Source organism: Telopea speciosissima, chromosome 8 (assembly GCF_018873765.1).
Source record: "Telopea speciosissima isolate NSW1024214 ecotype Mountain lineage chromosome 8, Tspe_v1, whole genome shotgun sequence".
Classification (NCBI taxonomy): Eukaryota; Viridiplantae; Streptophyta; class Magnoliopsida; order Proteales; family Proteaceae; genus Telopea; species Telopea speciosissima.
Genome location: NC_057923.1, coordinates 63,168,652 through 63,240,740, shown reverse-complemented (window position 1 = coordinate 63,240,740; position 72,089 = coordinate 63,168,652). Strand labels below are relative to the sequence as shown.

At 41.4% G+C, this 72,089-nt stretch overlaps 4 protein-coding genes across 5 annotated transcripts in view; 2 read left to right on the top strand and 2 right to left on the bottom strand.

Annotated features, from left to right (window-relative positions):
- LOC122638304 (DEAD-box ATP-dependent RNA helicase 40-like) overlaps positions 1 to 6,066 on the bottom strand; it is a 12,294-nt gene extending 6,228 nt beyond the window's left edge. For both annotated transcript variants that reach the window (XM_043831203.1, XM_043831202.1), the window contains exon 1: positions 5,796 to 6,066. Coding sequence is in view for 1 of the 2 variants with exons in the window: in XM_043831202.1 (XP_043687137.1) it covers positions 5,796 to 5,969 (174 nt within the window). In the remaining variant the exon portion in view is untranslated. The remainder of the gene's footprint in view (positions 1 to 5,795) is intronic.
- A 35,329-nt stretch (positions 6,067 to 41,395) lies between these two features.
- LOC122638305 (DEAD-box ATP-dependent RNA helicase 40-like) lies at positions 41,396 to 43,312 on the bottom strand. The gene is made up of 2 exons (XM_043831204.1): positions 43,169 to 43,312; positions 41,396 to 42,794 (listed from the first exon to the last, which is right to left on the bottom strand). The coding sequence occupies exon 2, from the start codon at positions 42,720 to 42,722 to the stop codon at positions 41,487 to 41,489; it is 1,236 nt and encodes a 411-aa protein (XP_043687139.1). The 5' UTR covers positions 42,723 to 42,794; positions 43,169 to 43,312; the 3' UTR covers positions 41,396 to 41,486.
- Positions 43,313 to 44,900: 1,588 nt separating this feature from the next.
- On the top strand, positions 44,901 to 63,554 carry LOC122670928 (nitrogen regulatory protein P-II homolog). Its single transcript, XM_043867970.1, has 8 exons — positions 44,901 to 45,100; positions 45,210 to 45,255; positions 45,471 to 45,498; positions 47,087 to 47,174; positions 49,805 to 49,872; positions 50,040 to 50,109; positions 63,266 to 63,301; positions 63,419 to 63,554. The coding sequence occupies exons 1-8, from the start codon at positions 44,911 to 44,913 to the stop codon at positions 63,490 to 63,492; spliced, it is 600 nt and encodes a 199-aa protein (XP_043723905.1). The 5' UTR covers positions 44,901 to 44,910; the 3' UTR covers positions 63,493 to 63,554.
- LOC122672559 (WAT1-related protein At1g09380-like) lies at positions 54,877 to 71,536 on the top strand. Its single transcript, XM_043870021.1, has 8 exons — positions 54,877 to 54,901; positions 68,265 to 68,449; positions 69,642 to 69,704; positions 69,797 to 69,913; positions 70,121 to 70,370; positions 70,894 to 71,052; positions 71,150 to 71,301; positions 71,377 to 71,536. Exons 2-8 carry the CDS (start codon positions 68,268 to 68,270, stop codon positions 71,534 to 71,536), a joined length of 1,083 nt encoding a protein of 360 aa, XP_043725956.1. The 5' UTR covers positions 54,877 to 54,901; positions 68,265 to 68,267.
- Positions 71,537 to 72,089: the final 553 nt, after the last annotated feature.

Sequence of the window (72,089 nt, the reverse complement as noted above, 5' to 3'; positions counted from 1 at the left end):
ATGGAAGCCATATCGAGCGATATATTGCCATCCACCATGGCGTAGCTCGATATGCCCCCTCTCCCAACGCCCGGGCGCCATGGCGGCGCCATGGCGACGCCATGGCGACGCCACTGACAACTATGCTCACGATCCGCCACAACAGGTTCGCAATTCTCCGGTCTCTCGAGCACGACGCTGATTGCGACTTCACGGTCTCGCCTTGCCCCTCACGGCCTTCGAAGTACCACGATGCCAAGTTGCGGGCTTACCTGCGAGAGTGCTGTTGCCTCCCTTACCCCTGCAGATCGCCTACTACCTCTACTTCGCCTTCGAAGTCCACCTCTAACCCTTTTGTTAACCAAAGACAAAACCCCCCCTCTGCTTATCCCCCTTGTCCTTCCCCTTTTAGCTTTCGTCCCTCCCTGCCCTCGCCGTTATCGAGGTCTCCCCTAGTCAACCCTCCCCCCTAGCAAATCACCTTTCCACGTGTCCTCCTACCCCTAATTTTACCCCATCCCTCATTATGCCTCACTGTCACGCAACACCCTCCCTACCCGACCCGATAACTAGCCCCCCTCATCGTACTGCTCCCAAATCCTTTTCTCAAACCGGGTCCAGCCTTGAACCCCTGCTGAACCACTTGGTTCAACCCTTGGCCCCCTTTCTGGTTCCTGCACCTTCCTCCCCTCTTGTCTGCTTTCCCCCCTTGAGAGAGTATCGCCTGCGGGCCCACAGTGTCCCCCCCGGTTCCCATGTTAGTCCCACAATGGGTTGGCTGCCTCCCCCTCTTCCTTGCTTATGATCCCTTGGACCATTTGGAATGTCCGTGGCCTTAATGCCCCGGCCAAACATGCTGAAATTCGCTCCCGCCTCAAATCTTCCAAATCCCCTCTCTGCTGCCTTCTTGAAACCAAGGTTCCTGAGCCCAACTCCTCTCGTATTGCCACTTCCTTAGCCCCCTCCTGGTCCCTCCTAACCAACTACGACCACTCTCCCAACGGCCGTATTTGGGTTCTCTGGGATCCCTCCAAATTCCATATTTCTGTCATCTCCTCCTCCCCCCAATTCCTCCACCTGAACATCTCCGACCACCTAGATAACCATCTCTTCTTTTTCACCGTGGTTTATGCCTTCAACCGTCACCCGGATCGGCTCCCCTTATGGGACGATCTGTTCCCTTTCCTCGTCCGTTGGATCCTCTCCTTGGGGCATTGGGGGAGACTTCAATGTCGTCAGATTCAGCCATAAAAAGTTGGGTGGCTCCCCCATAGACCACCATGTCATTGATGCCTTCAACTCTTGCCTTGAGGACTCTGAGCTAAACGACCTCAGATGGTCGGGTGCTAACTTTTCTTGGCACAATAAGCGCTCTGGTCCCAACAGAGTTGCCTGCAAGCTTGACAGAGTTCTCGTAAATGAACCTTGGCTCTCCTCCCTCCCCTCCTCCTATGCCTCTTTTGACCTTCCAGGCCTTTCTGACCACTCCCCTATCTCTCTTTTTGTCCTCCCCTACTTATCCTTTGGTCCTAAGCCCTTCAAATTCTTTGACATGTGGATTTCTCACCCAGACTTTCTCCCTGTTGTTCAGACTGCTTGGGTCATTCCTGTCCATTCCTTCTCCTCCCCCCTCCTAGCCTTCTCCTTAAAGCTCAAAAATGTCAAAGCAGCCCTCAAATCCTGGAACTCCTCCACTTTTGGTAACATTTCCTCTCGTGTCTCCTCTTGTTGTGACACCCTCTCCTCCATTCAATCCCGTCTTCAGTCTGACCCTCTCAATTCCTCCCTCGCAGAGGAAGAGACTCTTGCTGCTTCTGAGCTGTCCTCTGCGCTTTCCCAAGAAGAAAGCTTCCTTAAACAAAAATCCCGCATCAAATGGCTTGAGCTTGGTGACGCGAACACCACCTTCTTTCATCGCTCCCTTAAAGCCTGCTCCAACTTCAATTCCATCCTCTCCCTTACTCCTTTGATGGCTCTACCCTCTCCTCTGTGGATGCCATCAAATCTGAAGCCGTGGCCTATTTCAAGGATATTTTCAGCCCCCCTCCCCCCATCCAACCCTCCCAATCCACCTTCCCTGAAAACCTCTTGAACAAATTCATCCCTTCCCACCTTCTAAATTCCCTTAGCTCCATCCCCTCTGATTCTGAGATTGCCTCTGCTGTTCGCTCCCATAAGGCTAGCAAAGCTCCCGGCCCGGATGGCTTCAGCATGGGGTTCTTCTCCGCTTGCTGGGACATCATTGGTGACGAGCTAACCAAAGCCATCAAGAGCTTCTTCTTCAACCCCCACCAAATCCATAAAATCAACCATACCTTTCTTTGCCTCATCCCCAAGTCTCCTGGAGCCTCTTCTATGTCCAATTTCAGGCCCATCTCCCTTTGTAATCTCCTCTACAAGTTCATTGCCAAAGTCCTCGCCAATCGCCTTCATCTTGTCATCGACTCCCTTGTTAGCCCCAACCAGTCTGCCTTCATCTCTAGGCGAAGCATCGCGGACAATATCATCCTTTGCCAGGAAATTGTCCGAGGTTTCGACCGCAAATCTCACTCCCCATCTGCCCTCCTGAAAATTGATATCCATAAGGCTTTTGACTCCATCTGTTGGGATTTCATCACCAAAGTTCTTCTCAATATGTCCTTTCCTCCCATCTTCATTAACTGGATTCACTCCTGTATTTCCACCCCCCCGCTTCTCTGTTCTTCTGAATGGCAGCCCCGCTGGTTTCTTCCTTTCCTCCGTTGGTATTCGCCAAGGCTGCCCCCTCTCCCCCTTCCTTTTTTGCTTATCCTTGGAAGTTCTCTCTCTCTCTATCCAATCCAAAACCGACCTTCACCTCATCTCCACCATCCCCAAGTGTAAGCCTACCAGTTTGACCCACCTTGCCTTCGCAGATGATCTCATGATCTTCTCCAAGGCTGACCCCCTCTCCATTGAGACCATCATGTCCTCCCTTCGCCTTTTCCAGGACCTCTCCGGCCTCCGCATCTACCACCTCAAGTCCCATATCTTCCTTGTTGGGGTTTCAGACACCACCATAGCCTCCCTCACCGCCCTCACAGGCTTTACCCTCGGCACCCTTCCCGTCCGATACCTTGGCCTTCCCCTTATCCCTACTAGACTTACAGCCCACCATTGCTCCCCCCATTTTAGATCTCCTCCGTAAGAGGCTTCAGCTTTGGAAAGCCAAACTTCTATCCTATGCAGGGCGGCTCGAGCTCATCAGATCGGTTCTCCAATCTTGTTATATCTACTGGAGCGGTGTCTTTGGTCTCCCCAAGGCCACCATCAAGGCAGCAGAATCTATTATGTGTACTTTCCTCTGGAAAGGTGTGGACTCTGGCAGATTTCTTCACCCCAAGAGCTGGTCTTCCCTTTGCCTTCCCAAATCTGAAGGAGGGCTCGGGCTTCGAAGGATAAAAGATGTCAACATTGCTGGTTCAATCAAGCTCATCTGGAAGCTCCTCTCCAACAAAACCAGCATTTGGTCTTCTTGGGTGTATGCAGGGCCTCTCCGTAGGGACTCTATTTGGACTGTTAGCTTAGTGGCCGACTCCTCTTGGGTGTGGCGCAGGATCCTCCAAGTGAGGCATATCGCCAGTGAGGCCATTTCTTGCAGGATCGACGATGGTATGTCCACCTCTCTTTGACTGGACAAGTGGCACCCCTCTGGTGTTCTCTCTACTCTTGTCAGCCCCCGAGACATTTACACCTCTGGATTGGACAGATCTGCCTCAGTTGCCTCCATCATCACCAGAGGCTCTTGGTCACCTCCTCCATCCCCCTCTCCCCTGGCAGATCTTTGGAGCTCCCTCCCCCCCATCCCCCCTGGACACCGAGGTAGAGGTGACACCATCTTGTGGCTCCCTTCCCCATCGGACAGCTTCAGTTCCCACTCCGCTTGGGATATGGTTAGACATAGAGGGACCCCCTGTCCTTGGTACAGAGTTGTTTGGTTTAAAGGGCACATCGCTCGTCACAGTCTCACAGCTTGGCGCGCCCTTGCGAACTCCCTCCCCACTCAAGCTTTCCTCATTCACCGGCATTTGCAGGTCCCTCCCAGCTGCTGCCTCTGTTGGAATGGCATTGAAGATACAGATCATCTGTTCTTCTCTTGCCCCTTTGCCTCCTCCATTTGGACCCGTGTTCTCCGGCATTGCTGGCCTAACCGCCGTAGCCCTCTCCCTCTCTACAGAGAATGGGTTTGGATTGATATGACGTTCGGAGGGAAGACGATTTGTGATTCGGTTGGCAAGCTTGCCTTTTGTGCCGTTATCTCTCATATTTGGATGGAATGCAATCTTAGAAAATGGACATCCAAATCCCGCTCTTTCGACCAGATTTGGAATGCCATCTTTTTTGATGTCTCATCTAAAGTTAGCTCCCTTCCCCTCTCTTGTGTTATGGATACCCCAAGGAACAGGCTCATTGTTGTCTCCTGGGGCCTCCCTCTTTCCATTTTGCGCCCTTGCTAGCCTCTAGCTTCGGTTGTTTGCCTTCAGGCTTGTATATTCGTTCTCCTTTCTTCGTAATTTAATTGTTATTCATCCAAAAAAAAAAAGACATTTCTTGGATGTCTCCTGCAACCCAACAGCTGGACTCACCATCGCCGACACATCAAAATTACGAACTTACAGCAATAAAATAAATCAACCAAATAAACAGGGAAATCAGAGTATAGAACAACAGAGATTAAGAAAAATGTAAGGGAGAGTAGAGGAGGGATTAACTCAGAACAAAGAAGAAGAACAGAGAAGAGGAATTTGCATAACTTGCGCACTCGCTGCTCTTGGCAGCACACCCACAAAACTTTCATTCAATTTCCAAAATCCAACAGAGAATTATTGACTTACAAGCTGTTATAATTTCAAACAAAGAAGTCTACTCCAATCCTAAAACTGAAACAGAACTTGACTCTAAATTGGACTCAAAAACTGAAACATACTCTTAACTCTATCTACGACTCCATCACCAGTAACTAAAAAAAATTACAAATTACAAAAATAACGCAAAGAGATAAGTCCTACATCCTACGTCTAACTGCATCACTAGCTGTTTCAGTTACTGTCCCTACTAGCAATCTTTGATTTGCTTCTACAAAATGAATATACAAACAAAATGTGATTCAAACAATTAGGGAGGCTACGCAAACAAAAATGATGTATTGCCGAATGCTAGAAGAGAAGTTAATGGTCACTGAAGGATCCGATATATATGATTCAGCCTCTGCCCTCAGCCTTCCTCAACCTGTAATCTCCACACACGCCCACCCAAATAAAAATGAAGGTACATAAATAAAGAATAAAAACATTTAGCAATGACACTGAAGTGTAAGTCTGCTTCAGCCATCAGTCAGTTCACAGAGCTCCATGTCCAACCAGGAGCCTCCGCAACAACATTCTCAGTATAAATTTTCAACAAAAAAATCGGGATCTTTCCAAATAGAGAACATTTTAGCATCCACGGATCAAGATGTGAAAAGCCAGATAAGCCCCAAACTATCTCCCAACTTCTCTGGGAGTGAGCTTCTAGCAGGACTAACAAATGCCTTCTATGATATGAAATTGCTTTGTATTATGTTTCATCAGATTATAGAAAGGAGCTCCATATACAAGAGCAGTTACATCCCAAAAATCTTCTTTCCACTGAAAATTTACATTTCATGTATATCACATTTTTTATGCAGGAAATGGGAACTAACTACAAATTATAGAGCAAATGACATAAATAAATCTAAAAGTAAAGCAATGTATAATTTGCATATAAAATTTCTCTATACAGTTGAACCAAGCAAAATAGGTTAATTATTCACAGACCGTTGCAGTAACTTCGTGTTGTTGACAGTATACTTCAACAGGTGAGAGATTTCCATTGTCTGAGGAGCTAAGCATCCTTGGACGCCTCATAGTTGCACTGTTAGAAAAAGCTGGAATTCTGGCAGTAACTTCATGATTGTTCAAGTTAGGCATTACTCTGCCTGCTATATTCATTCTCTCAGGATAACCAGAGGTGGGATTATGAGGAGGAACACCATCGATCCTGATTTCCTGTAGTGAAATAGCAACGATAACATCAAATTATTATACTTCAGGAAAGAAATAATGCAGATCCAACTTCCTTACCCTTTAAAAAAAGAGAGAGAAAGAGAGAGGCAATAGAGCAAAGACGAAGAGAACAAAGGGTAGAAGAAAATTAGAAGCCTTTCTTTCTAGTTCTCTTTCTATTTTGAAAGTAAAATGTTTTTAAACCAAAAAATGTTAAAGGAATCTGCAAACATTGACTTAGATTTGGCTGTTGTGAGAGTGTGTGTGTGTTTGTGTCATATATATATATCCACACTGTCACACCCCACTCCCTATGATACCGGAGATGTGACTGGATATTAACCAATATCCAACTAGACCTACAAGGATCCACAAATGCAGTACCCTATGCTCACAATCCACAATTGAGAATCATAATAACAATTGACAGCGGGAGCATATATATATATATAATAATAACATTTCTCATTCGGGTTTTCTACAAGTGGTATTATAACAAGTTCATTTCAAAGCCACAGCAGTAAAATGACATATCCCATAATTACATATCAACAATATATACAGAAAAAGGTCAAAATATCAAAATAAAGTGAGCAACGCCGCGCCTCAATCACGGTGCTCCATAAGCACAGTCGTCACAAGCACATCCGGGCTCATGCTCATCGGACTCCGAGGTCCACCAATCTCCACCAACCTCTGTAGTGGGGACAGCAACATTCGTGCTCAACATGTCCACAATACCTGCGTCATCAACTAAAAAGGGGGTACACACGCGGTGTGAGCTTCACTAATCAGTGAGGGGATGGGGGCATGCAAGCAAAAACATATCGTCCATCCTATTAATGAATGCATGAATTCATTTTATTAATAACCTAAGCAACAAATCTAAGTCTTTTGTTTAGTGCTACTGCAATATAGTAGGCAGTATCCCTAGTCCCGGAATCGTCCATCGGGCACCCATCTATACAAACCCTAGTTGCGAAAGGGAGCCTACCAATCCTGGAATGCGCTATCGGTCCCCCGGTAAACGCTGATAGCCCCGTTCTGACACCATGGTCTCAGAATCATACATCGGTCACCTGGGCTCAGTCCACCTCCGACAATAATCACATCGTACCGCAGAAATGGTATTTCGGAAAATCTCATCAAACCTACCACAATGGGTTATTCAACACCTATACCCCTTGGCAAGAAGTCATAGGCTCATAGCACTGAGTTAATTATCCTAACCGCATGTTATACTAAAATGACAATTTGTTATAGGTATATGTATATGTTCAGGGTCTGCGATTACAGTACCAGAATCACCCTCGGCCACACTGTCCTCCTATCTCCTTAAAATACAAACATCATACAACTGAGTATGGCGAATATGGTACCGAAATCCTCCATCGGCCACACCACAACCCATTTCCAAGTCCTAATGCAGCAGATATTCCTAATGCAATAACTTAAATGACATCAACAATTGCAATTGTGTTTGTAACTCCTTCAATTCAGTGGGCGCCATCCGGTATGGTGCTTTTAACACTGGTGCCGAACCCGGGAGTAAATCAATAACAAATTCCGTTTCCGGTCTGGTGGTAGTTCGGTCAAGTCATCCAGAAATACGTCCGGGAAATCCTTTACCATACCTATTTCTGTCAGTGGTTTAACCTTCGCTTCGGTGTCCGTCACGAAGGCTAGGTACCCTTGACATCCTTCGTTTAATAGTTTCTTCATCTGAAGAGCCAAGATAATCATCTTCAAAGACTACTTCACTTTGTTCCCCACAAAGGTGAACTCATCACCATCTCGTGGTTTGAATATAATCTTCTTCTCCGCACATATTACACTAGCTCTATAAGCGGACAGCCATTCCATGCCTAAAATTACATCAAAGTCAGTCATATCCAACTTGAGTAGATGTGCTATCATACCCCTACCAATAACTGGACAAGGTTCATACATTATGTCCACTCCTACTACACTTCCTGTCGGAGTACGGAGTACAAACCGATAAGCCGCGTGTTAAACACTTCAGAGGAATCCCCATTCTACTAGCAAACACAGGCGACACAAAAGAATGTGACACCCCAAAATCAAACAACACGTGTAGGTAATAAGGAGATGGATAAGGTACCTATCAACATAATATTTATTTTTAGCATGTAAATAAGCATGATGCATGCACATGCATTGCATAGTTAGGTAATTATACATGTTACTACTTCAAGGTTTGCCTCAACATCCTCTGCTGTCACTGCATATACACGTCCCTGAGGCCTGTTGCCTTGTTGTGTCTGTGGGGGACGTATGGCGGGCTGAGTCTGTTGTGGTCTAGGAAGCAGCAAGTATGGTGCATCCGCAAGTCTACGCTATGGGCAGATCCTAGACATATGCCCCAACTGATTGCATGTATAACCGCGGGTATTTGGTCCAACTGGCTGAGATGCTTGAGAAGCTTGGCATGCATCTGGCCTTTTAAATTGCATGGGTGTAGGGTTAAGATAGTTAGAATCTATGAATGGATAGATTCAAGCAATGGAACAAGATTCACAGCAAGGGAAAGAGGAAGAAGAGAAGAGAAGAGAGAAAAAGAAAAGAGTTGGGAGAGAATCGATTGTGAGGGAGAGACTTCTCCACTCACCTATTTTCGTCATTAACAACATTCTTGAAATTACATACGACTCCTTGAGAAGGTAAAAGGAAATAAGAACAAAAGAAAGAAAATACAACTTAATATGACTTATAACAAGCCAATTACAAAAGTATCCTTTATAACATAAACTCTAACACTTCCCCTCAAGTTGGAGAATAAAGGTTATGCATTCCCAGCTTGTATAAGAGGGGTACTGAACTGGTTAGGAATGAGACCCTTGGTAAAGATATCTGCCACTTGATCATCTATCTTCTCAAAGGGAGTACAAATGCAACCAGAATCCAACTTTTCTTTAATGAAGTGCCTATCAACCTCAATGTGCTTCATTTGATCGTGTTGCACAATATTATGAACAATACTTATAGCGGCCTTGCTATCACAATAAAGCCGCATAGGTCCTCGGTGTCAAATCCCAACTCTTTAATCAACCGCTCAGCCATATGAGTTCACACACCCCATGAGCCATGGCTCTAAATTCTGCCTCAGCGCTGGATCTAGCTACAACTGGTTGTTTTTTACTCCTCCATGTAACCAAATTACCACCTGCAAAGGTACAATAACCGGATGTGGATCATCTGTCAGAAACTGAACCAGCCCAATCAACATCAGTGTAGCCCTCTATCCTCAAATGATTATGCCTGGCAAATAGAAGGCCTTTTCCGGGGGAAGATTTCAAGTATCTGATGATGCGATAAACAACATCCAAGTGCCCACTCCTGGGAGCATGCATGAACTGGCTCACCACTTCAGCTGCATAAGTTATGTCTGGCCGAGTTAAGGAGAGAGATCAATTTCCCAACTAATCTCTGGTACTTACCTGCATCCATAAGAGGAAAACCATACTCGTTTCCAAGCTTGTGATTTGGATCAATTAGGGAGTTTGTTGATTTGCACCCCAAGATTCCTCTTTCTTTTAATAGATCCAAGACAAACTTTCTCTGGCATTTATTGATTCCTTTCTTTGATCTTGATACTTCAATACCCAAGAAGAATTTCAGAAGTCCAAGATCTTTAATCTCAAATTGTTGGGCAAGGTAAGATTTCAATCTACTTATCTCAGCATTGTCATTCTCAATCACTACAATGTCATCAACATAAACAATGAGAGCTGTGACCGTACCATTTTCTCCCCGGATAAACAAAGTGTGGTCAACCTGGCTCTGGGAGTACCTATTCCTAAAAATAGCTTGCTTAAATCTCTTAAACCAGGCCTTTGGAGATTGCTTGAGGCCATAAAGTGCCTTTTTAAGGAGGCACACTTTCCCTTCTGCTGAGGCAAACTTGAAACCAAAAGGAGGCTGCATATACATTTATTCTTCTAAGTCACCATGGAGAAAGGCATTCTTCACATCTAATTGGTACAACGACTAGTCTTTATTGACACCACTTGTAGGAGAACTCTGATTGAGTTATGCTTGGCTACAGGAGCAAATGTCACTTGGTAGTCAATGTCGTACACCTGACTGTACCCTTTGGCTACCAACCGAGCCTTATATCTTTCCACAGTACCATCTTATCGGTACTTAATGGTATAGACCCACCTGCATCCAACTGGAACTCTCCCCTTGAGAAGATCTACAAGTGTCCAAGTACCACTCTTCTCAAGAGCCATCATTTCTTCGGACATTGCCTCCTTCCACTTTGGGTCAGACATAGCTATGACATTTTTTAATACCAGTAGGAGAAATAGCCTCATAGGAAACAAACTTGACTATGGGATTAGTACAAGCTCTTTTCCCCTTTCGGGTAGCAATGGGGAGATCTAACTCAGAGAAAGGAAAGGAAGGAGTGTTACTTGACTGAGGAGGGTGAGGCTCAGGATGTGGATCCAAAGAGGACTCTTGGCAGGTCTTCTTACCCTTTCCCTTCAAGCATTCACCTCTTTTGAGCACAATCAACTTTTTTCTTTGCTAGCTAGCTCATTGTCATTGCTAGCATCAACACCTAAATGAGTATCAATGTCAACATTCACTTCTTTGTATTTCCCAATGTCAAGAAGAAATGGGGAGGTATAGGTAGGCAAAGGAGACAGAAAAGGAATGGCATCAGCAGCCTGTTCACTTTCATGGCTCTCCCCCTTAAGAGGATGCTGAGGAGGAAGAAAGAAAGGAATAGACTCAAAGAAGGTAACATCATTGGAGAGAAATCGCCTTCGGGAGGAAAATGGTAGCATTGATACCCTTTAGTAGAAGTTGAATACCCAAGGAAAATACATTTGAGTGCTTTGGGGTCAAGCTTTGTTCGAGCTGATTTGTTGACATGAACATAGCAGACACACTCAAACACTTTAGGAGGAAGAGAAAAAACAGAAGCTTGAGGTGACAGGATTTCCAGAGGGGATTTGGAGCCAAGAAGTTGAGTTGGCATCCGATTGATTAGGAAGGCAGCAGCAAGAAGGGCATAAGACCAAAAGGTTTTAAGAACATGTATAGGAACATATATGCCAAGGAGGAGGCTTCTAGTGACCTCTAACAAATGACAGTTTTTTCTCTCAGCCACCCCATTCTGTTGAGGGATGTCAACACAAGAAACTCGATAAATAATTCCATTATCAGTAAAAAATTGTTGAAGCCCCCCATACTTGTACTCACCCCCTTATCAGAACAAACTATTTGAATATGAGTACTGAATTGAGTACAGATCAACTGATAAAATTTTTTGAAAGCATCATAAACATCACTCTTTTGTTTCATCAAAAAAGCCCAAGTGGGCCGGGAATAGTCATCAACAGAAGAAACAAAATACGATATCCAGACAAAAAAGTAGTGGGAGCAGGTCCCCAAACATCAGAATGAACAATATTGAAAGGAAAAGTGGATCTATTACCATGATAAGGATAAGATGAACGACAATGTTTAGCAAAAATATATGGTTCACACTGAAAAACATGTGAATAAAAAAATGAAGTAAACAAATGTGGTAATTGTTTCTCATAACAACAAACTAGGGATGACCCAAACATTGATGCCAAAACATCGCAGAATCCATAGAACTACTACTCACTCCAACCACAAACATAAGAATGCGCAATAGGCAAAACAGGTGTCAAAGTAGGTGTCCGAGACTTAAGAAGGTAGAGTCCTATCTCCTCACGTCCACTGCCAATGAACCTCTTCGTCACCAAATCCTGAAAAAGATAATAAGAAGGGAAGAAGGTGACACAACAATTTAAGGATTTGGTTAGATGACTTACAGATAATAGGTTAGTGGCAAAATTAGGAACATGAAGAGCAGAGTCCGGAGAAATAGAAGGAGTGACTCAAATATTACCCTTACCAGAAATAGAAGAACGGGATCCATCGACAATTCTAACTGATGAAATCTTAGAAAATAGAGCCAATGACTTGTATCAATGAGACACAAGGTAGCTTTATTTATAATGAAGAATAGAAAATTCTAGAATGAGTACAAGACCGAAATACCCCTATTAACAATTCTACCCTTATACCCATATTACAATACTCCCCCTCAAGTTGGTGCATAGATATCAATCATGCCCAACTTGCTAACAATAGAACTAAACAACTTAGAACTTAGGCCTTTGGTAAGAATATCTGCAAGCTGATCACCAGAGGGAACGAAGGCAATGCACATCTGACCACTGTCAAGTTTCTCCTTAATGAAATGACGGTCCATCTCCACGTTCTTTGTTCGATCATGATGAATAGGGTTGTGAGCAATGCTTATTGCGGACTTACTATTAGAGTACAATCGCATAGACAAATCAACCTCAATTCCAAGGTCTTGCAACAATCCTTGGAGCCAAAGAGCCTAACAAATACCTTGGGCCATAGCCCGAAACTCAGCATCTGCACTGGAACGAGCAACAACTGTTTACTTCTTGCTCCTCAGGTAACAAGATTTCCTCCAACATAAGTACAATAGCCAGAAGTAGAACACCTATCATTAGGAGACCCAGCCCAATCTGCATCTGTATATGCTTCAACCTTCATGTGTCCATAAGGAGAAACCGAAATTCCTTTTCCAGGAAAAGAATCTCAAAATTCTGTAGACAGCATCCAAATGTGTAGAGTAGGGGTCTTGCAGATACTGGCTTACCAGACTTACTGCTAAGGCAATATCAGGACAAGTGTAGGACAAGTAAATCAGACGTCCTACTATTCTCTGGTACTGCTCTCTATCAACAGGTTCCCCTTCTTTTGACCGAAGGTGACAATTAGACTCTACAGGAGTGTCAGCTAGCTTACATCCCAATATACCTGTCTCAGATAATAAGTCCATAATGTACTTTCTTTGGGATAAAGAGATTCCTTTGTTAGAGTAGGCAACCTCAATACCTAAGAAGTACCTAAGCTTACCAAGATCTTTGATCTCAAACTCAGTACCCGAAAATTTCTTCAAAGCATCAATTTCCTCCTAGCTGCTCCCTGTGATGACAATGTCATCAACATACACTATCAACATCATCACATATTTGGTAGTCCTTTTAATAAAGAGTGTGTGATCTGCATTGCTTTGCTTGAACCCAATGGAGACCGTAGCTTTATGGAACCTACCGAACCATGCCCCAGGAGATTGCTTCAATCCATAAAGAGCTCGATTGAGCTTACACACCTTTCCCTGAGTCTTCTGAGAATCAAAACCTGGTGAAATATCCATGTAGACTTCTTCAACCAAATCACCATGCAAGAATGCATTTTTTTACATCAAGTTGGAATAAGTTCCATCCCTGATTTACGGCGAAAGACAGAACTCTCACAATATTCATCTTAGCCACTGGAGCAAACGTCTCCTGATAATCAATCGCATACGTCTGGGTAAAGCCTCCAGCAACCAACCTGGCTTTATATCTCTCAATACTTCCATCAGCCTTGTGTTTGATAGCAAATACCCATTTACACCCTACAACTCTCTTTCTCGGTGGAAGTTGAAGCAAATCCCACGTGTTATTTTTGCCAAGGGCTCTCATCTCTTCCTCCATAGCTTCTTTCCAATCCGAATATTCCACTGTGTCCTGCCAGGAGTTAGGAAGAGAAACAGAGGACAGGGAAGCGCGAAAGGTTTGGAATCTAGGAGACAATGAGTCATAAGAAACCATATTAGAAATTGGGTGATGAGTGCAACTACGTTTACCTTTCCTAACAGCAATAGGAAGGTCTAGAGTAGGATCATAAGGAGGAACAGATGGAAGCTTACCAGAGGGTTCAGAGTTAGTAGAACTTGGAACCGGTTCAGTCAATCTTATAGGAAAGATGGTAGTAGGCCTGTTCTGGTCGTGCTTTCTCTTCCTGGCATATACCTGAAGTGACTCATCTCCCTGAACCATTTTTTCCTTCTCGGGCTGAATGGTAATTTTAATAGGCACAGGAGACACAGGATTCTCCCCCTGAACAGGAACTCACTTTGGCTTTGCACCTATTCCTAACTAGTAACCCCATCCTCAAGAACATCTTCTTCTTCCCATGGTGGATCTATAGTAATTTGAAGCACCTCTTCCTGGTGAACAGACTCCCCTTAAAGAGGGACAGGGTAAAAAGAAACATCTTCCTAAAAAACATTCATGGAAACAAAAAAATTTCGGGAAGAAGGATGATAACATTTATATACTTTTTGGGTAGCAGATTATCCCAAAAAAATACATCTAAGACCCGGGGATTTAATTTCCCATGGACATGGTGATTACGGACAAAAGCAACACAGCCAAAGACTTTAGGAGGGACAGGAAAGGTGACAGTACCAAGAAGGGTTTCGATTGGACTCTTATTAATTAGGACACGGGAAGGCATCCTATTAATAAGAAAGGCAGCATTGGTAACAACATCGCCCCAAAACCGAATAGGAACATTCATAGCAAACATGATGGATCTAGCAACCTCAAGAAGGTGACGGTTTTTCCTCTCTGCCACTCCATTTTGAGGTGGAGTCTCAACACAGGATGTTTGATGGATAATCCCATAGACGGAAAAATAGGACTGAAATGTCCCAACCGAGTAGGGAACAACCCCTATGGAGGGAGCCGTATAAAGGGCAGCACACTCCATGGGTGGAGGGTGCACCATAGCATCACGCCGGCTTTCTTCAGAGGCCACAATAGCATAGGACTGTAAAAGGGATGGAAAAGGATCCTTATTCAAGACATATGCACGAATAGGATCATACTCCATATTCAGTCCCGCCAAAAAATCATAAACCCGAAGCTTTTCTTCCCATTGGAGGTAGGCAATAGTGTCAGCCTGACACGTAGCAGTAAACTTCCCATAGAAATCCAAGGTTTGCCAGATACCTCTCAACTAGCTAAGAGTAAGATCCTTCTGTTCCATCTTATGAATCTTCCGATGGAGTTCATAGAACTAGGCAGCATTACCAACCTTAGAATAGGTTTCTGTGGCAACACTCCATACATCGGCAACAGTCTCCAACAGAAGATAACTCTGGGAAATAGTAGGATCAATCGAGCTAAGAAGAAAGGACATCACAAGACACTCATCAAGATCCCATTTATCTTGGGCCTTCCCTACAGCAGTTGGACGAACAGAGGTACCCGTGAGATGGCCTTTCAAACCACGGGAACCAACAACAAGCGAAACAGACCTCGACCACATGAGATAATTATTGCCATCAAGTTTAACAGAGTTGGTCTGGAAGGAAGGGAAATCCTTCTCATGGTGCACAGAGGACTCTCCTTGTCCAAATGAAATGGCAGAATTTTCTTCATCAGACATGGCCGCAGAGAAAGGCAAAAAAAAATCACAAGGCTTCACTCAAAGAAGCAGCACATAAAAAATCACCCAAAAAAATGGGAGATTTATTGCATATTATAAGGAAAAAAGAGCCATTGGTGGGATACACTCACCACCAAGGGAGGCTGAAAGAGAGAGGCAGGGAAGGGGACCCATGCGGCTGTGGCGATGGTGGCGGAAAAAGGAGGGAAGGCGGAAAAAGTGGAGACTAAAAAAGGAAAAAAAAATGGAAGGGAGGTGGGGCGGTAGTCTCGCGAGAAGAGAGAGAGGCGAGAAGGGAGAGAGGAGACAGAAGTGGTGGAGGCGGGAGTTGTGGTGGTGCTGCGATTCTGTGGGAGGCGGCTGCTAGTGGTCCCTCAATCATGGCACGGAACCCTAGGTCGATTTCTCTTGGCTCTGGATACCATGATGAAACCTTAGAAAACAGAGAGAATGACTTGTGTCAATAAGACACAGGCCAGCTTTATTTATAATGAAGAATAGAAAATTCTAGAATGAGTACAAGACCAAAATACCCCTATTGACAATTCTACCCTTATACCCATATTACAATACTAACCTTATCCCTACTAGAGCATATAGAATAGGAATCATAACAATGAGACATACCAGTCATGTGATCAGTGGCACCATAGTCAATGACCTAAGAAGGAGCAGTGGAGGGTGCAGAAGTAGAGGCTTGCAAGGCTGAGGCTGAAAAATCTGACTCTGCAGGTGTAGTAGAAGCGTGGCCTAGGCGAGACATCATCCTTCGTATTGCTGCAATATGTCACACCCCGGCCCGGTTTATAAGGGCCAAGTGTGACTGGATGTCTCTGACATCCAACCAACCCACCAGGATCGCAAGTGTTGTACCCTATTCACAGTCATTATCACAAATACAGAATTTAAATGCAACGGAAGCAATTTAAATATAGAATTAAGACAGTAATAAGGAAAGCTAGTGATAAAGCTTTTATATATATATGTGAAACTGAGTTACAAGACTATCCATTGCAGTAACCCACAACCAAAAGACTTATCTACAAAAGTTTATATACAAAAGTGTTATAACAAAAAGGGAGGAAGTAGCCTGGTCTATCAGGCAGCTCAAGAGAACGCACAGTCATCACACAAGCACGAGGCATCGTGCTCCACCACGAGAGGAGTGTCAACTCCAAGAGCTGAAGGAGTGTCCTGAGCAGAAGAGACTCCCACAGAAACACTAGTGACAACAGCAGTAATATCATCTAAAAAATAGGGATATCCACGGGGATGAGCTCCACTGAGCCCAATAAGGAAAAACATGCAAGCACATACAGATAATCCATGATGAATGACTTAAAATAACATGCTCCTAACATGGATACTAGGTCACATGAGGTATAAGTACTACTGTAATAGAATGCTAGCCTCGGTCCCGGAAACACATAACCAAAAGTCGGTCACCCGAGCAAAACCATTCTACTACGGTGGAGACCCGGCAGCTCAGGCATCATACATCTAACGCTAACGGACCCCTAGTGACTAACCCTACTGTTTGTTTCCACACCTGTAGTGTTCTTTAGTAATGGCACAGTGAATGGCATTCCGGAATCATCCCTTTGGACCTACCATGGGTTATCCAACACCTCTCCCCTGTTGGTAAGGGACGTAGTACTGAGCTATGTCAATCCTAACCATATGCAGTCTAACATGATGGCATATGTATCAATAGAGTAATTGTAAGTTAACTAATACATCATCATCATTCATACAGTTCCAAAGTAAAGTATCAATGCAATGCAGCATGCCGATGCATCCTAATTCAAATGCAACTAATGCAAAGAATTAAAAGCTATAAAACTATATGATCTGAGTTATATTTATGATGCATGACATGGCATACTTAACAAATGATAATTAAGTCAATAAACACACAAAATTAAGTTTACATTTCCCTTACCTGATATAACAGACTAGACTAAGTCAGTAGAACTCCAATGATCCAGACGAATCAGACAATGACCATATTACACAGCCCTAATTAACACAAAACATAAAAAATTAGACTTAGGAAGAGTCCTAGGTCAAAACCCAGGCATTAGGGTATAAAATGGGGTAAAAATACTGAACCGGATTCAGAGCCCAGGCCCTACGGTCGACCGATTGCAGGCCTGCAACTCCATCCAGTCCAAAAGTCAGAATTGGGGCTTTTGTCTATGGCTCATGGATCTTGACATGCAAGGTCCCAATTTCACTTTCTAGGCCTATTCTAAGGTGGGTCAATACAAATTAACAGTTTAATTCTAAAAATTATAATCAATTTAGGGGTTTTAGCTAATTAACCCTAATTAGCATCCTAGGGCTTGTAATTTGAACAATTCAGCTGTGAATTGGGTGTTTAAGATGCAATTCTCAGGTCACAGCCACACCTGTTAATTGATTCAATTTGGAGTTAAAAAATGGGATTTGGTCAATTAAACCCACTAATTCCAAGCTTTAATGGCTGAATTGGGTATAGGAGTCAATTAGGGATGAAGAATGGAGAGGATAAAGACGGGAACCGCAGAAATCATGGCTTACCTGAGTACAGCAGTGAGAAAAAGGTGAAGGCAGACTTGATTTATGCAGCAAAGTCTCCAATGGAGGTCCCAAAGCTTCAATTCCAAGTACAAGATCAAAGCCCCTAGTATGACCTCTCTTTTCCCTTCTTCTTCTTCTCTTTTCTCCTTCCTTCTACTGTTTTCTCCCAAGCTCTTATGCTGAATCGATTCTATTAGCTTTAGGAATAATGAATAGTACAAATGACTTTGGTTATATAAGTAGTTACCTAAGGCTTGTTTGTTTTATAAACCAAAAATCTATTTTCTAAATTAATTTCTTACATTGATTCTAATTAGAATTATCTAATTAGTTAACTTCTTTTAACCATTAAGGTGATGTCATATGACATTAGGGGAAGTCCAACTCGGGTAACTACTGGGAACTGGATTCCCCACTAGGGATGTGGGTCCCACAGGTGGAAATTACTATACTGCCCCTATATTCCCTAATTGATCAATATTATACAATATACAATAGGATAGATTAGTACTTACAGTAGGATTAGGAAATAGAAAGGTTCTGCATGAGGTTAAGCCAGCAGATCCGACACAGGTAGCTCTGGTGCAAGGTACAGGCAAGGTCCTCAGACTTCAGAATAGCAAGCTGGGAAGACTCCCTGGAATCCTCCATAGGTGTGTCGAGGAGTCGATCTACATCCTCTACTGATGCAGCCCACAGCATCAAGACAACCATGGATACAGAAATGGAACCTGAAATCACACAAGTTCCAAAGTTCAAATTTTCAGTTGTTTGCACACAATATCCTCTCTGGAAAGAGAATCAGGGTTGGTTTGTAGTCCAGGTGACTCAATCTCAGCTGTCACAGTGTGGGCTCTAGCACCCCCTCTCCTACCACCACGGACACCAGTGGATTCACCACGCATACTAGAGGGTTGGCCATGAAGAACCCAACATCTTTCCTTAGTGTGCCCCTAGCTTTCCACAATGATCTAAATTTTTCCGAGTGATCTCCACAGGTTGGCCCTTGGCCTCTTCCCCCACCTCTCCAATCACAATGAGAACTAGAGATGAGAGCAAATCTCTTCAGTGAGGGTGTAGTATCCATAAATCCTCTTGTAGTCTCCTCACTTTGTAAGTAACTGCACACCTCATCTAAGGATGGAAGAGGAGATCACCCTAAGATCTGGAGTCGAATGGACTCATATTCTGAGTTAAGTCCACCAAGCAACATGAGGACACGTTCCTTTTGTTATAATAGGCATAAATGCTTTGGTCACCTTGTTTCATAGTAATGACCTTTTGGAGGATTTGATAAACTTTGGCAGAATCACCCACTTGATCAAGAGTCCTGGAGACAGTCCCAAATTTCTATTGTCGTCTCCTTTCCCATAAATCTCCTACCTATCTCAGGTTTCATGGAGATGATCAACCAAGTCATAACCATAGTACTATATCTCGCAATATATCGGTATCTCGGGCCTACCGAGATATCCGAAATATCCAACATATCGCGAAATATGACCGAAATATTGCATTTTTTCTGCAATATTTCGGGGGTTCATCTCGGGGGGTATTTGGCCATATCTAGGCCTGAAACTTCATGGACAGCCTTATTTAAGCTTAATAAACACATTTAAACCATAAAATTGTAAAAATGTGAATTCAAATTGGTGTTTTGGGCTTGCACCCTTGATTGACATACGGTCGCCGACCCTAATGTATAAATAGTTAAATACACATAGATTAGGCAGTTAATATTTAATAATAGTATTTAACTTCATCACATATCAAGTTAAAGCCAATACACATTGATGAGTGCCATGATTCTCATAAACTCCATAATATTCAATAACTCGCTTAAAGCCTTAAAGGCAATACACTAAGTGTCAAAGTTAGTAAGTCACAAGACTCGCAACTCGCAAGTCACAACTCACAAGTTCATAGATCAATGAAATCACAACTTAAGTTACAAATAACAAGTGCTAAACTGCTAATAGTAGTTGTTGTGCCTCCCTGGATCAATCTCACTCATGCCTCGCTGGAGTCGACGTCCATTGCTCTCTGTTTGAAAGACATATGTGGACTACGGTATAGAATCGGAGAAGAAACGAGTGTAGTCATCCACAAGTGTCACGTAAATGGAATCATCAACATACGTAGGTAACCTATCCTAGGATATAAACTAGGGTTACCAATTGATCCAAATTCGTGAAGAAGATGATCCACTATGATATGATGTTGGCGCCGGCGCAAGAGGCGATGGCATTGGCCGCATGTATGGCGGGTGAGGTTGGTAGCTAGGTCCGCTAGGGTATGCAAAGATGTTATCTACAAAAGATGATCCAAGATGTCCCCGGGACTCGACCGTAGTCATAGTCCCCTACCCCACTAAACCGCCCATATGATGATGATCCATATCCATATCCACCGTAAGGTTGTGATGCACCATAATCCGATGCCAATGGAGTGGTATGTGCGAAAAATTAAAATAATTATTTAAGAGCAGAAAAATAAATCCGACACCGTGAAGCCGTAGATCGGCCATCTGCTAACAACATATATTTAATTCATTACCATCTAAGTCATATTACCCCTAATTATTTCCTATTTTAATTGTAGGAAAATGAATTTTTAAAACCAGAAAATTAAAAAAAAAAAATACATATGGAAAAAAAATTCGACACCGTGAGGCTATAGATCGGCCTCCGGTGTCTAACATATATTAATATCCTCACCATCCAACAAAATTTGTACATAGTCTTTTCAAAAAAATAGTTTTAGAGGAATAGAATTTACCTTAAATAGTGGAAAAAGGCTTGGATGATGAGCTTAGATGACCCTCCGATGAGTTTACCGGCGAAAATCCGACAACAATGTGCTTGAACAATGGCTAGAGTGTTGGATGAGAGCTTGGAAGAGTGGAAGAATAGGCAAAAGACTGAAATTCCTTAGCAAATGCAGCTCTCGGTCGAAATATGGACCGAAATCTGCGAAATATTGTATTAAAGCCCCCCTTCACGTGACACTTTAAGCCAAAATATCATATTTCGTCGATATCTCGTGAGATATCGAGATATCGTCGATATCTCACGAGATATCGACGAAATATGGTATTTTTTCATTTCGACCTGATTTCGCATCTCGGTAAGGTCGAGATATACGAAATTAAGCGATATTTCGGCGAAATATCGCGAGATTTTGAACCATGGTCATAACAATGGAGTTTTCATTCTCCCACTTCAGGTATCCTGGATCAGTCATTGCAGGTGTCTTGATAGAACCAATAATGTACCCCAATTTCCTCTACTCCTCAAAGACAGCTTCACAAAGTGAGACCAATCCAAATAGTTGGTGTTGTCCAACTTCACAAGGGCAATTTCGGTATTGGGTTAGTCAAATGAGGACATAGTTGGCTAGAGGCCACCCATACCACCAACAGAAGCTTTCATAGGTCCACTGACCTCAAATCCAGACATGGTAGACATAATATGTAAATACTCAACAAACCAACAACAAAAAATTTGCCTTGCACAACAGTCCAGCCAACGAGAGAAGGCAAATTGGCAACCAATATGCAAATACTCAATAAACCAACAACCAAAAAAAATTGCCTTGCACAACAGTCCAGACAACGAGAGAAGGCAAATCAACAACCAACAGTCAAGCAACTCGAGAGCAAATCCTTGATAAAAAATCACAACAAACACTCAAAATGCACTTTGGTTTCATTCCACGATAGCCAAAGACACTCAAATAGTTGACACTATCAATCAATAGGGATCATTTCACCTATTACAGCCAATAGAAAGCTCAACAAGAAGAGGAACCAGAATTTGACAATACCTGTGGAGCACCAATGAGTCGAGCTATGCTCCATTGCTCCTCAATCAGCTCCTCTTAGTAACCAAGCTGTTGGGGTCTGAAAGAGGGCCCTTAGGCGATCCAAATGCTCCTGTCCTCATCCCAAATAGTGAAGAGATGAGAGAGAATCAAACAGAAGACTCTACAGGCTGACAGTAATCTGCTGACCAGCTTCTAGGGCTTTAAATCCACTTTGTAGACTGCTAATCTCCCTCCATTGATGTTGGTTTGAAGGATATAGCTCCAAAGAATGTAATATGTGTGATATTTCACATAGTATAGCCTCTATTGGAACCCTCTACCTTTCTAGGGTTTCAAGAAGAGGTGAAGAGAACAACCGAGCTTTAGTCGACTCTCAAACCAGAGGACCAAGCTCTGATACCAAGTTAGAATCTATGAATGGATAGCTCCAAGCAATAGAACAAGATTCACAGCAAGGGAAAGAGGAAGAAGAGAAGAGAGTTGGGAGAGAATTGTGAGGGAGAGACTTCTCCACTCACCAATTTTCTTCATTAACAACATTCTTGAAATTACATGACTCCCTGAGGAGATAAAAGGAAATAAGAACATAAGATAGAAATTACAACTTAATATGACTTATAACAAGCCAGTTACAAAAGTACCATTTATAACAATAACTCTAACAGAGATATGGCACCCTAGGAATCTTGTTGGGTCCCCTAAATCCTTGTGTCATCATTGGTCTTTTTCCGGACCCTTGTTGCGTCATGTAATTGTCCCATTGCCGGTCTTCCACAGACTTAGCTAGTTGTACAACCTCGGCATAGGTCCATTGCCGAAGAGCTACTAATAATACACTGATCTCCGGCCTCAATCCTTTCTCAAATTTCTTTGCCTTGACCTTATCAACCTTCATGTAGTCAGGGGCAAAGTAAAATAGTTTCTCAAATTTATGCTGGTACTCTAGTACAGATCGTGGTCCCTGTACTAACTCCATGAACTCTGCTTCCATGCGGTCTCTAAAGCTTTCGGGATAGTAATTCCCAAAGAAGGCCTCTCTAAAGTTCTCCCATGTGGGGTTGGGATGTGTAGCTGTCAATATAGGTTGTGTGGCTCTCTACCATGCATTAGCTTCATTTTGAAGTTGGTATCCCGCACATATCAGTTTTTGTGCATCTGAACACTCCAAAACTGTGAAAACTTTCTCCATGCCACGGATCCAATAGGCAGGTTGTAGAGGGTCCTGACTGATTCCGGAGAAATATGGGGGTCTCAACTTTTGAAACTTCTTCTTGAGCTTGGCAGTAGTCCACACCGGTGCTATAATCTGATCCTGAGGTGTAGCAGGTGTAGGAGGGGTTTGAGGCATGCCTCAAGCTTGAACTGCCGCTACAAATTGTGCATTCATGTTGTCCATGAATTGTTGTTGTTGTTGTTGAAGTGTTTGCATCATGTTCCCCATGATAGCAGTAACATCTTGTGTCGTAAGTCCAGGTGGTGTACCAGGAATAGTAGGTGGCACAGTAGGGTGAGTGATTGATGTAGAAGGAATGGCTGGATCGGATGGGTCTCCCGTTCCTTGATTTGGAGGAAGCGGGTTCCCTTGTGATCGGGTTACTCTACGTACAATTGTTAATTCCTGTCAAAGGAATTTAATCATCAAACACAATCATTATGACATGAGTAATGAACACAACAATGGTGGTATGTATAGATGGTGTGTATGTCCATGCATGTGAAAGTAATGGTGTATAAAACAGGGTATATCAGCATCAAATAAAAATCTAAAAAATTTAGCTTGATTTTTTGAATCATTTCTTTCTTGTTCTGCTAATAAAGAAAGTCTTTTCCAGTTTAAATTTAGTCTTGAAAAAGAAATCTGAAAACATTCACAATTAGTTTCAATAAGCAGGTTATACAAGATCATTGACTACGTCAAGATGGATAAACTGAGTGCTAAAAGGAGGTGAGGGAGAAACTTTTAGCTGAATGGAATAATGAAAATGGCCTGGTCATCATATAATCACTTATGAACATATATGTGAGAAAAAACTACAAATTTTGGCACAGGCCATATACCCATCCCAACTCCCCCCCCCCCTGCCTCACCCTGCCACCAAAAAAAAAAAAAAAAGGGAAGAAGTCAATTCTGGTTGGTCCTTTTCTCTAGATCTCTTATTTTAGAAACATACACCTGTCCCCCACCCTCCAAACTAGTATCATTTTGGATACAGTTTTTTTACGTAGTTCCCATTCTCAATATCACTATAATTTTTTATTTTTTATGGTAAATAAATATATTACCGAACCCCAGGAGGGGGCAGGGAAAGAAAAAAAGGGGGGGGGGATATACAGGAGAAGAAAAAAAGGGGTAGAGGAGAGGGGGGGAGAAAACAATTAACCTGACCTACGCAGAGGTGGAAGGCTGCAAAAGATGCACATCAAGACCCCAGGAGACAACAATATGCCTGTTCCTTGGGGCATCCAAAAAATGCCTATGTCGAATGCAATTGAGCTTAGAGGACACATTGAAGGAGATGGATTTCCAAATCAAATCAAAAGATCGGGAGTTGGAAATCCATCTCCTGAGGTTCCTTTCCATCCAGATATGGTAGATAGCAGCGCCATAAACAAGCATCCCAATAGTGTCACAAATAGAGGTCCCAGAGAAAATCTTGGTCATCCAAAGCCATTCTCGGTCAAAGGTAAGGAGACTCCTGTTACGAGGCCAGATCGAGGAAAGGGCTTTTTCCAGATGGAGGAGGTGAATGGGCAAGCAAAGAAGAGATGGGGGAGGTCTTCAAGGCCATTCCAACAAAATATGCAGGAAGAGGGGATAGGGATATTGCGGTGGATGAGGAAAGCTTGGGTGGGCAGGCTTAGTCTAAGGGATCTCCAGACAATGAATCTATGGCAAGGGATGTGGCCTTTGAACCAAACTAAATTGTGCCATGGGACTATAGGGCTAGGGACTTATGAGAAATGGCTTTCCTAGTCAATTTAATATTTTGTGTTGTTTCTAGTTTCCATTAATCAACTATGGATTTCTTTATGTTAGACCATATGGTATGGTCCTTCAAGCATTTCCTATTATGTTCGTGCTAATTAAAGCAACTTCTCATGGTATCAAACCCATGTATCTCAACTCATTTTCAGAGTTCCAGTATATTGGGCTTTTTTAGTCTTTCTTCTCCAATCTATGGTTTACATTTGTGTTATCATAGTTTCATGCCTCTTACCTTTCTAAACTGGAAAGTCCAAGACACCTATTGTAATTTTCTATAAAATATCATTTCTACAACCCAAACCTTGCTTTGTATTGGGTTGCCATTATTAGGTCAAAACAAAACTATCATTTCTAAACTGGAAAGTCCAAGAAACCTATTGTAATTTTTTATAAAATATCATTTCTACAACCCAAACCTTGCTTCGTATTGGGTTGCTATGACAAGGGTTTGAGTCCATGTTACAACTCAAAATGCTGACAATACTATATCCAAATGGCAGGATCCAAATGTTAAGGTCAATAATGCAAGACTAGAACCTGAATAGGTCTATTATCAAGCAGATCAAACAGAAAATCTCAAAAAAGAACAAGAAAGAGAGCAATGGGATCCCAAAGAGAACAATGGGAGCTCAATTGGTTGGAGGAGAATGAGAAGATCTCAAATTGGTAACCACAAGAGAAGTAATAAATATAAACCCATAGATTTTTACCTGTTGAAGCAACAATCAAGAATAAATAATCTCCTGAATAAAGAGAAGCCGCAACAATCAAACCAGTGGTGTAGAATGACTCTTGGATGAGTTGGATCTCAAAACCTTGATGCAAACTCCAGTATACACACCCGATAGCTAGGTTGCATGTTTTAAATCAAAACAGAAAATTGAAAATAGGGATTGAGTAGGGAAGAAGGGGGAAAGAAAGGGTTGGCTATCTCAGCCTGGGCATCCACCCATCCTATCTCAGGATTTTCACAAAGGCTCAAATCAACATTTCATTGATCAAATTTGTGTACAATACTGGCCTCCCTTACAAATTTATATAGAAGACTCAAAAAGACTTGGACACTAAAAAGGAAAGGCCTAACCCTATCATCAACTAATAAGGTAACCTAAATTGACTAGGAAAGTGAAATAATAAAGGGAATAGACTCAAAACAGGACTCAAACTAAACTAATGAAGTAAGTCCCGGTTTCCTACTTTCTACCCATATCTTAGGTTCATTAAATTGGCCAATTACAAAGTAAACCCATGGGATCACAGGCCCAGCACATACATAACCAAACTCAAAGCTTATTTCCAATAAAATAAGCGCCTTAGATGACTTATCTGCATCAGTCAATTTAACTAGGCTCATTTCTAAAACATGGTAAAGTCCATGCAAGTACTTATGCAGTTGCATGCTGGACAGGATGACCTAGTATGGAAATAAAGGCCAAGAAGAACTAGGTCCAAACCTAGGTTTTGGTCTCATAAGGGGTATATAGGGGTTTGTTTATTTTTGGTGTCACACCCCGGCCCGGTTAGTAAGGGCCAAGTGTGGCGGGATATCTCTGACATCCAACCAATCCCCAAGGATCACAAGTGCAGTACCCTATTTACAATCATTGCTCACAGACACAGTAATCAGAGGCAGCGGAAACAATTTACTTAATAGAGATAACATCATTAGTAAGAGAAGTCTAAGTGATATTTCATTTATATAAAGGATAAGGCTTGTGATACAACTATACAGTTCTCAAAGGTACCACAGAGTAAAAGTATACAAGAAACTATACTATAACTATATAAAACATTTATAAAGCATAAAAGAGTGGGGAGGTAGCCTGGATTGTCAGGCCGAGATCAGGAGATTGCGCAATCATCATGTGCGCACGAAGTATCGTGCACTTTAAACTCCAGCGCCGCAAATCCATTGTTAAAAGTAACTAAATCACCTGAAAAATAAGGATATCCACAGGGGTGAGCTCTCAACTGAGCCCAGTAAAGGGGGTACAAGCATACAAACACAATAAATCCATGATGCATCTGCTAAACTAACATGTTCCTAGCACAGATACTAAGTCTCTTGGGTATAAGTACTACTACTAGTGGTAGATGCTAACCTCGGTCCCGGAACTAAACCTTCGGTCACCCGAGCGAAACCATTCTACCACGGTGAGGACCCGCCAGTTCCGGAACTAACACATCGGACCCCGACAGACCCCCAAATGACCAACCCTACCTGTTTATTCCCACAACGGAATTAGGGACCCGTTAACATGGGACAGAAGATGGCATCCCAGAACTAACACATCGGTCTCTGCCACAGGTTGTCCAACACCTCTCCCCCTGTTGGTAAGGGGCGCAGTACTGGATAATGAATATCAACCTAGCCAGTGCAGTCTAAACATGATGAGGCAAGCATGATCTGAGTTATAAATTACCAAATTCCATCATCATAAATTCACATCATATAAATAATCAATGCAAATGCAATGTAGTATGTCTTTGTGCAACCTATTTTACATGCAGTCTAATGCATTAAATAAAAGCTAGAAAACTACATGCTCTAGGTATAGAGGTAATGATGCATGAGTATGGCATTCAGCATAAAGTTGAAATTAATGTGATAAACACGCAGGAAATTAAGGTCGAATCCCCTTACCTGAGATAGTCGATAAACCTAGTTAGTTAGAATCCCAAAAGGCCAAGTAATCCTCACCAAAAATGGAGTAAAACAGTCCTAAATAAACATCAAAACATCATATATCAGTGAGGGTAATAGTCTAGGTCAAACCCTAAGGAATCAGTCCAACAATCACACAAAAAGGGGCAACCGGATGCAGACTTCCAATGAGCCGGTCGACCGCCCCTAGGCCTGCAACAGCATCCGGGTCAATGTCCGAATTTGGGGGTTTTGCTTCAATTGGCCAGATCTTTGTATGCATGGCCCAAATTTGATGATTTATCACCAATTCAAGGTGGGTCAATCTATTTGGGGCTCCAATTTCATATTTGGCTTCCTAATTTAGGGATTTCATAATTTAAACCTACATTAGTTGACTTAGGGTTTATGGTTTGCCATTAGAAACAGCAATTGGGCTGACTAGAGGTACAGCCATGAAGATTCAGGCATAGCTAAACCTAAACAGCACTAAACAGTAAGAAATCAGGTGGAACTTCCACTGTTTAAGCTTGGAATAAAAGCTTTAATGGAAGAAATCTATTTAGGCATAGTCTAGGCTGAAATTAGATCAAATTTAGAGGAGGAGGAGATGGAAACAGCAGGGATTCTCAGAGCTTACCTGAAATCAGCAGCAAGAAGGGACGATGGCAGCCTTGCCTTTATGCTCCAAGGTCTCTAATGGAGGTCTCTAAGCTTCCAACTCAAGTCTAAGATGAATTTCCAACGTATGCTTCTCATTTTCCTTCTTCTTCTTCTCTTTTTCTTCTTTCTTGTTCTCCAAGGCTGGAACGATTCTGGTTCCTCTTCTCTTTGTTGGTGAATAATGAATAGTGTAAAGAGGGTTATATTTATAGAAACTTAAGCACTAAGGGGCAGAATGGTCATTTGGTTATAAATTATTTCTAAAATTGATTCTTTTGTATTTATTACCTTATTCCAGCTACAGAATGATGTCATGCGACATTAGGGATGATCCGGATACGGGTAACTGTCCTGAATTATATTCCCCACTGGGGAACTGGGTCCCACAGAGTCAATTTTACTAAAATACCCTTCTAACCCTATTTGGTCGTACAAAACGTTATATAAATATATTTTAAATTATACTTACATTGAGTTTAATTAAGGGGGAGGTCATGCAGCCTGTCTAGCCAACAGATCCGGCACAGGTAACTCCGGTGCGGGGTCTCACAGGGGTCCTCTGACTCCAGAAGAGCAGGTTGGGAAAATTCTCACCTGGCACTCGGCCTAAGACAAAGAGAGGCTCCGCAAGCCATCAATCTAGCATGCCAAGCTTATGTGTTGTCTTCCGTTAGACACCTCAGACTCATTTAAGGCCACGGTAGTTGGCTGATCGGAATGCCTTTACAGACGAGTCATGAGATAGGTCTGAATTTCTTAGTCAAGATGGCCCTCATTTTAGAGGCTAGCATGGGCAAAGTTGAACCAGAACCTAAATCACACAGGTTCCAAAAGTTCTTTTTTTTTTTTTTTTTTTTTTTTTGCGGGTTTCACATTTGGGGGGGACTATTTTTGTCATTTGATATTTATCAATTTTATTCTGTTTTAGCAGTCGTTGAGTTTGAGTCGTGGAGTTGAGTTTGATTCAAACTCTATATTATACGGAGTTTTTTTATGGTGTAGCTGCAGAGAGCTGTTGATGTGCAAAAATACTGCGGTTCCCTCTCTCCTGATCTCCTCTCTTGGTTCAGGTATGATCCACCCCTATTCCAACCTTTACTCTCCCCCTACTGTTACTCTTTCTACAGTTTATTTTTTCTGCAATTAAGGACAAAACAGAATCTGAAGTGAGCTCTGTCGACTCGCCATACCTCAACGGTTTAGCCTGATATTTTTTTAGGTTGCCCTTCAATAGGCGACCCAAACCTAAGGTCTCACCACCCAAATCATCTTCTGTTGTGAGATTGAAACCAGCAACCAGGGCTGGTTCTACTTCCACCTAGATTTGCTTCAGCCATTTATTATTAAAATATTACCTGATCACTGGATCCGTTATTGGATATTCCTAAGAGGTCTGGGGTTTAGGAATTCAACCCTAACATTTTATTGGATTTGGCTGTTTAGGGAGGGAGCTCTATTGGTTTGTTAGGGGCTGTTTCTATCATGAATCAATTTTCTGTCAAAGGAAAAAGAGGACTGATTCTTCCCAACTGCACATAACACCCTGAATTTTAATAATTACATAAAAGCCCGCTCTTTCTGAAATTCCAGCTTAGTCCTCTTCAAATTTATTTACTATACAGTCCCTATTCCTGTTAATACTGAAATGGAGCAGCATCGTGCTCTGCCCACATAGTACATAGTCTCAGTCCCATACTCCCATCTTCGTCAGTGTCATTAACGGTGATTTCCACAACATCGACCCACTTTTGTGAGCTATTTTGTGGCATATTTGAAGGTCCAGCTTCAGGAGAGCCAAACAGTTTCACCGCCAAGGAGAAAAACTCTCAGTGTGCAAGACTTGGGACATCATGGAGTCAGAGTGCCCAAACACTTCTTCAAAGGCCGGCTTCGAAGTCTTACCGGAGATGGATTTGATGGTATATCATCAACATTAATATTGACATGGGGATTATGGGACTGACACGATTTAGGGCTCTTGCTACGCTTGGTTGGAGTGATCATGGCATCACGCAATTTGGGGTTATTCGAAAGAGATGGAAAGTGCCTTGGGCTGACGATTGGAGCTCTTAGACAGCTAGGTATTGCCTACATGGTGGAGTGCCATGGGCTGAAACTGGGGAATGTGTCTACAGGAGATTTTGGTGGTTATCATAATGTGTCTACGGGATAGATTTTTAGCAACAATGTTGGAACTTAAGTATAACCCTTCCCCTCAATAAATACAGTGGAGGGCCAAAGAATATTCAAACAAAGTTAAACAAATGGGAAGAAGACCATTCTAACAGTGTCATTTGATACCATAAGTTACATAAAACCCTCATTGTTTCTAAATTGTGCCATTGAAGAATAGGCTTGACCGTCCTTCAAAGGGAAAAAATCATTTCCTTACTTGTTTAGCATCTTTGGCTATGCTATGTACACATATGTACACATTACCCAAGCATATGGCACAATTTAGAAACAATGAAGGTTTTCTGTAACTTATGGTATCAAATGACACTGAGAATGGTCTTCTTCCCATGTGTTGAACTTTGTTTGAATATTCATTGGCCCCTCCATTATATATTGAGGGGAGGGGTTGATGCAGGTCCAAGCATCCGGAAGAAGAAGAAGCAGCCCTAGGAATGGGGCTGATTGTTGGACCTCAGTTCTATTTTACAGTTTTTCATACTTAGTCTGATTTTGTAAGCTTAAATTGAACCGGTTCAGACCATGGTTCAATTTAAGTGAACTATTCCTATTGGTTGTTGGTTGTTTTATTTCTATTGGTTTCTAGGGAATCTTTTAAGTAATTAGTTTTTAAGTCAAGTTGTCCCACTAATGTAGTCCTAGATAGGTAGGAGACCTACTAGGAGCCAAACAACAGGATCAAATAACAAAAGGGGTTGCTGGTTCGAATGGACAGCACTAGTATTTAGGTCAATTCCTAGGGTTTGGGTTGGATATTGGGAAAGGGGTTTATAGGGTATTAATGGGCAGGTCTAGGGGGTCAATATGGTATAAAAAGGTTAGGATTTGGATGAGTTTTGAAATTCTGTAATTTTGGGCAAAATTGAATTTTAGGGTTTTGGGTTTGGGTTTTAATGGAGCAAGGAGATGAAGGGGTTAGAGTGGGAGTTTGGGGCTGAAACTTGGATCGAGTGTCAACAATGATGTAAGGGATGTATGCTGAAAGTTTGGTTTGAAACTAATGGACAGATTTGGAGTTATGGAGGTTTCCTAGTAGAAGTAGGAGAGAGGGGTAAAACTGTAATTTCAGACAATTGGCTGGGTGGATGGTGCTGAAATTTGAATCGAGTCTCTCTTAGAGTTTGAGGAAGACTTGATCAAATTTTTAGCAGATTCTAATGGTTAGATTTGGCTGGGCAGAATTCTCACGAAAATCACCTTGTATGTGACCTTCTAGAAGGAAGAAGAATAGTTGCAGAATTTCTACTTGTTACAAGTCTTCAATGGCAACAACTTTGAAGATGAACAATGGGGTCTCCCGATCTTCACAATGCAAGGAGATAAGTAGCAGCCCTCCCGATCTTCACAATGCAAGGAGTCAATTGGAGATCCACCAATCCCTTCCACCTTGAGATCCACAAGGATATACACTCACAAGAGCAGCAGCAATGGCAGCAAGCATAAAGCTAATTTTTAATAATCAAATTCGTATTCAATGCTGGCCTCCCTTACAAACTTATATAGAAGACTCAAAAATAGACTTAGACACTAAAAAGGAATGGCCTAACCTTATCCCTAACCTATTAGGCAACTTAAACTGACTAGGAAACTCAAATAGACTCAAAATAGAGTCCTAATGACTTAAAACAACTTAAACTACTTAAAATAAAGAAGATTCCCTAGTAGCCAATAGGATATAAGAACCTCTTAGCCAATAGGATCACTTCACTTAAATTAGACCAATTGAACCAATTGGATACAACCAATTTAAATCGGTTCAATTAAAAACACAAAATAAAAACTAAGTATTGGGCTAATCCCGTATGCAACCAATATACCCCTATTTCAGGCCCACTAAAGTGGCCTAATACATAGAAAACCCTTGGGAACAAAGGCCCAACATATATATATCCCAACCCTACACTTATTCCCAATGAAACAAGCCCTATTTGATGATGAATCTGCATCACCCACCTACACGATTTCTATTGAGCGCTGGACTTGTTTTTGTAATAGGATTCAGCCTTAGGACTTATATTCCTAAGCTGAATAGGTGTAAGGCCGTTGGCCATATTAGTATAAATAAAGCTCAACCTGGGAGGCTCCCCCAGAGTTCAAAATTTCAAAATAATTCTCTGCTTTGCTGCCTTTGTTGCTGCTGCCATTACTCCAGTGTGAGTGTTGCCTTGTGGATCTCAAGGTGAAGGGATTGGTGGACCTCCAATCAACTCCTTGCCTCTGTTCAGATCGGGAGGCTCTCTTATCCTTCTTCAAGCTGCTGCTATTGAAGTTCTGCTACAACTTTCTGCAATCATCCTTCTTCTTCTAATCCTCCAACCTAAGCCATCATTACCTCCATCGATCCATCTAACCCTAGGATATTCACAACTCTGTCCAGCTCCATCCTACCATCAGATCTACTCCAAATTCACACCACAGCTCCATCAGGTCATCCCCTTCACTTGATCCCAATTCCAGTCCCATCCTAACACCTAAAACCTAATCCCCTTCATCACCATTAAAACCCAAAAACCCTAAAACCTGTCTAGATCTATTAAGCCATCCAAAACCTCCAAACTACAACCGAATACCCTCCTCACTGTCCCTTATACTCGACTAAAAGCCATAGCTCAAACCCCAACTCTAAACCCTAAAATTCACCATATTCATCTCCCCAAAACCCGAAACCCCAACTCTAATTTTCTGATTTTTTGAATATTCACTCAAACTTCATTGAAACCTTCACTGTTAGCTTCCCCTAAGCCTGCCTATTAATACCATCAAAGACATACCTCCATTATCATAAACCTATCCCTAGAATTGCCCTAATACACCAATTCTGCCTACTGAACCAGTAGTTTAACAGGTCCTGATTTACCTGGTTCCTAGTAGATCCTATCATCTATCTAGGACTACATTAAATGGTATCAGAGCAATGGATCAACATGGCAACCCAGTATTGAATCCATCACTGCCATCCCCACCCAATCCTATGACAGCAATGTTAGAGATGTTTTAGAAGTTCACAGCTGACCAGAAGATCATAGTTGAAGAGATTAAAGTTATCATTGAAAGGCTGCAAGTAATTGAACAAAAACCATGGAATAAAAACTCGACCAAAACCTGTTGAAACCACCGAGTTAACTCGGTTTCCCAGGTTTCCGAGACGAGTTGAAGGGGGGTTTTATAAAATCCCTGAATTCGACCGGGTTTCGACTGGTTTCGACTGGTTTCCACCATATTTCGGTAGTTTCGACACATGCTCATCGAAACTAGGGGAAACTTGGCTCGAAACTAGGACAAGCAGGTAGAAACTACCAGAAACCAAGACAAACAATTAGTTATGTCTAATATCAGTTAAGTAAATGTTTTTGTATTTGTATTTCATTTACTTAAGATATTATTCATAAATAAGCAAATACCCTCATATTTGAATCCAATAAAAATAGTTAAAAAATCAAATTCCAAAAAGAAAAAAAGTCAACCCCCCAGTTTAAAACAAAAACTGGGTTTTCGACGATAGGTGCAATGTTCAACTTTCTAATGCTGGGGTTTTTCTCAAATCTAAAAATTCCATAAATCTTAATATGGTAAAACATTGCTAAAAACCAAAAGTGCGGTAAAATATTCATTTGTTTTGACGTCCAAAAATATATTTTCATTCAGAGCGATTTTGGAAGGCTATCAAAACAAAGCTCTCTAACAAATCCAAGATTGCTTAAATCTCATTTATATTGAAGGAGTTATGTTCCAGTCAAACCTTATTTGATACCATGTCCAAGAACAATCTACGATATCAAACTTGGATCAAAACCACAAGTAATATTTTTAGTGTTCTCTATGTGAAACTAATGCATGGATTGAGTTTAAAATGTCAAAAATAGGCAGCACAACAAGAATTAGGGCAAAAAAACAACTTTTGGGCCACGAAACCAAGGTTCGAATTAGCCTGGAGAAAGTCCCAAGTTTCGACCAAGATATGGTTGAAACCGAGGCGAACTCATTTTCTGGTTGGTCGAAACCCGAGTTTTAGAACCTTGGCAAAAACAGATTGCACCTCTTAGGGGCAGCAATGATCCCCTTGAAGAGGACAAATTTCAAATCAGAAATACATGGAACTCTGGGAAGAGACCGAAATTACGGAGATAGATCCAGAGATTACAGGGATCGATCCAGAGATCATAGGGAGAGATACAGGGATCACAAGGATAGACGCAAGTATGATAGAGAAGGACCCAGAGAAGACAGGGACAGGAAAAGAGAAGAGTCCAAAAGACCTAATTTTGAAGAGTACATGAGATCTTATTTCACCACTGATGAAGTTCCCAATCGAAGGTATGACACCCTGAAGGTGAAGCTCGAGGTGAAAGAGTTTGATGGGAACCATGATCCTCAAGTATTCTATGACTGGCTTGCTGCCCTTGAGGATTACTTTGATTGGTATGACTTGCCTGAAGAAAGGAAGATGAGATTAGCACGTACCAAGCTGATTGGTCCTGCCCGAGAATGGTGGCGAACTGCTGAAAGGGACATGGAACTTGATGGCCATGCACCCACTACATGGGAAGATATGAGATATGATTTGAGAGAGAAATACTTGCCCAGGCATTACAGAGCACAGATACAGGATCAATTCAACTCCCTACGCCAAGGGATTATGGCCGTATCTAAGTACATGCAGAAGTTTGATGCTCTTTCTTCTCGTACTGACACTAGACAGAGTACCACTCAGATGTTATCTCAGTTTCGACTAGGATTAAGGGCTGATATTATCAGGGCTATCGGAGTAGTTGCTATTAGAGATGTCAGGGACTGTTTTGAGAAGGCATTAAAGACTGAAGAGTTATTGGCTGCAAATAGAAGGTTTGGTTCCACACATGTCAGCACCAGAAAATCCTTTCCAGCTTCCGAACCTACTACTGGTTATACACGACCTAGAAACTCTACTGTTGGTTCTACACGATCAGGTTTCTCTATTGGTAGTTCTCGTCCTACAGCTCCCGTACGTGTTGACAACAAAGGAAAAGATCCCATGGTTAACAGTAACACCCGCAGGTGTTTTCACTGTAATAAGACAGGCCATTATGCCAAAGATTGCCCCCAAAAGCATAGGCAAGTCAATGTGGCTGAAAGAGAGGATGACAACCCTAATGATGATGATGAACAGGGTTTCTCTGCTTATCCCCTAGATGATTGTGATGACGAGGCTGATTACTATAAAGACTTGGGTGATGATTATGAAGATACCAGAGATGTTCATATAGTGGCACGCATATTGATGGCTGAAACCAAAGGTGAAGATTGGCGACGTAGTTGCATCTTCTACACTCGTATGCGAGCTGGCGAACGCACTGACCAGGTTATTGTTGATAGTGGCAGCTGTGTTAATGTGGTTTCTGAAGGCTTTGTGAAGAAGGCTAATCTGAAATTTGAGAAGCACCCCTTGCCTTACAAAGTCTCTTTGCTGAATGGTAACAAGTTGGAGGTGAACAAGAGATGCAATGTTCCTTTACAACTTTTTTTTTTGGTGAATAAATAATGTATTACCAACGAGAAGGAAAGAGGAAAAAGGGGGGCGGGGGGGAGGGATATACAAAAGGAGGAGAGGGGGAAGGGGGAGTGAACCAACTAACGGGTTCTCAAATTAGAGCTATCTAAACCCCAGGATACAACAATATGCTTGTTCCTTGGGGGTGTCCGAAAGGGCCTTCAAAGGCAAAACACCAAGTTTGGAGGAGACGTCAAAAAAGATGGCTTTCCAAATCAAGTCGAACGAGCGAGAATTGGAGGTCCATCTCCTAAGGTTCCTTTCCATCCAAATGTGATACAGGGCCGCACCAAACACAAGCTTGCCAATAGTGTCGCATATAGTTTCCTTTACAACTTAATGACTACTCAGAAGAGGTATGGTGCGACATCATCCCAATGAAGATGACTTATGTTTTATTGGGAAGACCTTGGCTATATGATAATGATGTTGCCATTCATGGGAGAAAGAACCATTGTGTGTTCCAACACAAGGGACAGCAAGTTATTTTTAAACCTCTTAATCTACCCTTAAAGATGCGCAAACGGTAGTCAATGCGTACCAACCAAAAGGGGACAGATTGTGAGTAAAGTCCTAGCTGTTCCATAGAAGGAATTTGAGCAGGCCAGCCATGATTCAGATCTGATCCTAGCCATGGTAACACAAGAAGTTGCTGCCAAGTCTGAAGTCAAATTAGCACAGCCCATCAAGGAGTTATTGTACGATTTTTCTGATGTAGTGCCAGAGGAGCTGCCAAACGAGTTACCCCCATTGAGGGATATTAAGCATGCAATTAATTTGGTACCTAGTTCTATTTTGCCAAATCTGTCCGCCTACAGAGCATGAAGAGCTCAAAAAGCAAGTTGGAGAGCTGCTCTAAAAGGGGTTCATTGAAGAGAGTCTCAACCCTTGTGCTGTTCCAGCCTTATTGACTCCAAAGAAGGATGGTCGTGGCGTATGTACGTGGACAGCAGAGCCATCAAAAAGATTACCAAGTACAGGTTCCCTATTCCAAGACTTGATGATATGTTAGACATGTTGTCCGGTTCTATGATCTTCTCCAAAATTGATCTTCAAAGTGGTTATCATCAGATTCGTATCCACCCTGAAGACGAATGGAAGACAGCTTTCAAGACCAAGGATGGACTGTTCGAGTGGAAGGTTATGTCCTTTTGTCTGACGAATGCACCCAGCACTTTCATGAGAGTCATGACACATCCACACAGGTACTTCGTCCTTTCATTGGTAAATTTCTGGTTGTTTACTTTGATGATATTTTGGTGTATAGTAAGCATCCAAGAGAACACATTGACCACTTGAAGCAAATACTAAGGGTACTCAGGCAGGAAAAGTAATACAGCAACTTGAAGAAGTGTTCCTTTATGCTGCCCAAGGTTATCTTCTTTGGATTTATTGTGTCTTCAAAAGGTGTTGAAGCTGATCCGGAGAAGGTCCGAAGCATTGTTGAGTGGCCTATTCCGAAGACATTCATCAAAGTCAGGAGTTTTCACGGGCTGGCATCATTCTACAGGCAATTTGTTCGCAATTTCAGTGCTATAATGGCCTCTATTACAAAGTGCTTTAAGCAAATCAAAGGAAAGTTTGAATGGACAGCAGCTGCCAACAAAGCTTTCCAAGTAATCAAGAAGAAGATGACCGAAGCTCCAGTGCTACGCCTACCAAATTTTGACCAAATATTTGAAGTTGCTACTGATGCTTCTCATATTGGTCTGGTAGGAGTTTTGATGCAGGGTGGACATTCCATTGCCTTCTACAGTGAGAAACTCAATGATGCCAAACGGAGGTACTCAACCTATGACCTTGAACTTTAAGCTATTGTTCAAGTGTTGCGCCATTGGAGACATTACCTCATTGGGAAGGAGTTTATTTTGTACATTGATCATGAGGCACTCAAACACCTCCACTCTCATAAGTCTATTAGCAACAGACATGCAAAGTGGGTTGCATATTTACAGGAGTTCAACTTTGCCCTAAAGTACAAGTCAGGAAAGGAGAATACAGTGGTTGATGCACTGAGCAAGAAAGTACTGACTTTGAACATTTTCTTAGCCCATGCACTTAGCATCGAGCAGATACGTGATGAGTATGCTAGTGACAAGGACTTTAGTGTCATATATGTTGATCTGAAGCAGGGTGGACAACACCCTAAGTGTGTTATACACGATGGCTATCTATTCCTTGGCACACGGCTGTGTATACCAGATTCTTCCCTACGGCATCACATCATACGGGAGTAACATGGAGGAGGCTTGGGAGGACATTTTGGGAAAGACAAGACCATCCTACAGGTGACTGATCGGTACTATTGGCCTCACTTGGCCAAGGATGTGGAGCATGCAATCAGGAGGTGCCGAGTTTGCCAATTAGCTAAGGGTAACAAGCAGAACACGAGTCTCTATTCACCATTGCCGATTCCTCACCAGCCCTGGGTTGATCTTAGCATGGATTTTGTTATTGGGCTGCCCTATACTCGTGAGAGATATGATTCCATCATGGTCGTGGTTGACAAATTCCCCAAGATGGCTCGTTTTATTCCTTGTAGAAAAAAATTTGATGCTTCCCACATTACCAAGTTGTTTTTCAAGGAAATAGTTCGCATCCATGGGCTGCCTAGCACTATAGTTTCTGGCAGGGATGTGAAGTTCATGAGTTACTTCTGGAAGACCTTATGGATGAAGACAAACACCAAGCTGTTGTTCCCTACTGCCTTCCATCCACAGACAGAAGGGAAAATAGAGGTTGTAAATAGAAGTCTTGGTAACCTTTTGAGGTGTTTGGTTAAAGGTTATGAGAAAACATGGCCCTCCATACTTGACATTGCTAAGTTTGCAAACAACAGCTCTGTGAACAGGACCACTGGACGTACCCCTTTTGAAATTTTGCTTGGGATTCAGCCCAAACATTCCATTGATCTTGTTCCTCTACCCCCTCAAGCTAGGGTCAGCATAGAAGCAAATGAGTTCCTACGCCACATCATTGAGGTGCATACAGATGTTAAAAAAAGAATTGCACTCAGCATTGATCATTATAAGGCTACAGCTGTTAAGCATCGAAGATATGTTGAGTTCAAGCCTGGAGACATGGTCATGGTCAGAGTTAATCCAGAGAGACACCAGCCAAGTGTCAACTGCAAGCTCCACCCGAAGAAGATGGGTCCGTACAAGGTGTTGAAGTGTGTTGGACCCAATGCTTATGTTCTCAAGTTGCCCGATAATATGGGCATAAGCAATGTGTTTAATGTGGCTGATCTCTACTTATATGTGGGACATCACTCAGATGATGGTGATTCTGAACAAATGTTGAGGCTGCCCCAACTCGAGCAACCCACTGAAGATGTGATCGAGGAAGTTCTAGATGACATGCACAAGACCACTCGACATGGCATAGGTTACCATTCCTTCCTCGTCAAATGGAAAGGTCGCCCACGCCAAGACAGTACTTGGATCCATGCAGACGACTTCAAGAAGCTTGACCCCGAGCTGTATCAATGTTACATGGCCTTCACCCATACATTGTTAGCCTTAGTTCTATTTTACAGTTTTCAGACTTGATTTTTTTTCCATAGTCTGATTTTGTAAGCTTAAATTGAACTGGTTCAGACCATGGTTCAATTTAAGTGAACTTTCCTATTGGTTGTTGGTTGTTTTATTTCTATTGGTTACTAGGGAATCTTTTAAGTTTAAGTCAAGTTGTCCCCCCCTCCACGATTTCTATTGAGGGCTGGACTTGTTTTTGTAATAGGATTCAGCCTTAGAACTTATATTCCTAAGCTGAATAGGTATAAGGCCATTGGCCATATTAGTATAAATAAAGCTCAACCTGAGAGGCTCCCCTACAGTTCAAATTTTCAAAATAATTCTCTGCTTTGCTGCCTTTGTTGCTGCTGCCATTGCTCCAGTGTGAGTGTTGCCTTGTGCATCTCAAGGTGAAGGGATTGGTGGACCTCCAATCGACTCCTTGCATCTGTTCAGATCAGGAGGCCCTCTTATCTTTCTTCAAGCTGCTGCTATTGAAGTTCTGCAAACCAACAAGTATTTTACAACTTTCTGCAATCATCCTTCTTCTTCTAATCCTCCAACCTAAGCCATCATTACCTCCATCGATCCATCTAACCCTAGGACATTCACAACTCTGTCCAGCTCCATCCCACCATCAGATCTACTCCAAATTCACACCACAGTTCCAGCAGATCATCCCCTTTACTCGATCCCAAATCCAGTCCCATCCTAACACCTAAAACCTAATCCCCTTCATCACCATTAAAACCCAAAAACCCTAAAACCTGCCTAGATCCATTCAGCCATCCAAAACCCTTCAAACTACAACCGAATACCCTCCTCACTGTCCCTAACATTCAACCAAAAGCCATAGCTCAAACTCCAACTTTAAACCCTAAAATTCACCATATTCATCTTCTCCAAAACCCGAAACCCTAACCCTAATTTTCTGATTTTTGAATATTCACTCAAACTTCATTCAAACTTTCATTGTTAGCTTCCCATAAGCCTGCCTATTAATACAATATAAGACTTACCTCCATTATCATAAACCTAACCCTAGAATTGCCCTAATACACCAATTCTGCCGTACCGAACCAGTAGCTTAACAGGTCCTGATTTACCTGGCTCCTAGTAGATCCTATCATCTATCTAGGACTATATTAGCGGTCCTACTTAAGTTCCAACACTATCGTTATGTCTATCCAATTGACACATTATCATGGCCACGTAACAATCTCCCATAGACACACATTTCCCAGTTTCAGCACAAGGCACTCCACAATGTATGAAATACCCAGCTCTGTCCAAGAGCCTCAAATCATCAACCCAAGGCACACCACCATGTTTGTCTAATAGCCCCAATTGCGTGATGCCATAATCACTCCAACCAAGCGTTGGAAGAGCCCTAAATTATGTGATCAGTCCTATGATCCCCATGTCATTATGGATATTGATGGTATACCATCAAATCCATCTTCAGTAAGACGTCAAAGCCGGTCTTCAAAGAAGAGTAAGCACTTGGCCTTGGGCATTTTGAGGACTCCACGATGTCCCAAGTCTCGTACCCGTACACCACGAGAGGTTTTCTCCTGGCGAAACTGTTGGCTCTCCTAAACCTGGACCTTCAAATTTACTGCCACAAAATGGCTCACTAAAGTGGGTGGATATTGTGGATTAGGTACCCTTTCACTTCTTTGGACATTTAAACCTATATTCATCCAATGGTCATGCAAAGGCAGAACAAATTTAATTCACATGCAGTCACCCTAAAAATCACGAGCCGCCCTTAGCTTTTTTCAAATAAAGGAATAATCTAACTTATTTATATCTTGATTTTGCACTCTTAAACCCTCAAGCCAAAACAGATCGTATTTTAAAGCAACTACAAGTATGCAGCTTTTCCTAGTTATGAATGTAAAGCAAGCTAACAATAATACAAAACTGTTCCAGACACTCTTAAAGAATACGCGAGACATAAAGTAAAAGGCAGTCTTAGATTCATGAATTTTTTCCATATTTTTATTCATGAAAAATAGATATACATTACGGAATTTTTAGATCACCTCGCACTTGCAAATCACCACACAAAGAATTGCACTTTTGGAGGGAAACTATTTAATTAGAGTATTAGATTGTTAATAAATGTAGAAGACTTCTACACTCGAAGTCTCAAACAAATAAAATTTGTACATTAGTCCTCCATCACTACAAACCAGCTCTAAAAGACACAAGGCAAAAATCAAATAGAATCGGATGTGCATACCTGCTGATTCTGTGCCATGGGGACTGCAGCAAACTTTGGCTTATGATGAACCATCACTGGATCTTCTTTGTTGGCATTAATGTAAACTTCATTGCCAGATCTTCCATGAGGATCCTCATACCCCATTCTCATTCCATAACGAGGTCCACCAGATTCATGAGGATTCTCACACCCTGTTTTCAGTGCATAAGGAGGTCCCCCAGATTGTTGTCTATGCATCATTGTTGACCCCACCTGATTCTCCATGGAACCACCCATTTGTTTCTGGTGCACGTGATCAGTTACAGTGTGCTGAATCTGAACCAAAGAAGATGCAGTTTGTGTACTGCCAGAAGAATTACCAAATTGTTGTGCATGAGCTGACTGAATGCCGACATGTGGAAACTGAACATAATTTGATCCAGTAGGCGGGTTCTGGATATGAGATGGAAAAAATGCAATTTGCTTCCCTTGTTGAAATTCAGTTTCCTCTCTAAGAGGAAACCCCATTCTCTGCCCTTGATGATGAGAGAATGGCTGCATCTGTTGATGTGGGATTGGCTGCGCCTGCTGCTGTCGAATCGGTGGTCCATGTTGATGTGCAATCTGTTGTGCCTGCGATTGTGAAATTTGAAGCCCTGGTGAAAGTGAACTTTGTTGATACTGCTGGTGTGAAAATTGCTGCCCTTGATTTTGCAGCGTTTGCTGACTCAGTTGTTGAGGCATTTGCTGCATCATCTGTGGAGGCAACTGCTGCAAGGGTAGCTGTAACATCTGCTGCCTAAACTGCGGTTGCATAAGTTGACCTTGCTGTTCAGTTTGAGCCAATTGTGACGTTTCTTGTGCAGCTTGTGCCATTTGAGGACCCTGCTGTTGAGTCTGAGTGATTTGTTGGACAGCCTGCTCTGGCAGTAATTGTCCAGGCTGTTGTGCAACTTGGATCATTTGTTGTCCCTGCTGATGTGTGGATTGAGTCAGTTGCTGGGCCTGCATTGTCCAGGCCATGGGTGTGGGAGCCAGCTTTGGCACAGAAGCTGTGGAAGGGAGGACGGGTGGCAATTGTGGCGTTAAACTAGCAGGTCTTTCATACTGAGTGATGTTAGTTTCAGGATTCCAAAAGTATGGAAAGCCGGTGCTTCCGTCAATCAACCCTTTCCATGGCTTTGGAAGAGTTGGGTCATCAGGTGCATATCGAGGGCCCAGAGAAGCTGAAGCTGGCTCGGCAGTAGCCATGCACAGTTGTTCTATACCGAGATTCAACACACTACACAGAAGAGTTCGACCTCTAGCCCAAACTTCGAATTCCTATGTAAGACACAGCAAGCGTTTTCCCAGCAAAAAGCAAAGAATTCAGAATCAATAGAAACAAAGGCAGGCAAGGAATAAGAATTAGCCTAAATTCATGAAACTTCCCAAGCAACACATTAACACAACCTATAAATCAAGCTCTCAACCATAGTTCATAAACCATCTAAAACAGGAAACTGTTTCACATATAAGACCTACAAGAAAAAAAAATTCATGTTAACCATAGTACCATACACCTTGACAAGCATACAAAGAGAAGTATTAATAACCATAGAAAACATTAAAGAACAAAAACCACGCGAGCTCTGGTCTCCGGAACCACAGGGAAAATAAGAAGAGAGGAGAGGAAATGAATGGCAAAAGTCGCTTACTCGTTAAAACCAGATTTAGGGTTATTGCAGAGATCTCCCTTCACTTATTTCCGAGGTCCTTTCGCGACATGCAGAACAGTGATAAACCCTAGAACGCTCTCTTCCCACTTCCCAGGCCTCTGTTATATAGGCCACCGAGAGAAAACCAAAATAACTCGAATATTCACAGGCTCACAGCGATCGAAATCTCGATCATGGAATAGAGGAAGCAGACCTCCCAGTAGGTTCAGAGAGATGGTTGTCTACTCGCCTGCGCAGTAAAGCCATGCATTCTAAGCTGGAACATACAATTGGGCTTTAACACGTAATGCGCCACCCATGACCATCAATCTGGACCGTCCAAGTACTGGCCCAATGAAACTCTTTTTTTGTTTTTCCTTTTCTTTTGAAGATGGTTCTCTACACCACAACCGTACAACCTCTCAACTCTCACATTCGTTTTCTAAAGGAAAAATTTTTTGTACCCCTGGTATTTGTGCGAATGCCTTGTCACTCCTACGATTTGAAAAATACTACATGTACCACCCTCACTTGTATACAATAATATCAGTTGTTCCACTCCATTAGGTTTTTTTTTTTTTTTTTTTATGAAAGTGGAATCATACAAACCACACACCAATCCCAAGGTCCACTCCATTAGTTGATTTCTATTAATTGATAATGTCATTGGGTTAGATTTTACTAAATGACCAAACTACCCTTGAACAAGGGTAAACTTACCATTTTACCCTTTATGCATAAACCCCAAACCACAATGCTTGCTGAATTTCAATTTATTCTTTGCAAAATCCTAGCTTCTCCATCAATGGCGATGCATCGAAGAGATTGTTGGGCAATCTTTGCCACTCGAACCCATTGAAACTCACCATTGTTCTCATTGTTCTTTTTTTTTCTCTCTGTCCTTCCCAACACTAGACTGTCAACTGTTTTCATGATAGAACTGGTCGATCGCTCCCGTGTGTTGATCTTTCAATTCGACACTATGAAGGGTTAAACGACATCCTTAGGAGATTCCTTTCCGATGAGCTTTAGTTCAAGAATTTGCTGGACTGGGAAGTTTCAGTCGAAGTTTAGATCTGGTTCTTCCTTTCTACCACCATATTTGATTGTAGGAAAAAATTATTAGTTAATCCATTTTTTATTTGGGGGTTGGTGAATAAGGATTTATTGCAAATACAAACATCTTGATTATTCTTAATTGTTGCTAAGACATATCTAACTTAAGCATTGAAGAATCCCTTGCCGGAGCAAACTGACTCTCTTGTGCTCATTATGTTCTTTTGTGTAAACCACAATACTAGGAAACAACCTGTGGTGATTTATTGACGCAACAATATCATATATAAGGACATAATAAATAGATTTTTGTAAACCCCTCCCAAAAAAAAATAATAACACGAAAGATATGTTGAAGAAAAACTTTACAATGAAGAGTTTTTTTTGTTTTGATAAAAGTTACAATGAAGAGTAAATGTGTAAAAAACTTATCTACACTACATTCAATATTTATCAATTGGTGGATGGAAACATCATTCTCTCATGGGTCACGAAATATTTATTGCGGTCTTTTCACGCTTCATTGTGTCGGACGTTGCACGTGCACCCCGGGCAAGGTGGTAGACAGGAGCCGAGTCCTATAAATAAAACTGACTGCGCGGCCGGTATTATTAAGCATAGGAGATTCCCTGGAACTGTTGCTGCTTACATTAAGCGGTGAACCCTTCAACTTCAAGCAATCAAGCATGGCTGTAATGGCGAGATCGGGCTCCCTCAGCCCTCTGAGCTCTCATCTCAGAGAATCTCCTCTTATCAATCCGAGGCTGGTGCGTCCCGAACTGAAAATTTCCCAAGTTCCATTAAGCAGCGTGAGGACAAAGAACGCGAGATACTCTCCTACTATTTCCCCTGTAATAAGAGCTCAGAGCTCCCCAGGTACCTTTTTTTTTTCTCAGTTGTCGCAGTTACCCTTATGGGTTTTCATTTTGTTTGTGAAATTTGATATGGGCATAGTTCTGATGCTTCTCTGATGGGTTGCTCGTAGATTTTACACCTGAAGCAAAGTTCTACAAGATTGAAGCTATTCTGAGGTGACTGTATAAGCTTATTTATGTTTTCACCTTCCCCTCTCCCCCATATTTTCTGTTAATTAGAGATGGGCTACGTGTCCTTATTACGGCAAATGAAGTTCCCCCCCCCCCCCCTGGAAGCATGGCTAACTTGGGTTATTCTAGTGGAACATCTCATGTCCATTAACTAGTTTTGTTTTCCTTCCTTTTCTGCTGATGAATTTGGGACAACTCAGATCGTGGCGCATTCCGCAAGTTTCCTCGGTAAGAACAGAGGCATCCTTGATTGTGTAGTCATTGAATTATATGTGAGCGTTTCTATTTTTCCCTGATAATCTCATGAGCTTAAAATATTTGAAAGACATGCGACCAGAGCTAACTATAACATAATTCAACTAAAATATCACGTTATCTAAGGCAGGGGAGAAAGGATAACAGGAGGAGAAGTTACAGAAATCAGTTTGGAATACAAAAAGTCTGTAAATTGAGTCATGGATTCATGAGTTCATGAAGTAAGTTTTCTGAACTAATGTTTTGGGGTGTTAGATGTAACAAGGTTTGGTGCCATTGTCATCATAACCACGGCACCACCTAGCCGTGTGGCAATGAGTGGCAGCCACATGATGGAGGATCCCACACACATCTCACAGGTCAAGTTTCAGCCAGAAGAAGTAGCGCAAGTGCCTTAAAGTGAGTTAAGTGAACAGAAATTGAAATCCCACTAAATTCCGTCCCAATGAAATGACATTATTGTATTTTTTTTGAAACTTTACACACTTATAACTGTTTACCATGCTTGTTTTCGTCTGAAATTTGACATGTGAGATGGGTGGGGTTGTTTCTCACATGGACCCACCCTCATCTATCCATGTTGACCACATGGCAAGGGAGTGTGAGTTGGTGATGATGAAGGAACATCTCCAATCCTTGTCATGTTTAGTTTCTCCTTGGAAGTTTGGTAATTGCATTGTATGAGATATGGAAAAAAGGGATATTAGTGATTCAATGCAGATACCGGACAACTGCTTACTTCGCATCTGAGAAAGTCAGGTAGGGAGGAGTCCTCGTCACAAAAGTGCATTTAAAGCGCCAATGGTGCATTGTACTATCATTTGGAGCAAAGATATGTGGTGGAGATGATTCTTAGCAAGATCAAGAAGCCCACTAAAATGCACTAACCACGTGTAACTCTCTAACTCTTGATCTAAATGTTCAGCCAACTGACTAGTAAATTTCATAGAGAAATCTATTAAGGGTTGTGGCATCCTTTGGTATTTAAGAGTGTCATTTAATTTTGTTGATTTTGAAATCTCCGCAATGATGACATCTTAGAAGAATGAATTCATAATGTCATTATTTCAAAACATCTGGTTTCACTTCCAAGATTGCTGAGTCCAGGTGTTAATTTTTTTTCTTATGGCCCTGTTTAGTTAGAGATGAAGTGAAACAAATTTTTTTTATTAGTGCAGTGCAGTAAAAAAAGGAAAAAAAGAAAGTTATTGATGGAGCATTTGGTTCGAAGTAAAGTGGGAAAAAAGGGTTGTTCATTATATTTCACTCTTGGTTATTTTCACTCAATTTCTATGCACAAGGAGCCTAAAACATTAATTAATCATTCTTCTCTACAAATAATATACGATTCCCCTACTGTCCATGTATTCAAAAGTTAAAGAATCTGTAATCAAAATTGGAACTCCATAACAGAGAACTGCTTTGTATCTCTGTAATAACTGATGAAGGAAAAGGAAAGAAAAACATATAGCTGAATGTGATATTTAATGGTTTGAATGGTTGTCTGATTTCTTTTTGATTTAAAAGGATGCTTAAATTGTTTTCTCTTCGAAAATTGTAGGCTCTATTGAAGATGGGTATACGTGGTGTTACAGTTTCTGATGTTCGGGGATTTGGGGCTCAGGGTGGGTCAACGGAAAGGCATGCTGGTGAGTCCTGATCTTTTGGGTGAATTGATGATTCCATTTCTTTTAGATGGGCAGGCCAAATTTAAACATACCTCATTTTGTCGGCTGCTCCAGTTGGGAATTTCATTCTAATGAGTTAAATTCCCTTTTTGTTGTTTTTTTTTTTTGAGTAAATTATTCAGAACTCCCCTGACCTTTTTGACAATTCACGGAACCTCCCCTGCATTTCTGACAATTACTTAGACCTCTCCTACTTTTCAAACTTGGCTTCACTTAACCCCAGTCTGTTGGAATTTTAACGCTAGTTAACGGAAATTTGAAAAACCTAAGAAACCTGAAATTATACCTATTTTCCCTTTAGGAAGTTACCCTATTGCCCTTACACCCTTTCCCTTTCTTCTTCGTGCAAACTCTCCTGCTCTCACCCCTCTGCAACCCCGATCCAGTCGCTCCATCGCTGCAAAATTTGCAACAAGACATTCCTAACGGGTCAGGCCCTTGGAGGCTACCAGAGGTGTCATTGGATGAACACAGCCGAAGCAGAGTCAATCTACAAATGGTTTGAGGAATCGGAATCGAATTGGATGAATCACCCCATACCGTTCTGACAAATTTTGCAACCCTTTTCTGAATCACCATGGTTTAACTTTTCATCTTTATTTTTGACATTGTTTCCTTCTTTGAATCACTAAAATTGCAGAAAATCAATGAAATTTCTCTGGTAACAAAATCCCCAAGTTTATTAAATAAAAAATTCCTACATTTGCTTCTTCCTGATTCAAATTTCTAGGATTTCAACAGATTCCCATAGTTGCAGGGGTTAGAACTAAGGTCTAAGCATGGAAGATTATAGAACTCCAATACTGAGAACTTGATTACTAGAAAAGAAAAATTGATAATTTGAGAACCTCAGCTGAATCTGGAAGGAGTAAAAAATGTAACGGACTAGCAATGCAATTTCTTTGAGAAGACCCGTAGTTTTGGGAATGATTGAAGATGTCCAAAAGAACCCTCACCTTCCTATATGGTGAATTGGTGATGGCCACTCTCTAGTTTTGCATATTTCATAAGCAATTAATGTGATGATTTTTGAACTATGATTTTTTCTGTGCCAAGAGGCTGAAATGCCAAAGCAATATTAATGGTGGCTCTCTGATCTGTAGAGGGGTGAGGGCGGGTGAGGTTGCTGAAAAAAAAAAAAAGAGAAGAAAAATAAGAGGAGAGTGGGGGTGCGGCCTGTATGGATGGGTTGCAGAGGGGTGGGGGCAGGTGGGTTTGCAGGAGGAAGATGAAGAAGAAGAAAGGGAAAGGTTTAAGGGCATTTTGATCACAGCAGGTTTTTTACTAACACCGTTAATGGATTGGGGCTAAGTGAAACCAAGTTTGAAAAGTAGGGGAGGTTTGAGTAATTGTCAGAATGCAGGGGAGGTTCTCTGAATTGTCAGAAAGATCAGGGGAGGTTAGAGTAATTTACTTTTTTTTTTTTCATCAAATGCTATAATTTTCAATTTCATCAATAAATTTGAACTGGATTTGTACTCTTTCCTTTCTGTAGTTATTTTTTTGTTCCCCTCCTATTGCTTTTTGGTTGTCCATAAGTACAGAAAAAGTTGCAGCCTATGCAATTAAAGTACATGCATATGGATAATATTGGGGCTTGCAATAATCTGTTCAGAATTTGGACTGAGTGAGGTAATCATTTGATAATATTTTTGCTTTATCATTGTCAAAGGAGATTTATTAAAGAATTTTATTCTAGTTTGGAAATAGCTGGATTTGCCCCCAACTTTGTTGTTGTTTTAGACTAGCAGTCGTGGAATAACGCTAAAGCTATGTGGATATGCAGAAGACCTAGTGCAATATCCAAACTGGTTTTAGTAATTGGAAACAGTTGATCTTTCTTCTTCAATGCTATTTTTTAGTGTTTTATTATTAGGATAAGAAGTGGAAGGGTATTAAAAGTAGGAGTTGATGAATCTTTGGTTATTTGACTTGATATTCGTATGGTCCTAGAGGTCACCTGGTGGGGAGATATAGACAACATAATTTTTTATATGGCAACTTAGGTGATGACATGGTGTACTCCATTCTATGGCACATCATCTTCTTCTCATCTGGTTAGTCCGAGGCCAATGTCATTTTGAACCTTGCAAAAGAAAGTCCTCTTTTCTAGCGTGTTTTGTCACCAGGAATTTGAAACCTCAGTAACTGCTGTTACAAGGTGAAGAGGAGAATTTTAATACATGGTGGGTAATGTAGCGAAGATACACAGGGGCCACTGAACAAGTGGCTAATCCATGTTACCATCAGCTGTTGGAGGGTTTGGATTGGCCACGTCGTCCAAAAGATTTAAACAATCCACCTTCAAAAACCTTTACCCTATTTTAACTGGTTTTTATTTTCTAAGACAAACTTTATTCAGGAAATCTCACAGTTTTGCCCATTTTTACCTCTCCCCCCAGAGGGAAAAATGGCCTTCCTCCCTTGGATCAATAATTGGTTTTTCTTGGCATTCTTGCTCCTTTTTTTTTCTTTCTTTGATACATACGAGATTTGAAATTAGTGCACCACCGGGGTCCGTAACGTGTTGGTTTAGTTGCCTATGCTATCTTTATTTATTTTTAATCTAATTCTCAACTGTAACCCTGTAGGTTCTGAATTTTACGAAGACAATTTTGTAACTAAAGTAAAAATGGAAGTTGTGGTTAGCAAAGAGCAGGTATGATGACATCATATAGTCATATTTCAAGCTTCATTATGACTAGAAAATAGTTTGGATTCTCTACTTGTATGTTACCATGTGAAGTCTAGTGGCTTTCTTTCTATTAGTTATTCCCTCATCTAATCTTATGTTGTAACTTGTAACTTCATGTGATTTCATCTTAGGTTGAAGAAGTAATTGACAAGATAATTGAGGAGGCAAGAACTGGAGAAATTGGGGATGGCAAGATATTTTGTAAGAATGTAACTTATTTTTGTGAATAACTATGTTTGAGTACTAGATATTGGAACTTCCCAGTTGTAGACAGGCCACAATCCTATGATGCTCACTTTATGTTGGCATTCTTTTGCATCTAGCTTGATGCTTTGACCTTGTATTTTCTCCCCCCCTTTTTCTCTCCTTTTTTTTTATTTTTCTATTATGCCCCTTGAACTAAACTTTTTGGAGATATCATGGGGATTTATTAGTTATTGCCTTTTCCTTGCGACCTTTTTTATGATTTAATATATTTAATTTTTAACTATCACACAACTTCCCCATGTTATATTTTCTTGCTGTGGATTTCCACCCAGGGACCCTAGTTCTTCAGGAGATGTAAGTGTGATAATTTTTCTTGGGGAGAGCCATGCCGGCAGTGTGGGGGAATCTCCCATGCCATACAAATCACGACATGGGAAATGGTTTCATTAACAGGGGCCTCACATTGTCAGGGAGGAGAGAGAGTGTCAGTGTGAACCCATATGCTCAGGATGTGAGAAGGCATGGGAAAGCATTCCACATTGTTAGGGAGGAGAGAGACTGTCAGTGTTGAGCCCTCATGCTCAGGATGTGTGAAGGCATGGGAAAACATCCCACATTGTTAGGGAGGAGAGAGAGTGTCAGTGTTGAGCCCTCATGCTCAAGATGCGAGAAGGCATGGGAAAGCATCCCACATTGTTAGGTTGGAGAGAGAGTGTCAATGTTGAGCCTTCATGCTCAAGATGTAAGAAGGCATGGGAAAGCATCCCACATTGTTAGAGAGGAGAGAAAGAATCAGTGCTGGGCCCTCGTGCTCAGGATGTGAGAAGGCTTGGGATAGCATCCCACATTGTTGGCGTGGAGACTTTTGCCCTTTTTTTTAAGTGGTGTAAGTTTTACAAAGGAATCCTTTGTGACATTAGTGTAGACTTTGGGAAATTCAATTGGAAGTTCAACTTTCTGGGAATGTTAGAAACTTTCAAAATAAAGATTAGGAAACTTATTGATGCAATAGACAGATACATGCTGAAAAATTAAAGGAAGAAAGGGCTAAGATAAGGAAACTTATTGATGCAATAGACCGATACATGCTGAAAAATTAGAGGAAGAAAGGGCTTGCAGCAGCTTGAAAACCAGGGCCATTCCTAACCCTGCGATTCTTGATTTGGACCAGTTTTCTGGTCCAAAACTTGGTCTGAGATTTCACAATCTGGTTCCTTGTAGAACCTTCTATTGCCTTTATTTCCCTGTTTGTATGTTGCTTGTTAAGGCTGGAATAGCTGCTATAAATTCCATTCCCGTTTTGTTTCTATTTTCATGAATTTATATTATCAAAGTTCTATTGTAATAGATTTCTCCTTTGGCCTGTGCATGGAGAAGTTTCCTAATCCTTTAATTTCCCAATTCTATAAATAAAGGGAAGGGGCTACACAAACGCACGATTTTTGAGATTCAACAAAGCTTCTGCTTTTTAGTTCTGTGAGATTCAGAGCCTTGCTCAGCTGTGGGACACGGTGGAAGCCCTGGTCGATTCCAGGTTACAGTGCTGGTGGGATTCCTGATTATATCAATCTTCTTTTCTCTTCTTCTAGCCCTATTGATTCACGTAAATTTCTGCACTTTTCTTCTTCCCTGTGGCCAGTAAGTTTGCACTTTCTTAATCTGTTTTGGCTTTGCATGTTATAGTATTCTGCTGGATAGCTTTCTGTTTGATCTTCTTCAGTCACTGTTCTGTTTCCTTCAGTTAGTATATCCTGGTTCTAGTTGGTTCGGTTTTCAAATTTCAAAACTATACTTCTGCCTATCGATATCTGAAACCCGGTTTCTGTTTTGGAATCTGAAAGTCCAGTTTCCTGGAACTGTAGTGTTACTTGATTTCTGATTCTGTTTGCTGAGCAACTACAGTTTCTGTTTTCCATCAGTTTCTAAAATCTTGTTTCTAATTCTGATTTCTGAACCTACTTTCTATTTCTGTCTTCCGTTTCTAATTTCAGATTCAGTTCCTAATCTCTTCTATCTAAATCTGGTAGCTACTATTTTGGTAGTTACTAATTCTGGATATGGTATCTATTTTGGGTTCCACTTTCCTAGTTCAAGAAGGTTTCTCATATCTTTGAATCTGACTGTTGTACTCCTTTCGAAATTTGCTGGTTTGTTCTCCATACCTCTATGGCTCTACCAGAATTTGGTCCATATCTGAACTGCCTTTTGGTGGTGGGAAATGCCCAATGCCGCAGAGAATTGGACCGATATCCTCTTGCATGCTAAATGTACCATACAAAAGTTTTTTTTTTTTTTTTTTGGGGGGGGGGGGGGGGGGGGAAGAAATGGGTTACTTGAGAACTGCAAGTGTAGTTCCTCCACGTGATCTTAGCTCTTCTACACTCAAGCAATCCAAGGAACTCGTACGCGGCCTTTTGCGTTTGTTGGGAAAACACATTGACACTCTCACCTTCAGGGTTTCCAAAACCCTAAGTTTCACTAACCAGAGAGGAGGAGGAGGAGGAGAGAGAGAGAATTCATGGCAGGGGAGAGTGGGAATGGCCAAATCATAACCTCCCTCTCCCCTTCCTTCTTATATAACTTTGGATACCCACTTAGAATGGGTTTCCTTGTTGGTGTGTCCTTGGGATTCTCAAACCCATATTGTGTCTATATAGAGGTGGTTCCCTTCAATGACAAGTGTCCTTGTCAATTCCTTCAATGACAAGCATCCTTGTTTGCTACAAAAGAGGGAAGAGGTAGAATCCCATTGGGTATCTTACCTAATCCAAATATCTTATAATATCCATTAATCTAATTTATTGTTATTAACTTATTATAATGATGTACATTAAATATGTTAATACCATTAACTCCCCAAAATAGTAGATATTTGCAAATTAATCCGATTAATTGCATATTAGTCCTTCAATTAAACAATATCAGCATGCAATTTTGTTACTGCCAAACTGATGCAGGACATCATTGTACTGCTGGCCCAGCCCAAGGTCTAGCCCTTGCGTGCTCTTTGGAAGTGGGGTCCACATGGCAACAACTTCAACAAATTCTGTTATGTAGTTCAAAGAGTCTTTTCATATTTCCTAGGTTTATTTAAGAGTCCTTTCATGTTTCTAGGTAGAAGTCTAATATCGCGGCTATCTCGTGCGTAACGAGTTTAGTCCCACATCGCTCTGTGGTGTCAGCCCTCTGGCCATATAATGGATCCTAGACCTTCCCCTGTTAGACCGGTTTTACGGGTGTGCTGGCGCGGTCCATATCTAGTATCAAAGCCATGTTTAGCTAAGCTTTTCATTGTGTCTTATTCCCTGAGCTCTGCTCTTTGTGTATATTTTTGATATGGTGTGAACTGCTCCTCTTCCAAGCCGAGTATGCTCTGCAGTTGCCGCTTTTGGCGGATCCTCTGCATCAGAAAGGTTTGATAGCAGGTGGTGTCCAAGTAATGTCTCAGTACTCAGGCAGATAACAGTTCCTTGAGCAAGGTGTGGGTTGCAGGCAGTGACCGCTATAAATCTCGGCACGCTCGGATTACTTTCAGCCTGAGTATTGGTATATTCTTGTTTCTACCACCACGATAACTGTTCCGGCAGCTATCCCATATCTGAATCTATACAATGGGCATCTCTTGTGGATAAGATACTCCCTCTCTATAAGAATTATGGCTCTCCAACCTCCTTCGTCTAGTGTCTCTCTCCCTAGCTCACATGCAACAAAGGTCGACTACCTCTATGAACTCAGCTACACTCCTGCTGAGCAGCAAATCCACCCGGCGAACTTCCCAATCATCAACCCTTATGATGTTTTTCCTAAGGCCTCAACCTCCGTTTCTAAAAGATTTCGGACTATCCTTTCTCCTAAGAAGACCCCTGTTCTGAAGGAATATGTCCAGGCACCTCCATTGTCACAGAACCAGATCACTGCCAGCGGCAAAGGACAGTACTTCCCAGTTGAGATCAGCCCAGATCTCATCCGCCAATGGATCGCCCTAGGTTACACCCACCTTCATCTTGGTGCTGTAAAGATCACGGCCACTTTTCATGGACGGAAAGGATTACCCATAGCCATGCGACTCAACCTCCTTGACACCCGGTTCAGAAGTTTCCCACATGCTACGATCACTGATGTCCAGACCACCTTGAACGATGGCACTGTCTTCTACACAGTGTACCCCAACTATAATGTTTCTCTCCAAGATCCTAATCTTCCAGATGCCTGGCAATTTCTCGTTCAACTCACTGGTGCCCCTCAGAAAGAATCAGCCATAGCAGCGACTCTCCATTACCAAATCTGCTACAGACTCCAGAATCACGCCATGAATCTTAACACTTGTTTTTCCAGCAACGATTCAGCGTTATTTGTCCAGATCGGAGAAGACCGGATCCCTACAGTTACTCATGTACCCCGTCAGATTAGTCGTGCTGAGCTGATCAAGCTGATCCCTGAGTCATGGATCACTGCATATGAGTCTACTCATAATACCCCTGCTGCTACCCCTCCCATCACTGCCACAAACCCAATCTACAAGAATTTGGATGATGGCAGAACCATGGTGACCTACCCAAGGCCAGCTGATTTCTGCACGGCTGTTCCTATCTACCCTCAAGATCTCCCTGAAAGGTTACCTCATGTCCCTATCGAGGCATTTGACAGCTCTGGTGCACCAATCTACCAGTTCTCCGGACCAACTGGCCACACATGGTTCGATGTCTGTACTTGCTCTGACTGCAACCATACAGACGATGAGCTTGATTTTCCCCGACCAGCAAAGGCCAAGAAGAAGAAAAAGAAAGGCCCTGACCCTCTCTGGCAAAGATATCAAGCTGGTTGTCCTAATGTCGGACCTCTAGGTGAAGATCGAGGCCGTTACCAGATTGTCGAATATGGCTCCAGCAAACCCTGTTCCTTAGGGTGCTGCTCACCAGCTTCTCCAGAGCCTCCTTTTCAGGCACTGGCTCCGCCTGCATGCAAGCCAGATCTACCTCCGGCACCACCGCCTCCTCCTCCATCACCGCCACTTATGCTTTGGTAGCAACAAGTCCAACAGCAGCCAATCCCCTGCTTCATGGCTACTGGTTTAGAAGGCATCAGTAGGAACTTTCCTACTACTGCAGATTATGAAGATGCAGACAGACGTCGCCATCGGTGGAAAACAACTCCGCCGAATGTTGTTGACAACCTTGGATAGATGCCAGTCAATTCTTCTGTTGAAGCCCAGCTTAATTGGCAAGCAGAAAATGCCTTGGTCCAAAACCAATACTTGCAAAAGTTGGTCTCATACCAAGAGCATCATACCCTTGCACTTCAACAAAATGAAATTGACGTGAGATACCTCAAGACAAGGATTGAAACTCTTCATCAAGAATTGCTGCACATTGCTACCACAGTAAAAGACATCGCTTACGCGTCTGCTCTTATCTCTGTACGAGAAAAAGAGAAAAGGCAGCTTGAAGATCAGTTGAGATATGCCCAGGCACCAATACCTCCACAACCACCAAGTCCACCCTCCTATAGCTACCCCTTTTTCACTGAAGCGTTTGCAACCCCTCATCCTTCCCCAGATATCCCTCACACTTTTCCCATTGCAATGTTCAAAGAACTCCAGGAACAACAGAGAAACCTTGCTTCTCACAAAAACAAAAACCCGAAACCAAAGAGGTTCCAGCTATCCCAGCCACCTATTGTTTCTCTGCCACCATCCTATCTCACCCCCTCACAGCCTACCTTTCAGACCATCCCTGGTTACACCCCACTAGGCCCCCCGCCATTTGTTCCATGGGTTCCTCCTTTGACCCTTCCTCCTACCACTAAACCTTCTACCCCCAAAACAGCCTATGCCATACTTCCTTCTGCCCAAAACCCAAATACCTTGAGCACTTACCTTACCCAACTTACCATCCAGGATCCCATCCCTGTCCTCACTCTCACCAAGGATAACTTCTCAGATACCTCAAGCTCGTATGAATCCTATGATGAGCCTCCTCCACCAATCTTTCAAACCCGGATCGGCACTCAAGACCCTGGTAACACTGGAGCCAATACAGGAGTCACTGAGCCTATCGTGGATAGTGAAAGTGACCATGGATCAGTTCATGCTGATGCACAGCAGCGGCCACCACCGCAACAACCTCCTCCGGCCACTCACCCATTTGCAAATCAGGATCTAAAGCAGCTATTCACTTTTGACGGCATTCCTTTTCACAAATGGCCTGATAAGATCTCCGAATTTCATGCTTGGTTGACGGCAGAACTGCTTCACGAAGGGACTATAGATGCAAGTGTTATTACAAAGTTCCTTGCTCGGACTCATGGCACTCTTCGTGAATGGTTTATGGCCCTCGGAGGATATAGGCAACTTCAATGGACTCAAGTCCCGATTGATGTTTTCATAGCCCAACTCTATAATGAAATGATCGGTCCCATTGAAAACAGTAGAATCAAAGCCCGGGAGGAATACTTCCAAATGAAGTGTTGCTCCTTCCAAAAGGCCGATCTTGCCAAATACTACACCAGGATGCTTGACAGATTCTACATCCTTGGCGGCCTTGATGATCCTAATATGAAGTAGGTGTTCCTTAACTCTTTCCCTGAACCATTAGGAAAAGATGCTTTGAAATCTCTGCAGCATCTAGGACTCCGCCTGGACCAAGCCCCTATTGGTCGGCTTTATCAAGAAATTTTGGGTGCTCTCCAGAAATTGTGTGATTAGCAACAATTCTTCAAACAATGGGAGAAAACTACCCATAAGATCACCGATGCTTGCAATACATCCTATCTCAAGATCAAGTGCAAGGAGAACAACTGCACGTGTCCCCCAAAGAAGAAATCTCATTTCTCCAAGTACAACACTCAACCTCATACTGCCAGCAAGCACCACTCCAAGCACCGAAATTTCAAGAAACGCCAGCACCGTTCTTCTTCTCAGAAGTACAAGTATTTTAAGCGGAAGAAGTTCCGTGGCAAAACTTCTACCAAATGCTATGCTTGTGGAAAAACTGGACATTTTGCAAAAGATTGTCCTGATCAGAAGAAGGCCAAGCTCATGCACATGCTGACTCAGTTCTCTATACAGGATGACAAGGATGCGGACATAGAATCCCTGTATTCTATTGATGATGAGTTCTCCCCGGATCTGTTATTCGCTGTAGAAAACTATGATGATGATTCCGATTCCCGTTCTGATACTGAGTCCGATGGATTTGACCCCATCTACCCAATCATCCCTAGAGATCCCCCATTCTCATCCCCTTTCTACACCCATGTTACCCGTTACCAAAACCCCACTTCCTCAGGCTCCTTTGTACATCTCAGCCACTACTTGGGATCGCCCGATCAAGGTTATAGGTTATTTTGACACAGGTTGTTCAATGACCATCCTTGCTCCCCATGTTCTCCCCTCTTACTATTGGAAACCCCATAAGCAGTATTTCACTGCTGCTGATGGAAAGACCTTCTCGGTTGACCTTATCTCCAACGGCCCTGTCCATTTTAAGATTTTTCCAACCCTTACCCTCAGCCATACAGTGTTAGGCTCCTCTCTCCCTGGTCGTGATGCTCTTATTGGATTCGACCTCCTTTGTCGTCTCCCCCATCTCCGATGGAGCATCCATGGTTTTAGCCATAAACAACACTTTCTCCCCTGGACAAATGTTAGAAATCTTTTACTAACAACTCCTCTTGCAGATATTAAGCAGCAGTTGCTCTCCCAGTGCAGTGCCAACTCTCATATTGAGTTCCTCACAAAGTGTGACCATCCATTATGGCAGAACCCACAGTTCTTCATTCGTCTTCCTTTCAAGAAAAATGAAGATGCCAATCCCACCAAGGCAAGTCATTCAGGAATGAAGCCTGATCATCTCGCATTAGCTCGTCAAGAAGTTGCACTTCTCCAAGCCCAGAATCTCATTGAGCACACCTCTTCCCCTTGGGCATGCGAAGCTTTCTATGTCAACAAGAGTGCTGAACAGACTCGTGGAAAACTCAGACTGGTTATCAATTACCAGAACCTCAACGCCTTTTTGGCCGATGACAAGTTTCCGTTACCCACTCATCCAGCAATTCTTCTCCAGCTATCCAAGGCAACCATCTTCAGCAAGTTTGACCTCAAGGCAGGATTTTGGCAGCTCGGAATCCATCGAGATGACCGTGCTAAGACAAGATTTTGCATTCCAGGATACCATTTCCAGTGGACAGTCATGCCGTTCGGTCTCAAGGTTGCACCATCTCTGTTTCAGAAAGCCATGCTCAGGATCTATGAATCCATCCAGTCTCAGGTGCTCATTTACATTGATAATATTCTTCTGTTCTCTGAGACAGAAGCGGCACACTACCAGCTTCTTCAACAGTTCCTCGACATCACCCTCCAGTTCGGCATCATGCTTTCCCCCAGCAAAATGGAAATTGCAGTCTCTAAGGTTGATTTCTTAGGAGTCACCATTGACAAAGGAAAGTTTAATGATGTAGATTCATCACCAAATAGGGCTTGTTTCATTGGGAATAAGTCTAGGGTTGAGTTACATACATGTTGGGCCTTTGATCCCATGGGTTTCTAATGTAATAGGCCACTTTTATGAGCCTAAAATATGGGTATATAGGTTGCATACGGGATTAGCCCAATACTTAGTTTATTTTTATGATTTTTAATTGAACCGGTTCAAATTGGTTGCATCCAATTGGTTCAATTTAAGTGATCATGTGACTTGGTTAAGTGGTCATGTGATGTAAGTTGGGCTGGATTAGGACTCTATAAGTCCAGCCATTGATAATAGTCTATTTTTTTTAGTATTTTAGTTTCCTAGTTGGTTTAAGTTACCTAATAGGTTAGGGATAAGGTTAGGCCATTCCTTTTTAGTGTCTAAGTCTATTTTTGAGTCTTCTATATAAGTTTGTAAGGGAGGCCAGCATTACATACGAATTTTGATTAATAAAACTCAGCTTTATGCTTGCTGCCTTTGCTCCATCGTGAATGTGCCTTGTGAGTAATATCAAGGTTGCCTTGTGTGTAATATCAAGGTGAAGGGATTGGTGGACTCCGATCGACTTCTTGCATCTTGTAGATCGGGAGGTCTTTTCTCCGTCTTCTAGTTCTTCAAAGCTGCTACCATTGAAGATTTAATCTTTCAAGTAAGTAGTTTATTAATTCAGCATTTAACCTTCTTCTTCTAATCCTCTAACCTAAGCTCCATCTACTCCTATTATCACCCCTTCCATTAATCCATAGATCCATTAGAACCCTAAAACCCTAAATCTAATTCTGCCCTAAATTGCAGAATTTTGTAACTCATCCAAACCCTAACTTCTTTATACCAAAATAACCCACTAGACCTGCCCATTAATACCCTATAAACCCCTTTCCCAATATCCAACCCAAACCTTAGGAATTGACCTAAATCCTAGTGCTGTCCATTCGAACCAACAACCCATATTGGAAAGTCTCTCCAATTTTCTGATGGTCCTCTCACAAAGCAACAATTGCAGCAATTCCTTGGCATTGTCAACTACATGACTGAGTTCCTACCAAGACAGATTCAGTACACCAGCTCTCTTCATCGACTTCTCAAGAAGGATCCTCCACCGTGGTCTCAAATTCATACCCAAGCTATTCAGTCTCTTAAAACTATGGCACAGTCACTACCCACCTTGCAGATACCATCTATTGGTCTCCTTATTCTCCAATCTGATGCAAGTGACACCCAATGGGGTGCAATCCTCATGGAAGAAGCCCCTGACAAGTCCAGAAAAGTTTGTGGATATCGCAGTGGACAATTCAAAGTCTCAGAACAGCACTACGCACGAGATAGCCGCGATGACATCACCCCGGGCTGCCCTGGCTCTGATACCAGATATGGACTGCGCCAGCACACCCGTAAAACCGGTCTAATAGGGGAAGGTATAGGATCCAATATATGGCCAGAGGGCTGACACCACAGAGCGATGTGGGACTAAACTCGTTACGCACGAGATAGCCGCGATGACATCACCCCGGGCCGCCCTGGCTCTGATACCAGATATGGACAGCGCCAGCACACCCGTAAAACCGGTCTAACAGGGGAAGGTATAGGATCCAATATATGGCCAGAGGGCTGACACCACGGAGTATATCTCCTAGTTTTTAGTACTTGTCTTTTTGAATTCCAAGGCATGATTATGAGCCTTTTCTTATTCCTAGGACTAGTAGTTATTCTTTTCATATTTCCTAGGTTTATTTAAGAGTCCTTTCATGTTCTAGATAGAAGTCTAATAGTCCCTAGTTATATCTTTGTTGTGGAATTCCTAATTATCATTTATTGTCTTTGATGTAATTAAGGTGGGCTTTTAGCCTCCCTCTCCCTATATAAAGAGAAACCATGGGAGCCTCTCTTGGCAACTATGAATTAAAAATAAGAAAAACTCTCTTTGAGAACTCTTTTGCTTGTGAGAGTGGGATCAAGGTGGGACTCCTTTGATCGTGACCTCGGTGGGACTCCGACAGTTGGGCAACTAGTGGGACTTTAGGCAGCCACCTATATATCTTCATCTACAACTATCATCATCCTCATCATCTCCATCATCCATTCCCTGCAGCCACCCTCCATCAACCTCCATCATACCTACCCATAACCCACTCAAACCAGATTCAGATAAGAACCCTCTTCCAGATTCAATCTTAGCTTGCTTAATTACCCCCTCGGGTTTGCATCACAAATTCCAATCCATCAGACTTGCTAGTACAGAGATTTGGTCTCAGTGATTGTACCAAAACATTTTTCAAATTGTTTAATAAAATAACATTATTAATCCACTAGCAGTTTTGTAAAGTGTTTACAATTTTTTTTGAAAACTTATATTATTTATTAATAATGTTTGTAAACACTTTACAAAACTGCTAGCGGATCCGGATTTTCATCCAGTCATACATAGACATTCTCTCTCTCCTCAATATTCCCTAGTAGGATAGTGGATTCCGTGTTGAGCGTCTCACTTGTTCACGATCAAGCACCATTGGTCCAATACACCAATATATAGTCAAGGAGACATCAACCATTGGCACGCCAAAATCCATGATGTGTAACCGCAACGACAAGGATCTCTTAGGTCAAGGGACCAATTGAATTTTACAAACAAGAATCTTGTTTCTCATCAACTAGCAGTGACACATGCAAAACTCTCGTGTGATCCAGTTCAATGCATACACCGTATGTGCACTCACACTTGCATCTTGGAATTTCCATTCCTCAGAGTACATAGTGTAACGACCATATAAATAGAATGTCCGGTCGTATCCTTAATTGTGAACAATTTTAAGTGAAAATCTAAGGACAGCCATAGCCCCCCAATAATTGTGCTTAATAAATGAATTTAACATTAAATATAAAAAATCCGGGTTTAATGGACATACTTCCAACATCTTGGACCTCCAAAACTTAGTGGAATTCTGATAACAGATCACAGATTTATTTAGAAGTCATTTTACTACTAGGAAAACTAATAACAGAACTTGAATAGCAATACCAATCAGAATTCTCAAGAAGCAGCAACAGATATTTAGAGAATAGGGTATCAGAAACTCATTAAAGTTTATGCAAACAGATTTCAGAAATTCAGACTAGAAAGATTAGAAGCAATAAACAAACAGAATTATGTCTTGTGTGTCGAGTAGAAGGGAGGAAATAGGAAACAAAAGATTCAGGAAGAAAGAAAAGATTGAGAAGAATGTGATGAACAGCAGTAGGAGATATCACCTGATTGTAGAAAGACCAAACAAGAAGAAGAATAGTAAAAGAAAGCATTAGGCCAGAAGAAGAGCCTTCACCCACGTTTGCAGAGCTCAACAGCTCAAAAACTCTCAAAATAAACTTAATTATATTATTCAAATCATATTCAATTGATTGGGGTTATACACATATTTATACTCTTTTTACCCATATATATAATCTTTTAATTTTCCTAAACTGGCTCATAAAAGGACTCCTAGTCACTCTCTTATACTTAAAGTTAATAGACTCAAAATAGAACTCTTAAAAGCTATTAAATATCCTAATCTAACTCAATAACTTTACTACTAATACTGTGTACTAACTTCACCCCCACTTTTTAATTAGGACCCAATACAGCAAATAACCCATAAACAAGTGATCTAGCAGTTTAAACTGCATCAATGAGCATTGAAGAGGCAAGGGTACACCTTTTGTGTTGCAGTTTTAAGATATATTTTGTGAAGATGGTACCCAAGAGGCCAAGAATCCAAACAAGCATTAATTGAATAATGGACAAACCATTCCCAAAAAACCCAGCAAGAACTTTCCTTTCAGAATAGAATAGATTGAAAGATACCCTGACAACCTAAGAACTGCCATTTTTTCCTGCCAACTTAAAATAGCAAAGCATTAGGAAAGTATGTAGATTTTAAAACCTTAGTCCACAAAGAATTATGATTATTAGTTAATTACTAAGTTAAAATCAAAAGTTGAGGTTTATTCATCTACTCAGTTTTTCCAAAACCTAGTTCACCTCCATAATTTGGGTTTACAAATTTTCAGGCCATCTTTACATTCTCCATAGATTTTGTTCAAGATGCACCAGGTGTGAACTGTGTGATAATTGATTCAATACCAAATTTTCTGAGCTTCTCCATGGCCAACTCTGACAACCATACACATGTAAAGAAAAGAAAATGAAACCAATTAACAAATGGCAAGGCATTGCTGCTTTTAAAAAAAAAAAAACCTTTCCTTCTGAAATCATAGCCTTGAAGGCTCTCCAGATGTCTGAATCCCTCATATATGTGCATCCTGTGCATCTGCTGTGAAATCAATCTTCTGGCTCAGAACATGCTCAGGTTTGGTTGTACCAGCTTATCTATCACTGAAAACTTTAGTCATTTGATTGGCCAAAGTTGTTCTCATAGAGATGTTTATAAGCAAATTTTTTTACTTACCTTTCTCTTCTGTTCATTCATAGATTATAGACCATCTGCAGGAACCCATCAATGCATGCTCAGGCCTTTCTATGTTTAAATGAATAATTATGGCCTGATATAGATGTAGGAAACTAATTATTATCGTGTCATAATCTCTCCTTATAAATTGACATTGTTACTGAAGTTTATTCTTTATGTCTTCAAATAGTTAGGAATTAATGGGTCAAAATTTTTATGAGTTTTTCATCATGTGTGCAGTGATGCCCATTTCAGATATAATAAGAGTTCGCACAGGTATGTTTTCTTCCATCTTGAGGGGAAGTTATCCATTTAGTAGTTATTTTTATATATTCCAATCTGGCATTGTTCTTATTCCGTATTTGCTTAAAGTATTATCTCACTGAAATTCAGGTCAGCGTGGTGAAGAGGCAGAGAGGATGACTGGTGGGCGTTCTGAAATGATCTCTTCCATGACAAGTAATTGAGATGCGAGTCTGTGACTTCAGTTTTGTAAGACTAACATCTAATCCACTCCTGATGATCAACTCTAAATCCTATAGTTCTCGGAGTGAAAGTATTCTGTGCTGTATCTTTAAATCTCAACTACTTCGTTATAAATAAATGTATGGCAAAGCTGTCTAAAAAATAAAAGAAAAATTAAAACCCTTCTATTTTCTTCCCCAATTACTATATATGTAGAAAACATGTATTTGACCTTAATCGGAATGTTAATCACTTTACATATTCTCCTTCTGAATGGAATCAAGCTCTGGTAATCTATTTGCTAGAGCTTTATTTAGTCATGTTGTTCCTAAACTCGGGGGGTGGGGTGTTTGGGTTCTGTAGCCAGACTGCGGTGTTGAATAAGAGTGGAATGTCAGAAAGGTAACTGTATGAATCAATCAGGAAAATATATTTATCATTGTTATGTATACCTATGTTAAATGATTCCAGCAATTGGGTGCAGTAATTACGACGGCGAACTAACTACTGATGAAAACTCCCATAAAAGAGAAAAATAGTTGTAAAATTATAATTAGGGGGGGGGGGGAGGGGGAGGAGTTGGGGAATTTAGGAAAGTGAGTCAGAAGGATTTGTGGGGTTAGGGTGGAGGGCAGACACTTTGTTGTAAAGAAAAGGATTAGTTTATCTTATTTCTTTCTCAGGAGAGAGTGTGAGATGTTTCTTGTTGGAAAAGAGGGGGGGGGAGGTGTTAAGAGAGAATTTCCAAAATTTGTACCTAGCATTATATTATTAGATGGAGTCACTTTTGATTATATAGAGGCTTAAGGCTCCGTTTGTTTCCCATCAAGAACCACGTAAAAGAGAAAATTTGAAGTTTTTTCTTAAACTAATTCTACCTGAATGTTTTCCTTTCTTATGTTTTTTACCTGGAAACAGAAAGAGTCAAGATAACAATGGTAGGATGAAACTGTGAAATATAAACCATAATATTGTAAGAGGATTTAGAAGGATTTCTTATTTGGTTTGTGTCGGTGACTCTTCCATGTAATTCCCTATTTGTTTCATGTTCAGCAGATCAAGACCCACCATGAGGCCCTGATGAGTCCTGCCAGAATGATTGGCTGAGTGGAAATTAGCACAGCGACAAACAACCATCTCTTAATCTGTAGTATGTTTTAGAATTCAACAATCGTAAAAAATATCGGTGGGCGGCCTGCCTTTAGAATCCAAGAATGGAAAAAGATTTGTGTTTGGCTTGCTCACATTTCATGATGTGGACGACATACCTAGTTGTATCACATTGAAAGATGATATGGCAATTTGATCATGAAATCTCGAACGGTATGGATATGTAAGATTTTAATTCAATCATTTATCCTCCCATGTATGTCCATGCACTCCTTTGTGGTGAATGAATTCTTTTGGTAGTACTAATTTGCCGAGGCATTTTCTGTCTAAGCTGAAACTTTGGTGTGCCATCCATATAATGGAATATGGATGGGTTAAGAACATATCCTTGGTCCATCCAATAGATATAACAAGAAACAGCATTTGCTGAACCAAGCTGATTTTGGACAGAGAAAACTATTTCTTGGTTACCAGCATGAGTACTATGTCATGATCTTGTGTGAGAGCTCGGGGTGGCAATGGGTCGGGTCAGGTCGTGTTCGGCTTGGTTTGGGTCTAAAGCACCCAACCTCAACATGACCCAAAATTAATTGGGTCATTCAACCTTGACATGAACAGGACCTCCCGTCCCCTCCCCATCAGAAGGATGAAGTCTAACCTGAATAACCCAAAATTAATTGGGTCATCAGCCTTGACATGAACAGGACCTCCCCTCCCCCATCAGAAGGATAAAGTTTTCCTCCACCTATAGAGGATGGTTCACCCATCTAAGGTCATTGCTTAGCATCTAGGGTTTGCTTGTCGTGATTACTTCATGGTTGGTGTTGGTTTAACACCAATGACAAACTATCCTCACCCTTAGTTGAGCCATTAGAGGAAAAATCTTCGGCCTGAATTGACGCATACTAATCCAATTGATTTTACTAATTTTTGAAAATTTGTTATTTATATTTAAGGGAGAAAGAACGTTACTTGGTTGCCTGTGGCACGCAATCCCTCTGTCCAGACACAAGGCTGCGTAAAATGACCATCACACCCCTCAGGGATATCCTTCTTTCCATGGGGTATGTCGATCATTTTGCACGACCCTGTGTCTAGGCACAGGGATTGGGTGCTGCACGCGACCAGGTAGTGTTATCTTTCCCTATTTTCAATAGGGAATGGGGGAAAAGGAAGCTGACATCTCAAGGGCAGATTTGAATCTATTTCTATATATGTTTTTTAATTCTATCAATTCAGCAGGATTCTTAAAATTACAATTTTAGCAGAATTTTGTTTAGATGCACTATTGCCTCTCCAATTCATCTCCTCTCCTTTGGTTGACGATAAAAACCTCTTTCCCCCATGAGCTTGCTTTCTTGTGTGCCTTAGAATTGGAGGTCAATTCTCAATTTTGACCTAAGTTAAGAAGGGATTTTCTTATTAATATCCCTTAAGGTGTCAAATACTTTGTAACCTTATTTTTTTATCTTAATATAATACATTTTTTTTTTCAATGAAGCTCTTGCTATTTTACAATTATACCTGAAAAAATGTGCAAGATAAGGAATAACTTTCGATAATGATTTCAAATTATTTTGGAAAACTATTTTTTACTTTTAATTTAAAGAGCTTTTAAAAATAAGACCAAGAGACAATTAAAAGAAATTGGCAAGATCTAAATACACCTATAAAGGTGCAATTTAGATAGTCCCAAGAAGAAATGGTCTTGAGAATTGGAGCCAAACATTGTATTCTACTTCATGGCTAAAGTTGAGAATTAATTGAAACCAAACATGCACTAAGATATTATGATGGAACGTGTTTTTTCTATATTGTATGGACTTTGGATGCCCTTAAATTATTTGAGGGTTTCTTGTTTCAACGACGAGCAATATCTAATTATCTATATTTCTTCCGTGCTAGTCTCGTCGAAGCTTTAAATAACTAAACCCAAACTCATCATCCACCACAACCACCACCTTCTAGGATAGGAGCGCGCGTTAGCCCAACCTAGGTTAGGGGTTTTCTTCGCAAGCGATCAAAAAGCAAGCCGCGCTCAAGCACCCTTAGACGCCACCACCACCACCTCCACTTCCACCTCCTCAAGCCTATGATTCAATTGAGGTCCACTTCTTGTCACTGTCAAGTCAGCTAACCCCATATCATATTAAGCTTAATACTAAATGCGAAATCCCAAATATATATGGGTGTGTGTGTAAAATTGAATTCTCAATTTTTTATACAAATATAGAATAGATGATAATGGGTAGTTTAGAGAGGGAAAAAAAATCCTCTGCATTGCACTGATCTGGCGGTGCATTGCAGTGCGGGCTTGGTAGCTTAACACGTGGATCGGTGCGACATCCAACGAAGTGCCAAGCTTGAGAAGAAAAATAGAAAGAAAAAAAAGGGTCAATGGATCTTGCACAGTTGGAAGACCATGTTGAGCTCTCAAACCTACACTGCAATGCACCGCCAGATCGATGCACTACAGAGAATTTTAATCCGAGGGACCCAGATTCAATTGGGTTCTCAATTCTCAACTGTAGATCTTTCAAAATATGCAAAACTTAGCAATGCAACTCAACACTTACAGGAAAGGTCATCAATGCTAACTTCTATTTGCAGAGAATCTGAAACAATGAAACTATTAAATGTAAAGTAAGGGAAACCATTTAAAATGAGTCAGAATTGCATAAATGCTACCTGGTCTAGACTCTCTGAAATTAATTAATGTAGTTTGAAAGGTCATTTAATTCATTAATAGTACACATCTAGACCCATACAGATCATCATCGTCAAGTGATTAATCAAGTAAGTTTCATGTTTTACTTGATTCGTCGACCTTGGCGTGAATATTGGAACCTATAAAAGGGTACCCCGTAACATAAGAGTACGTTACAGTCTTACACTATCACTAACAAATTTTTTCCGAGAAAACAGAAAAAAATATGAGTGGGTTTGGTGGGATATCACACTCATGACAACAACAGCAAAAAGAGAGAGAGAAGAATGTGGCAGCAAGGTTCAAAATTCAAGTATCGGTCTCTGGGATCGGTCATGGGCTCATGGTTGATACCGATTTCGATCAATAAAAAATAACCGGGTTTTATTAAATCAGTCAAAAATATTAAAAATCAAAACAAATTGATCGAAAATTCAAAAAAATGATAAATATTGGATCATATCTGCCGATCCAACCGAATTATCTGATCCAATAAAATCTGGACGGATCAATCTAATCTCGGGATCAACCTTGACCGAGATCGATCCGATCCGATCCGATACAAGATTACGAACCAAGGTTGAGAGAGAGAGAGAAAGAGGAGTGATGGCAGAAGGCTTGAAGGTCTTCATGCGGAAGGCGGAAGCCCAGGTGGTGAAAGAAATCTGACGGTTTCATAGAAAAGCTTCGAAAAGCGATATGGAAATATTGGAACTTTCTGTTACTTCAACCATGCTTTAATTGTTCTACTTGCACGTCACCTCTAACCCCCCCCCCCCCTCCCTATTCCTCTCTCTCTTTCTATAACAGCTCTAGCAATAAGCACCAGCTTCCCTGCAGCATAAGCTTCGCCTATATATCATTCTTTGGTCCCCTCTGTACTTCTATGTAACTACAGCTTCTTCTCTCTCTCTCTCTCTCTCTTTGACTTTTGAGGAGAAGACCACAATAAAGAAGAAGATGGGGAGAGAGTTGATATATTTACCCTGTTTGGCCATGATAGTGGTTCAGTTTGGTTTTGCAGGAATGAATCTGATATCAAAGCTTGCCTTTGACGGTGGCATGAACCCTTTTGTCCTTGTTGCTTATCGACAGATTTTCGGAGCTCTTATCATATCACCATTCGCTTATTTCTTGGAGAGGTACGAATCTTCTAATATATATTTTCTCTCTTTTCTTATTAATCTTAGGGGCGCTGTTCTCTATGCCGCAACGAAGGTTGCGACCAAGCACATGGAGTGGGTGTAATGACCATCCTACCTTTCTGAGTGGCAGACCCATGTGTCTGGGCACAGCCTACGCTGCGGCACAGAGAACATTCTCCTTTAATATTATTAGACCGATCTATATATATCATTTTCATTCTTTAATACATTCCCAACTCTTGCTCTTTCTTCCTCTACTACAACTACTGTACAAGTACAAAGATCAAAAGAAGAAGAAAAGAATCAATATTTCATGAACAACCTCTCTAGGCTTCGATCTCTTTCTAACATTTTGCAGGTTTTATGGGTCAGAGAAATTCAACTTCCACTGCCATCAAATTACATGGCAGAAAAAGGTATCTAAGGGTGTTTATGTAAATAGATTTTGAGTGAAATATCACTCTATATTTACTTCTCCTACCCATGAAGTTGATAAGGTGAGGTGATCACCATTTTCCAATGCCTCCAGAAATTTCTTTCACCTCAATGAGCCTTCTTAAATGATGGTCATGGAAAACTGAATCAGTTTTTATTAGTGTTGGTAAACATGCTCATACATGAACTTGAGCTTACCTCAATTTGAAAACAGTCAATCAGTCATGATTCTCCGCATATCCCGCATGGTAGGAGCCTTGTGCACTAAGTACGTCTTTCTGTAAAGTAAAGTATTCTGGACGATCCTTATTCCGATATATCACGTTTCAACCCCAAAGGAACTTGTCAAGTGGCATGAATAGAACACTAAAAATTATGGACCACCAATACGGGTATGTGGATCACCGAGGGGATAATACATGGACTCACACGGAAGGGTATCCAAATACAAGGTAGAGTAAATGATTGAATTTAAGGAATTGAGTAAAGCCCAACTCAGCCCAGCTTGTTATGGGCCCAGAGGAACAAAGCAAAGTAGCACCCCAACGTTATAGCAAATTTTTTTTTTTTTTTTGGGGGAGTGGGGGTTTAAACCCAAAGTTATAGCAATTGATGTGAGCCCTTCTGTTCTAGAAAAGAATAATTTTTTATGTTTGGTTGCTAGGAAAACACAAATATATCCTTATAAAATGAAATATATTTTACAAGATATGCAAATATTTCCCTTCACTTACTTTGCATGTTTATTACATAGGGAAACCAGACCAAGGATCACCTTTCAAATTCTTTGTCAGATTTTCCTAAGCTCCATATTTGGGTGAGTTCCATTTTCCTAATGTTTATTTCAACTCTATTCTTATGGATTGGACTATATAGTCTGTGTGTGTGTGTGTGTGTGTGTGTGTGCAGGGCGACCCTGAACCAGTTCCTTTATTTTCTTGGACTCAAATATTCTACACCAACAATCACATGTGCATTGAACAATTTGGTACCAGCAATCACCTTCATCATAGCCATCCCCTTTGGGTAATTCTATTCTTCTTTTACTTGTCTAATATTTTTTGAGTTTCTTCATAAATTTCTCAATTGAGGTGTTGTGAAATCAGTGATCTAAGAATCGGGATCCGATCCTGATCGATCCAGCCCAATTTGGTATCGGTCAGGGACTGATTCGAATCCCAATTCCATGCTTTTAAACCTCGTTGTGTAATATTGGATGTCATGGTTTTGAAGATTGGAGAAAATGGAGATGAAGAGAAGATCAGGGCAGGCTAAGGTATTGGGAACAATATTATGTGTTGGTGGTGCCATGTTTATGTCATTTTACAAAGGAAAGCTTATCCCTATGGTGGAATCAAGCATCCATTGGAAATATGCTGAGAAGATGCATCAGAGTGATTCTAGCAGTGAATCCAACTTGTTCTTGGGGCCCTTGCTTGTAGTTGCAAGCTGCATTGCTTGGTCACTATGGTTTATAATCCAAGTAAGGATGATTTCAACCATCTTCTTCATTTCTTTTACTTAATACACTATATTATTCAAATTGTAGCACTTAGGGTTGTCAAATTCCATCCCAAACCGGTCAGACCGACAGAAAAATCGAACCAAACGCTTACCGGTTCTGCTTCAATTTGGGTTTTTTTTTTTTAAATATAAAAACGATAGAAAAAACCAACTGGACTGACCGAAACTGAACCAAACCCAACAAAAAACCCAAAACATCGACGAGAAACAGTTTTTTTTTGGGTGTGTTTGTGTGTATCCATTAGTTGTTATAAAAACCTCAAAACCGAATCGGACTAAATCAAAAGCGACCAAAAAACCGATTCAACCTGACCGAAACTGGACCAAACTGACAGATTGACACCCTAGTAGCAGTTGATTTGCTTGGCCTTTATGTCACACACACACACAACAACAACAACAACAACAACAACAACAAGAGATTGCTGACCATGGTTTCTCTCCTAATCCTTCTGGGTTTTCTCTTGTGGAATAAATTTTAGGCTAAAGTGAGCAAGGGATTCGCGGCTCCATACTCAAGCACAGCATTAATGTCTTTCATGGCAAGCATTCAGTGTGGAGTCATTGCAGTATGTGTGGAACACAGTATCTCTGGATGGTCTTTAAAATCCAATGTTAGACTTATTGCAGCTTTATACTGTGTAAGCTTAACACATAACCTGAAGCTATCACCTCTGTTTTAATTTTCTTATTTCTCCTATATCAATTCCATTCTCAGATTTTCTTGATCATCTTCAGGGAGGCATGGGATCTGGAATTGCTATTTGCCTCATGTCATGGTGTATAGAAAAGAGAGGTCCTCTCTATGTTTCCATGTTCAGCCCTCTATTGCTTGTCATTGTTGGCATAATGGGTTGGGCAATACTGAGCGAGAAATTATATTTGGGAAGGTTTGTTCATCTTTACCTGTTTCTTCTTAGTTCCTTGTGATTAGACATTTGAACTCACAGTTTTGTTGTTTCCAGTGCTTTAGGGTCTGTACTGATAGTTGTGGGACTCTATTCTGTTCTATGGGGGAAGGAGAAAGAGATGGATCAGATAAACAGAGAAAATGAGTTGGGATTAGGAGATCAGACTGAAGAGAAAGAAGATGTGGAATTACCCAGGTATTCCAATGCCAGATAGATCAAGCAAAAAGAATTTAAATAGGGGGGAAACAAAAAGAAAGAGATTATAACTCTACTTGTGGGGTTTATTGGGTTTTAGTAAAATGTAATTAGTATTGTAAGTAGAAAGATCCAATTGGAGCTTTGATTTTACATTTGATGATCTTTGATGAATATATAGCATGGTTTTCTCAAGCCTGGTTCTGGGCCAGACATATGAGCATGCGACGTTACTGCCCTGTCACTTGTGAAATAAAAAAAAACATCTCATTCATATTGATGCCCATGTGCCTGCTCTCATTGGTTCCTACGCTGGTGCAGGGGCCATGCTACTTGGTAGTGATCTCTTGCCCCTATGGTATTATAACCCAACCGGTCTAACCCATGTCCACTTTCAGGTTTAGTCTTTAGATGCATCTCCAATTAAGAACCAATCAAACCGGTCCACCACCAATCTGTCATTTGCCATCCTAGTTTGAAACCCTTCACCATCTCATCGGGTCAATGACAACCTAAAGCATCTGATCAACCACTCCCATCAACCAGTGGTCTGATTCAATTATTCAACCGGA

What these genes read in the sequence shown, in the direction of transcription:
- LOC122638305 (XM_043831204.1), bottom strand. Translation starts at nt 42,722, where the DNA reads ATGGCTACTGCCGAGCCAGCTTCAGCTTCTCTGGGCCCTCGATATGCA.
- LOC122670928 (XM_043867970.1), top strand. Translation starts at nt 44,911, where the DNA reads ATGGCTGTAATGGCGAGATCGGGCTCCCTCAGCCCTCTGAGCTCTCAT. An exon ending in TTGTGGTTAGCAAAGAGCAG is followed by an intron (nt 49,873 to 50,039) that starts GTATGATGACAT and finishes ATTTCATCTTAG; the next exon opens with GTTGAAGAAGTAATTGACAA. An exon ending in TATAATAAGAGTTCGCACAG is followed by an intron (nt 63,302 to 63,418) that starts GTATGTTTTCTT and finishes ACTGAAATTCAG; the next exon opens with GTCAGCGTGGTGAAGAGGCA.
- LOC122672559 (XM_043870021.1), top strand. Translation starts at nt 68,268, where the DNA reads ATGGGGAGAGAGTTGATATATTTACCCTGTTTGGCCATGATAGTGGTT. An exon ending in ATCATAGCCATCCCCTTTGG is followed by an intron (nt 69,914 to 70,120) that starts GTAATTCTATTC and finishes ATGGTTTTGAAG; the next exon opens with ATTGGAGAAAATGGAGATGA. An exon ending in CACTATGGTTTATAATCCAA is followed by an intron (nt 70,371 to 70,893) that starts GTAAGGATGATT and finishes AATAAATTTTAG; the next exon opens with GCTAAAGTGAGCAAGGGATT.